The following is a 72089-nucleotide window of genomic DNA, read 5'->3' as shown; positions in this document are numbered from 1 at the left end:
TTTTTAATGTTTTTGTAGAGACAGGGTCTCACTGTGTTATCCAGGATAGTCTCAAACTCCTGACCTTAAGCAATCTCCCCACCTCAGCCTCCCAAAGTGCTGGGATTATAGGAGTGAGCCACAGCACCCAACTGGCTTGTTGAATTTGGGATATGAATATCATAGACTTATTAACACCATGTTTATAAGCCATAATTCTCTTTATGAATTTATTTATTTTGGAAAAGTAAGTACTAAGGATGTTCAGCTTTCTGTGCTATGGATTATTATGTGTGGAGAAACAAGAAAATGAGTCACAGTCCTCATTTAAATATTTTACCATCTAGTTAGAGATGAAAACAAGTATATTAAGAAGTTACTGGCCCATATGACTAATCTTTGGAAAAACAATCACATAAAGTCAAGGTTCAGCACAGGGACCCAGGGTCCAAAAGATTTGCATTTGACTCCCAGCTCTATAACTTAGCTGTGTGATCACCGTCAAATTGCTTAGCCTCTCCCTTTTCTCATCTGCAAAACAGGGAAATCATAGCACCCACCTCCATCATTTATTATGTACAAAGAGATAATATGCCTGAAATATATCTAGCTAAGTAAAGACCTAATCAAATGTAAGCTATGACTATTACTGTTTGTTGTTTCCTTCCTGCTTTTTACTATTGCAATTTTCAAGATCAGTCTTTTTCAAAAGATTTTTCTCTCATCTTAAGGCTACCTGGGAACTGACTACACCTGCTACATACACCATAACATGTATGTACTACATACAGCCATAATATGGGGCAAGGAAAGAAAATGGAATATGCAATATAAGAATAATGGCATATAGTGCTCAAAGACTGTATTTTATATTTGATCTCCATTAGATATTAACACAGTGCTATGTAATGGAGGAAACCCAACAAATATTTTTTGCCTTGAAGAAAAGAACACAAACTCAGAAGTCACATGGATCTAAGATAAGACCTGCAAAGATTTGAATTCAATTCTGCCATTTACTTCACATGAAGACCTTGAGAACCAGTTGATAACATATCAGAAAAGCTAATTAATTTGCCATGGTTACCAGGAAAACAGGACCTAGTCTCCAAAATGCAGCCAAAGAGAGGAGCCAAATAAAAAAGAGGGAAAATTTTTATCATGCATCTTGTTTTTCTGAAGTGTTAGATTTTAAAATATATCAATATTCAAAACACCATGTGCTTTATTGAGTTTTAACTCTTAACTGTGTCCTCTTTTTTCTGCTAGAGTGTTTTTGAGCAGACAAACAATTTCTTATTGCCAGGATACAGCCTGGAACTCTTAAGCACACTAGGCAAGCATATGTATGAAATAAAATTTCTACAAAGATTAGTCAAAAAGGTTCACTGGGACATCAACCAAGTGTAAGGCTCTGTGAGGAAAAGGGAATTTCAGAAAACTGTCACACCCAGCCACTGCTGGTGAGGATATGGTAATCTTCTTTGGGGACAGAGTGCACATTCCCTTGATAAGTCTAGAAAGCATAGGATTAGGGCCCAGTGTCAGGCAGACAATACATATTACAGGAATTTAGGAGAGAGGCAAGTCACAAAAGGCTGAAGAGTTCAGGGAAAACTTCACAGAGGTGAGCCAGGGATGATTTCTGATGGCTGGAGAAGAGGAAGAGAAGAAATGTCACAAAGTGAACCATTATGAGAAAAAAGACAGCGAGTCAAACACTTTAAGTGGAACAGAAAGCTCCAGTCAGGAAATAATGAGATCGAATTATAAAAAGAAACAAAATGTCAAGTTAAGAAATTTGGAACTGAGCCAGAGAGTAGCTGGAAAGCTGCTGAATATTTTAGAGGGAAAAAAATTACAAAGTGAAAGCATTTTTGGATTTAATTTTTTCAGTTTTCTTTATTTTGCTGAAAATGAAGTAAGTTCACATAGCCTAAATTGAAAAAGTACAATAAATAGTGAAAGGTCTCCTTCCCACTTCGGTCCCCTGCTGCCTATTTTTCTCCCTGGAGGCAAACCAGTGTTAACAGTTTCTTACATATCCTTCCAGAGATAACTATGCCTATGGAAATAAAGATGCACATAAATTCTTCCCTCCTCCTTTGTAAGTGAGATGAATAGACACTTATTTACCTTGCATTTTTCACTCAAAAATATAACTTACAGATTATTTTGCATGAATACGTGAAAAGTGTCCTCATTCACTTTTTTAAATTATGCTATGAAAATTCAACATTCACTTTTTTTTAAAATAGATGGATTGGTACAAAAGAATATACAGGCAAAATTCTCTCTACCTTTCTGCAACTTGCTGCACTGTTCTCCCTGGAGGCAAAGTGTCTAGTTTCTTATATATCCCTCCAGAGATATTCTAGGCATATGGAAATAAATACACACACATCCTTCCCCTCTCTTTTAAAATAAACAAATAGGATGCAAACTATACACTCAGTATAACACCTTTCCTTTTTATTTAAAAATAAATAATATTTTTAGAAACCCAAATAAAGTCTTTATTTGAATTAATAGTATTGCACCATGTTAATTTCCTGGCTTGGACAATGTATCATGGTTATGTATAATGTTTCATTTGGGGAAGCAGAGTGAAGGACACACAAGGACTCTCTGTACTATTTTTGAAATTTCCTGAGTCTTGAAGTATCAAAATAAAATGTATTATAAATATTTCTTGGTGATTATTCCATATCAACACATAGCTTCCTTTTTTTATAGACGCACAGTACTGTTGCACCTTTAATAAATAATTTTTTAAATTTATCCTCTAACAAGGCAAACTATTTCAGATTTTCTTAGCACTGAAAATTGATGACAATGTCCATCATTGTATGTCCCATCTTTGACTCCATAGTTAAGAGTTGTCTGTGGACCCAATTATGTAACCACAATAAAAATTCTAACAAGAGCAGTGGCCAGGGAATCAGGGGCACCCAGTTCTCCTCCTAGTCCAGCTGCTTGCTACTTGTTTGACATTGAGCATGTCACTTAGCCTCCTAGTCTTGGTTCCCTCACCTACGACACTGGGATTAACCACCTGGTTATTTCCCAATTAGGTTGAGTGTTCAATGAGATGATGCCTATAACAGTTGTTTATTTGAGTTGAATCCACTGTGCAAATAAAAAACTTGGCAAGTATGATTTTCACCTAGAGGTTGTATCATAATCCTGTGTGTAGCATCACAGAAGTCACAGGATTTATCTCATGACAGATTCTATTTCAGTTTAAGGAGCATCAAAAAGAGCTGCACGCTAGTCCATATTATTTTCGTTTTACAAATAATATGGCTTTCTGGGCCCTTCTGTTTTCTAATCCAGTCACTAATGACTATCAGAAGGTATGCCACACAGTAATAATGGTAAATAAAATACTTGCATGTGGTAGCCATTCTGCCTTAAAAGGATAATAACAATAGTGATAATAACGAACCCATCCAACAAGTTGACCCCTTTGTGGTAGTACATTTAGTAGGAAAATCATTCTGCCAGACACATCAAGAAGCAATTTTAGGCCTGTAATCCCAACACTTTGGGAGCCGAGGCAGGCGGATTACCTGAGGTCAGGAGTTTGAGACCAGGCTAACTAATATGATGAAAACCTGTCTCTACGAAAAATACGAAAATGACCCAGGCATGGTAATGCATGCCTGTAATCACAGCTACTCAGGAGGCTGGGGCAGGAGAATCACTTGAACCCAGGAGGCAGAGGTTGCAGTGAGCAGAGATCATGCCACTGCACTCCAGCCTGGGTGACAAACTGAGATTTCATCTCAAAAAAAAAACAAAAAAAAAAGTCTGGGCGCTGAGGGTAGGCAGATCACCTGAGGTCAGAAGTTCGAGACCAGCCTACCAACATGGAGAAACCCGTCTCTACTAAAAATACAAAATTAGCCAGGTGTGGTGGCACACGCCTGTAATCCCAGCTGCTCGAGAGGCTGAAGCAGGAGAATCACTTGAACCCAGGAGGCAGAGGTTGTGGTGAGCTGAGATTGTGCATTGTACTCCAGCCTGGGCAACAAGAGCGAAACTCCATCTCAAAAAAAAAAAAAAAAAAAAAAAAAAACAGATAAAGAAAAAGTAACTTCGTAATTTCACTTCAGCCTCTGATTGGTTGCTTTCCACAATCAGATGCTTGCATAGGGTGTAACCTTTGTAACTTCACTTCAGTCTCTGATTGGTTGCTCTGATTGCGAGCCATTACTTCATTTACATAGGGTGTACACCAAGTAAGCAATGGGAAACCTCTAGAGGGTATTTAAACCTAAGAAAATGCTGTAAAGGGGCTCTTGAGCCCCTGTGCTCAGTTCCACTCCCACCCTGTGGAGTGTACTTCAGTTTTTCAATAAGTCTCTGCTTTTGTTGCTTCATTTTTTCCTTCCTTTGTTTGTACATTTTGTCCAATTCTTTGTTAAAAACACCAAGAACCTGGGTACCCTCCACCGGTAACAGTAGTTAGTTCCTGGAAGCACTATGTGGCCACAGTGCCAGGTTCTGCAGATAAATTATTTAAGATGAGTACTGAGAACAAAACCACTGCTTTTGGAAATTAGGAAGTCACAAGTCACAATACTGGAAGACAATTTTGTGGGATTGAAAGTATATAAGCAGATCTCCAGGGACTAAGTGGGTGGAGGGTGAAAAACCAACGTAGTAAGTTCTTTTCTTTATTTCTTCCCCCACCCAGCTGTCTTGTATGTGACTACAGTCAGGTGGAGACATCTGCTTTGCTTCCAACAGAAGCAAAATTATTATCACTGAAATGAAAAGAAGTAGAAACAGTCCACTTAAGCTTTTTAAAAATTTTTCATAAGTGGTTTATGAATTAAAATATAAGGCCCAGGGAGGAAGTCGTGAGCAGGGCACAGAGCTAACACCAAAGGACTGGAGCCTGGGATAGGAAAGAAGAGAAAGAGTTGACCTCATCCCCTGCTCCTAGGAGACCTGGGGAAGGGACGAGGGAGGGGCAGGAGGAGGTCAGAGGTGGTGCCAGGAATGCAGGCCATGCACATCAAAGGGCCTGCTGAGAAGCATCAGCCTGTGGGGTTCATGCCAAGAGGTCATGTTCCCACCTTCCTGATGACCCCAAAACTCAGGCTCCCACCTCGGGTCTTTTGCATTTTCTTTCTTTTTTTTTCTCTTTTTTTTTTTTTTTTTTTTTTTTTTGAGATGGAGTCTCACTCTGTCGCCCAGGCTAGAGTGCAGTGGCGCAGTCTCGGCTCACTGCAACCTCTGCCTCCCGGGTTCAAGTGATTCTCCTGCCTCGGCCTCCTAAGTAGCTGGGACTATAGGCGCATGCCACCACACCCGGCTAATTTTTTATTTTTAGTAGAGACGCAGTTTCACCATGTTCGCCAGGCTGAGCTTGAACTCCTGACCTCAGGTGAGCCACCGGCCTCAGCCTCCCAAAGTGCTGGGATTTACAGGCATGAGCCACCACACCCGGCCCGGGCTTTTGCATTTTCATTCCCTGTCTGGAATGCTCTTCCCATGGCTCAGCCCCTCATCTCCTTCAGGTCTCTTCATAAATATCAGCATCTCAGAGGGGCCTCCCCAACCACCCTGTGTAAAATAAGACTTCTTTCCCCCATTGCTCTCAGTTTTATTTCCCTGGTTTTATTGACCTTTCCAACACTTACAATACACATCAAGGGGTACGTTGCCACCTGAGTTCCTATCTCTAACAAAACATAACAAAATATAAACACTAACAAAAATATAAAATGTTTTGCAATGTCACTTACACATTTCTCTCTGCTCTAAGGAATTTTGCATGCTTGCTGCAGGGTAACAGTTCTACTGGAAGGTAGAAGAAGTTCCCCTCTCAGGGCCTCAAATCAAGAAAGAAAAGTCAAAATTGGGTATTACCTCAGACAGGAACTTTCCTTTTAAAAGAGAAAGTTGAGTCACCTTGTCCTTTGGCACACAGTGGCCAGATCACATCCACAGAGCTTCCCCACAGAAGCCCCTGCTAAAACTAGGTCAGACTGGATCAGGGATTCTCCACCATTCAGACTTTTAAAACAAAAGCAACATCCCAAGGAGAGGGCTTAGAAGCCACTGTAGTTAACATCTTATTAAATAACCGCCATTCTATTTTTAATAGAAATATCACATAGTAGCAAGCATGCATAATTCCTCAGAAGATAAAAACATATTTTAAAAATTGTAGCCAGGCATCGTGGTGCCCACCTGTAGCCCCAGCTACTCAGGAGGCTGAGATGGGAGGATCACTTAAGCCTAGGACTTTGAAGCTGCAGTGAGCTGTCGATTGTACCATGACACTCCAGCCTGCATAACAGAGTGAGATCTCATTTCTTAAAAAATTAAAATTAAAAATTACAGGCCGGGCATGGTGACTCATGCCTGTAATCCCAGCACTTTGGGACACTGAGGCGGGCAGATCACGAGGTCAGGAGATCTAGACCATCCCGGCTAACATGGTGAAACCCCGTCTCTACTAAAAATACAAAAAAAAAAAAAAAAATTAGGCGGGCGTGGTGGCAGGCGCCTGTAGTCCCAGCTACTCGGGAGGCTGAGGCAGGAGAATGGCATGAACCCGGGAGGTGGAGATTGCAGTGAGCCGAGATCGTGCCACTGCACTCCAGCCTGGGCAACAGAGCGAGACTCCATCTCACAAAAAAAAAGAAAAAAAAAAATTGCAGACGTATTTATATATCTTTCTCCCAGAGAGGATTTCTCTCTCGCCACCCTATAAAAAGAAATAAGTATATTAGCCAGGCATAGTGGCAGGCACCTGTAATCCCAGCTACTCGGGAGGCTGAAGCAGGAGAATCACTTGAATCCGATAGGCAGAGGTTGCAGTGAGCCAAGATCGTGCCACTGCACTCCAGCCTGGAGGACAGGGTGAGACTCTGTCTCAAAAAACAAACAAACAAACAAACAAACAAACAAAAAAAAAAAAAACAAAAAAAAACTGAACCAAGTGATTAATAATAAAAGGTCTGGCAAGGAGAAGAGGGATTTTCCTCTCTGGCCAGATAGACCTAAACACAAAGTCAACATCTGCAGAGCAGTGTACACCACTGGGAGCACTTGGGTGGGCAATGGATTTAACCATTTCTTTGCTGTGGGGGAAGGGTTTCCTGTCAATAGGGTCTTGCATGGTGCCTGTGGTTTCTCCAGCAAAAGGAAACGCAGCCACACCCCAAGACTTTGCTGAGCCTTTTCAAATTGTCATATATGAACTCATCTTTGGGTACCCCAGCATCCCTGAACACTAAGGGCCTTAATGCCCAAAGGGATGGAGCCCTAACACTTTACTTGGGTGGGGTTAAACAATAGTCAGTCCCTCTCCTGCTACATGCCGGACTCACTTCTTTGCCCTGGGGGCTGATTATAACTCTCTATATTCAAACTAAGTAGCCAAATCTTGAATGCAAGTTTTTTTGTTTTGTTGTTTGTTTGTTTTTGTTTTTGTTTTGAGACAGAGTCTGGTTCTGTCGCCCAAACGGGAATACAGTGGCACAATCTCGGCTCACTGCAACTTCCACCTTCTGGGTTCAAGAGATTCTCCTGCCTCAGCCTCCCAAGTAACTGGGATTACAGGTGTGCACCACTACACCTGGCTAATTTTGTATTTTTAGTAGAGACAGGTTTTCACCATGTTGGCCAGGCTGGTCTGGAACTCCTGACCTCAAGTGATGCACCCGCCTCTGCCTTCCAAAGTGCGGGGATTACAGTCGTGAGCCACCGCACCTGGTCAGGTCTTGAATCTAATCCTGCAAGTGGGGTGCTGTGCTGAGGCAGAGAGAGGAAAGTCAGAAGAAGAAAGATGGAGGAAAGGCCATACTAGAATTCATCATGCTTCCAGTCTGATTCAAACTCAAAGCGATTGCTTTGAATTCAGAGCCTCTTATCAAAGGGGGAAGCTTATTTCCATGAGCAGTGACTCCTGCCACTAGTGGGGTGACCTGGGACATATTTGGGGAGATAAATTAGAATGAAAGCCTTCAGCTAGTAGCAGCCACTAGTGTGGCAGAAGAGGACAGTCATGAGCGCCACAGTGCGGTGGGGAGAGTTAGCACAGGACAGCTCTCTCTCAAGTCATACAGAATGTGGGAAACTGGCTGCTTTTAAACGGTGAGAGCTGCTCATTATCATCTGCCTTCCCTAACTACACACACACACACACATGCACGCACGCACGCACGCACGCGCGCGAAAGCAAGACTTCTTTAAGTCCTTCCCTCCGGCAATAGAAGATGTACCCCATGGGCCGGAAGCGGTGGCCCACGACTGTAATCCCAGCACTTTGGGAGGCCAAGGCAGGTGGATCACCTGAGGTCGGGAGTTCGAGACAAGCCTGACCAACATGGAGAAACCCCGTCTCTACTAAAAATACAAAATTAGCTGGGTATGGTGGTGCATGCCTGTAATCCTAGCTACTCGGGAGGCTGAGGCGGGAGAATCACTAGAAACCAGGAGGTGGAGGTTGCAGTGAGTCGAGATTGTGCCATTGCACTCCAGCCTGGGCAACAAGAGTGAAATTCCATCTTAAAAAAAAAAAAAAGATTTAACCCCTCTACCGTCCACATGCTGGGTTCTCAGAGCAGGAGAAGGAATTCTTGAGAGGTAACAGAAGGAAAAGGAAGGAACTTCTGAGAGTTAAGAGGTGAGGCTTTCCCCAGGACCAGGTCACCCAACGGGCTTGGTGGTCCTACAGTGGGGTGGTTTGAGGATAGAAAAAAATCCCTTAAAGCCTAAGACCTAGTTCTCACTAGTTTAGAGATAGGAGAGCCCTAAGCAGAAGTAAAGAACCTTGAGAGGAACATAAACTTTTACTAGAGGGAGTGTGAAAGGGCGGTCATCTTTTTAGAAACATACTGTGTTTTTCTTTTTGTTTGTTTCTCAATACACTCATTTATTTATTCACTCAACCAATACAGTAGTTATTAAGTGCCTGCTATGTGTTAGGCATGGCTTAAAGACTAGAAAATATAATAATAAAAAAAGATAAAGTTTCTGCTTCTGTGGACTTTGTATTCTAATCGCGGATAATAGTAACAGTAAGCAGTCAATCATAATACCAGCAGCAAATACTTACATGGTGCTTCCCATGAGCCAGCCCCTTTCCTAAACTCTTTCTACACAGTTACTCATTTTATCTTTATCACAACCTATACAACAGGTACTGCTATTATCCTTATTTTACAAATAAGGACATTAAGGCATAGGCAAACTAAGCACTTGTTCAAGTATACAGAGCTAAAAAGTAACATAATGGGGATTTGAATCCAGGCAGTTAAATTTTAGAGTTCATGTATTTTATTAATATAGATACATATAGACATAGATATAGATACATATAGGTGTAGATACGGGGTGGGGGGAGAAAGACAGGGAGAGAGAGAGAGATAAGTAAATAACTCCCCCACTGTTCTAGAGGATAGAAGACCTCTAAACAGAAATGATAATCTTCAAAGGCACTTAAGTTTTTAGCAGAAGTTAACCGAGAGACAAACAGATGGAGAGAGATAAGTGTAATAAAGAAAGCAGGGTAAGGAAATAGAAAGTAATGGAGGGGGCCGGGTGCGGTGGCTTATGCCTGTAATCCCAGCACTTTGGGAGGCCGAGGTGGGCAGATCACTTGAGGTCAGGAGTTCAAGACCAGCCTGGCCAACGTGGTGAAACCCCATCTCTACTAAAAATACAAAAGTTAGCAGGGCGTGGTAGTACGCACCTGTAGCCCCAGCTACTTGGGGAACTGAGTCAAAAGAATCACTTGAAGCCAGGAAGTGGAGGTTGTAGTGAGCCAAGATCACTCCACTGCACTCCAGCCTGGGTCACTCCATCTAAAAGAGAGAGAGAGAGAGAGAGAGAGAGAGAGAAGGAAGGGAGGGAGGGAGGAAAGAGGAGGGAAGGGAAGGGAAGGGAAGGGAAGGGAAGGGAAGAAGGAAGTAGAAGGAAGGAAGGAAAAAGAAAGAAGGAAAGAAAGAAGGAAGGAAGAAAGGAAAGAAAGAAAGAAAGAAAGAAAGAAAGAAAGAAAGAAAGAAAGAAAGAAAGAAAGAAAGAAAGAAAGAAAGAGAAAGAAAGAAAGAAAACAAACATGGAGGGAGCTTTTGTTTGTTTTTGAGGCAGAGTCTCGGCTCACTGCAACCTCCGCCTCTGGGGTTCAAGTGATTCTTGTGCCTTGCAAATATTACAGGTGCCTGCTACCAGGCCCAGCTAAATTTTGTATCTTTACTAGAGACTGGGTTTCACCACGTTGGCCAGGCTAGTTTCGAACTCCCGACCTCAAGTGATCTGCCGGCCTTGGCCTCCCAAAGTCCTAGGATCACAGGCCTGAGCCACTGCACCCGACCAGAGGGAGTATTTTTAAAGATAGAGTGGCCACAGCAGGCAACACTGGGGTTGTCCAGGGCAGATTCCCAAGGCCTGCCCAACCCAAGAGCCTGTGATCATTCATGTCTCAGGTTTCAGCAGTAACATTCGGAGAAGACTTAAGACTGGGAATAGTTGCTTCTCAGTGGTCACTGTCCCAAGGGCAGTTCAGACCCCAGCAGAGGCCAGTGAGGATGTGCATCAACCCTGTAACCGTTTCCCTTCCTCTGCCGTAAGCACTTCCCTCCCCCTCCCACACACATGAACCAGATGCCATCTGGAGAGGCGAAGGGAAGGGAAGCAGAAATCCGAAAGACTAAGCCTTTAACATTTACCTCAGACGCCTGTTTAAATGATTGAATCTGAATAAATTACTTGACTGGACTAAGGTGTGAGACCTGCAAGGCACCTCAAGCCCTATCCAGCAGAACAGGGGCTCAATAGGAAATGCAGACCAGCAACAGAAAAATACAGAGTAACTCTGCTCTCAAGCCAGTATTTGTGACGCTGTTGCCTCAACTTGAAGACTACATTTGGCAAGGAGAGGAGAAAGGACACAGGATGGAAGCAAAAGGAACCTAAACAGGCCCTGTTGCTTTTCCGGAAGGCAGGAAGTCATGCTCACACAGATGCTTAGGAATGTCACGGGTGAGGAACTAAATACACATTGTATACTTCTCTGGAGAGAACAAAAGGATTATTCACTTTTCATTATAATTTCTCTAAAGCAAAAAGCATAGTTTAGGAGACGCCATTTGTGGCACTTCTGCATTCAATTACCCAGCACAGATCTGGATGGGCCTGGCAGCTATTTCCAGTCTCCCACATGTGGGTCATAAATATGCGTTAATCAGAAAGGAAAAAGCAACCAAGCGGCTTCACGTCATTTATTACCATTTCTGTGAGGGGCAATTGTTAGTAACTGCCTGCATGTGGCTCAGGCAGCCTGGGCTTTCTATGCAGAAATTAAGCAGTCACAATTCCTACCCTCTTCAAATCTAAACTTGGCAATGTTGATGTGAACAATTATGTAAAAAAAAGGAACCAAACAAAGCTTCACCTGCAATTATTCTTCCACACACCCACTCTGTGATCCAGCCACAGGAAAGCTCTTTCTCATGTCCACTCAGAAATTCTGTACACACTGTTCTCACTACCTGCAATTCCATCCAGATTATAGTAGATATTTGGAACGTGGTGCTGGCTTATACTCTTCCAGGAACTGAAAAGTGGGGAAATTGCTTTTCTTGTAAAACAGGAAGAGGCCCACACTGTTGGACACCTAGCCAATTGTTCATACTCCACGGTGTCTTTTCTATAAAAGTACTCTGTTTTTATTTAGAGTGGTAACATGCCTAGTGTTTTGTTGTTGTTTTGAGACTGAGTTTTGCTCTTGTTGCCCAGGCTGGAATATACTTACTGCAACCTCCGTCTCCCGGGTTCAAGCAATTCTTCTGCTTCAGCCTCCCAAGTAGCAAGGATTACAGGTATGCACCACCACGCCCAGATAATATTTGTATTTTTAGTAGAGATGGGGTTTCATCATGTTGGCCAGGCTGGTCTTGAACTTCTGACCTCAGGTGATCCGCTCACCTCAAGCCTCCCAGAGTGCTGAAATTATAGTCGTGAGCCACCACACCGGGCACTGTTTTTTTGTTTTGTTTTTTTTTTAATGTGTTTCTCAGTATCACTTTCAGCTAGAGGAGAACATGTAACACAGTTCTGACCAATGAGATGTGAAGGGAATCACCAAATAGGGCTTCTAGGAAAATAGTTTTTAAAAGGGCTACCTCAGTTGACATTCACCTTTGCCCTTTGCCCTTCGCCCTTCTTGGTCTTCTTGAGAATACAGATGAGAATGCAGGATGTGTGACCACGAGGAGTTAATTAGAAGGGCTAAAGCTATATCTTAAGGGTGGCTGAACAGAAGGAAAGATTCTGGGTCCCTTTGCACCAATTCTGAACTGTTGTGTGAGAAAAATGAGATCTCTATTTGGTTAAGCCCTTGTAGTCAGATTTTTATTATGTGTAGCCAAATGCAATCCTGAATTGGTTCTAGGAATGATAAAAGTGAGACTATATCAATTAGGTGGCCACTGTGGCTGGTGCTCACTTTTGGACAGTGCTTTCTTCCTCTTGGGCACCTATAGTTGTCTGCAGAATTTGGAGCAATGGTAGCACAGTGGAGTTTTCCCCAGTTCAATCATGGGCACTTAACCATTTAAGTGGGGGCATAAGCTGCACCAGACGCAGTGCTAGGTGCTGTGAGTACAAGCCTCTGCCCTCATGGCACTGATGTTCTACTCAGGGAAGAGGAACAAAAACAGACATACAAACAAGAAAAGGAAGTTAGGGCACTGTGAAGAGAAAAGCAGATTAAGGAGGACAGGCATGTTGGGTGAGATGAGGGGAGTTGGCACTTTATACGAGGCAGTTCTAACATGATGTCTTGGTCGACTTGGGCTGTCATAACAAAGGACCACAGAAGGGGGGCTTACATAACAGAAACTCTCTCACAGTTGTGAAAGCTCAAAGTCCAAGATCAAGGTACCAGCAGGGATGGTTGCTGGTGAGGCCTCTCTTCCTGGAGTACAGGCAGCTGCCTCCTCTCAGTGCCTCACATGGTCTTTCCTCTGTTCATGTGTGCACGGGGAGAGAGAAAGACCTCTGGTATCTCTTCCTCTTCTTATAAGGACACCAGTCCTGTTGGATTAGGGCCCCACTCTCAAAACCTCATCTAACCTCCCTAAAGGCCGAATCTCCAAATACTGTCTAGTCAGTCACATGGAGGGTTAGGGTTTCAACCTATGCATTTTAGGGGAACACAATTCAGCCATAATAGGTGGCTTATGACTGGAGACCTCAAGGAAGAGACAGTGCAGGCCAAAATGAAACCTGGGGGAAGAGCATTCTGGGCAGAGGTACAAAAAGTGCTAAGACCCAGAGGCAGGCATGTTTGCTACATTCAAAATATAAGAAGGAGGCCAGTGTAGAGGGAGCACATGTGAAAAGGACAGAGTGTCAGGAGGTAAGACAGACAGCAGATGGAGTCCACATCATGTGCAGCCATGTAAGCCGCTGAAAGGGCTTTGACTTTACACTGAAAGAAATGAGAGGCCACTCAAGAATTCTAGGCAGAGAAATAACATGATCACACTTATGTTTTAAGAGTTCACTCTGTCTGTTGTGTGGAGAATAACCTGCAGGTGCAAAGATGGAAGCAAAGCACCAGCTAGAGAGCTGTTAAAATCATCAGGAAGGGAGACCATGGAAAGTTGGACTAGGGTGGTTGAGAAGAGGTCAGATTTGGGGTTTAGAGGTAGAACTAGGACTGCTGCAATGGACAGATATAAGGTGTAAGAGCAGGAGGGGAGTCTGGGATGCTGCCCAGGTTTCTGCCACAGGCATCTAAAGAATGAAATAGCTATTTAATTCAGTGGGGTTACTGGTGGCAAGATCAGTTTTTGAGGGTGAAAAATCAAAAATTCAGTTTTGGATAAGTTAATTCTGAGATGCCTTTTAGAAACCCAAGTGCAAATGTTGAGTGGGCAGTTGGAGAGATGAGTCGGCAAGTCAGGAAATAGTCTAGGCCTGTGACAGAAATGGAAGATTCATCAAATAAAAATGTCATTTCACACCGTATGACTAAACGAAGTCATCACCTAGACAGGAGTAGATCAAGGAGAGCAGAGATCTGAGGACTGAGCCCTGGAGAGCTCTGCAGTAAAAGGTGGGCAAAATGAAAAGGATCCAGTCATAGAAGCAGAAAAGAGGCAGGCAGGAGGTTGGATAAAGACAGAGAAGATGTGGAGACCAGGAAGCCAAATGAAGAGTGTTTCAAGGAGAGGGTGATCACACAACTGAGATGAAGGTTCACTAAGGCAAAGACCAAAATCACTGCTGCCCTCAAAAAGAGCTGTTCTTATGGAGTAGTGGACTGGTGTATTACTTAGCTACTGCTGTGTAACAAGTTACCCCAAACTAACAGCTGAAAGCAATAAACTTTCATTATCTTCCAGCTTCTATTGGTCAGGAATCTGGGTGTGGCTTGGCTCATGGTCTTCCACAAGGATAGGATCCTCACGTTGGCTGGGGTGAGAGTGGTCTCAAGCTCGACAGGAAGGATCTGCTTCCAAGTTGCTCATGTGGCTTTTGGCAGGGCTCAGATCCCTGTTGGCTGCTGGCCTGAGATACCTATTCCATGTCAAGTGGGTCTCCCCATAAGGCAGCTCACAACAGGGCAGCTTGCTTCCCCTAGAGCAGTGGTACCCAAACTTTTTTGCACCAGGGACCAGTTTCTTGGAAGACAATTTTTCCACAGACCTGTGGGGGTTCGGCGTGGGGTGGGGTGGGGAGGTAGTGATGAAACTGTCCCACTTCAGATTATTAGGCATTAGATTATCATAAGGAGTGTGCAACCTAGATCCCTCACATGTGCAGTTCATCATAGGGTTAGCACTCCTATGAAAATCGAATGCCACGGCTGATCTGACAGGAGGCAGAGCTCAGGTGGTAATGCTCACTCACCCACCGTTCGCCTCCTGCCGTGCTGCCCGGTTCCTAACAGGCCTTGGACTGACATCAGTCCGCAGCCTGGGCGTTGGGGACCCCTGCCCTAGAGCAAGGAATCTACAAGAGAAAGAGAGGCAGCTCACAGTGGAAGCTATAGTCTTTTTCAACCTAATCTTGGAAGTGACATCACATCACCATTTTTTTTTTTTTGAGACAGGGTCTTGCTCTATTGTCCAGACTGGAGTGCGGTGCTACAATCACAGCTCACTGCAACCTCCAGCTTCTGGCTCAAGTGATCCTCCTGCTTCAGCCTCCTGAGTAGCTAAGACTACAGGTTTGTACCACCACACCTGACTAATTTTCTAATTTTTTGTAGAGTTCTCACTATGTTGCCCAGGCTGGTCTTGAACTCCTGGCCTCAAGCAATCCTACTGCCTCAGCCTCTCAGGGATTACAGGTATGAGACATCACACCCAGCCCACATCATTTTTATTTTTTTTTAAAGACTTCATTTTTTAGAGCAGTTTTAGGCTCACAGCAAAATTGAGCAGAAAATGGGGAATTCCCACATGCCCTCATCCCTCCTCCACACAACCTCCCCTACCATGATATCCCACACCAGCATGGTGCATTTGTTACAGTTGGTGAAACACTGACACATCACTGATAACCCAAATCCATAGTTTACATCAGGGTTCACTCTGTGTTACACATTCTACAGGTTTTGACAACTATATAATGACATGTATCTACCCTTATAGTGTCATACGGAATAGTTTTACTGCTCTAAAAATTCTCTCTTCAGCTGGGTGTGGTGGCTTGCACCTGTAATCTCAGCTACTTGAGAGGTTGAGGTAGGAGGATCCTTGAGCCCAGGAGTCTGAGGCTGTGTGAGCTATGATCTCATCACTGCACTACAGCCTAGGTGACAGGACAAGACCTCATCTCTAAAAATAAAAAAAAAAATAAAAATCCCCCTTTCCACTTATTCATCCCTCCCTATCCCCAGCCCCTGGCAACTACTGATCTTTTCACCATCTCCATAGCTTTGCCTTTTCCAAAATGTTAGTTGGAATTACATAATATGTAGCCTTTCCAGATTGGCTTGTTTCACTTAGTAGTAGGCTTTTTTTTTTTTTTCTTTTTCCCCTTTGGAGACACAGTTTCACTCTGTCACCCAGGTTGGAGTACAGTGGTGTAGTCTCAGCTCACTGCAACCTCTGCCTCCCTGGTTCAAGTTATTCTCGTGCCTCAGCCTCCCTAATTAGCTGGGATTACAGACATGCAGCACCACACCCAGCTAATTTTTGTATTATTAGTAGAGGCAGGGTTTCATCATGTTGGCCAGGCTGGTCTCGAACTCCTGACCTCAAGTGATCCACCTACCTCGGCCATCCAAAGTGCTGGGATTACAGGTGTGAGCCACCGCACCAGACCTTTTTGGGGTTTTTTTGTTTTTGTTTTTGGAGACAGGATCTCACTCTGTTGCCCAGGCTGGAATGCAGTGGTGCAATTTTGGTTCACTGCAGCCTCAACCTCCTGGGCTCAAGTGATCCTCCTGTCTCAGTCTCCTAAGTAGCTGGGACCACAGGCACCCACCACTATGCTGGGCTAATTTTTAAATTTTTTATAGAAATGGAGTCTTGCCATGCTGCCTAGGCTGGTCTTGGACTCCTGGGCTTGAGTGATCCTCCTGCCTCAGCCTCCCAAAGTGCTGATATTACAGGTGTGAGCCACGATATCTGGCAAGTAACAGGGCTTTAAGGCTCCTGCATGTCTTTTTGTGATTTGATAGAGCATTTGTTTTTAGCACTCAATAATATTCCATTTTCTGGATGTACCAGAGTTTATCCATTCATCTACTTAAGGACATTTTGGTTGCTTCCAAGTTTTGGCAATCATGAATAAAGCTAATACAAACATTCACATGCAAGACTTTGTGTCAACATAAGTTTTCAACTCCTTTGAGTAAATACCAAGGACCACAATTGCTGGATCTTATGGTAAGAGTTTGTTTAGTTTTCTAAGAAACCACCATACTGTCTTCCAAAGTGCCTGTACCATTTTGCATTCCCAGCAATGAATGAGGGTTCCTGTTGCTCCACATCCTCGCTTACATTGGAACAGTTGGTGTTTTGAATTTCAGCCATTCTAGAAGGTATGTAGTGGTATCTGAGTGTTGTTTCAGTTTGCAATTCCCTAATGACTTACAATGCTTAGCATCTTTTCTAAGATGCCACCCCATCACTTCTGCTGTGCAGCCTGGACTCAAGGAGAAGGGATTCTACAAGAGCCTGAATAGCAGGAGATGGGGATTTTTAGGAACCATCTCAGAGGCTGCCCACCACAACTGGATTCAGATGAGAATGGAAGAGAGGCATTAGAGACAAATATAGACAACTCTTTTGAGGAGTTTTGCTGTAAGGAAAAACAAAGAAATAAGTGGTTCATTGCAGAAGGATATGGAGTTAAAAAATGTTTGTATTTTATTTGTTTTATAGCAAATCTGATCATTCTTATCAATTAAGGTGATATATTTGATATATTTAAACATCTAACTTATTCTGTTTTATACTCTATTCATGTATTTTCTAGAAGTATTGTGAACAACAATGCTCAGGTTTGGAAATAACGAATATGTTGGGATTTTGTTAAACAGGCTATTTTGTACTCACATGAGGATCAGAAACAAAAGGCTATTTTGTACCCATGTGGGGATCAGAGCACTCATATCCCAAGGCTTCCAGGATACTCACATGTGTACCTTCTAATTGCTGAAATCAGCCACATGGGTTTATTGAAGCAGATGAAACCAATATGCTTCGGCAAGGGCAGACATTCTCTCTTGGCTTGAAAACAAGCCTACAGCTGCTTGGAAAAGGCAAGCTGTTGGGCAGAGACCTGCTCATGGCAAACAGCCCAATGACCCCAGTTAAAATGTTACCCAACTGGAGTGATCATTTAAATCATAAATAATGTCTGTAGTTGCTTCATATTCTGACTCTACACTGCAACAACACACTAAAATCTGCACTACACACAGACACAAGAGTAAATGAATAGGCCAATTCGTTCATGAAAGCAAATGTCTGAAGTTAAGTCTATCGATAATATGTGAGTCTTAGATCTTCCTGGGGATGAGGATCAGGCAACTGTAGGATATGGGGAGGGTGAAAAATAATGTACTTTCCCTTCCTTTCACATTCAGAACCAACCCAGACATAAGACATGGAATGGAAATTAAGGTGCTAGCTTTATTACTGTTCAGATTGTGTCTTCAGAGCTGAGACACGCTACTCCCCATCCCAGTCTAGACCTTGGGCCATCATTGCCTTATGCTGGTTTTGGGCAGTGAGGGAAGAAAAGGGGAGTGAATCATCATAGCTGCAGCCTTCAAATAGATGTGTTTCTTTTTTAAGAAAGATGAGCCAGTGGATGTCACCTGCCAACAAAAGTGACGACCAAAAATTTAAACTGGGTAAAATGCAGGATTATGTTATTGCAGGGTTAATGAGAGACTTTTTTTTTTTTTTTCTTTTCTTGAGACAGAGTCTCACTCTGTCACCCAGGCTGTGCAGTGGCACGATCTTGGTTCACTGCACCATCCACCTCCTGGGTTCAAGTGATTCTCCTGCCTCAGCCTCTCAAGTAGCTGGAATTACAGGCACCCGCCACCATGCCTGGCTAATTTTTTTGTACTTATAGTAGAGATGAGGTTTCACTATGTTGGCCAGCCTGGTTTTGAACTCTTCCCCTCATGTGATCCACCTACCTCGATCTCCCAAAGTGCTAAGATTACAGACGTAAGCCACTGTGCCTAACCGAGAGACACTATTTTTAATACTGTTTTGACCATCAAAAAGCACAAAAGTGGAAGGCCATGTTGGCTCACACATGTAATCTCAGTGTTTTGGGGTACCAAGGCAGGAAGATTGCTTGAACCCAGGAGTCAAGACTAGCTTGGGCAACATAGTGAGACCCCGTCTCTACAAAAAACAAAAAATAAACAAAATCAGCCAGGCATGGTGTCACGCCACCTGTAGTCCCAGCTACTTAGAAGGCTTAGGCAGGAGGATTGCTTGAGCCCAGGAGGTCAAGGCTGCAGTGAGTTATGATTGTGCCATTGCACTCCAGCCTGGGCAACAGAGCAAGACCCTATCTCAAGAAAAAAAGAACAGCACAAAAGTTAAGTCAGTGACACTTATAATGTCCCCAATTGACTGACTGTACACTGAGCTGAGAAAACCCTCAGTGGCTTCCAGGATTATGTTATTGCAGGGTTAATGAGAGAGACTTTTTTTTTTTTTTTTGAGACGGAGTTTCACTTTTGTAGCCCAGGCTGGAGTGCAATGGCGCGATCTCAGCTCACCACAACCTCCGCTTCCCGGGTTCAAGTGATTATCCTGCCTCAGCCTCCCGAGTAGCTGGGATTACAGGCATAGGTCACCACACCCAGCTAATTTTGTATTTTTAGTAGAGATGGGGTTTCTCCATGTTGGTCAGGCTGATCTCAAACTCCCAACCTCAGGTGATCCACCCGCCTCGCCCTCCCAAAGTGCTGGGAGAGACACAATTTTTAATTCCACTTTGACCATCGAAAAAGCACAAAAATGGCAGGTCACAGTTCACCCCACCCATTTCCCCTAGTCCCATCAGAGAAAATAATAGTCTGCACCTGTTCACACTGAAAACAGGGGACAGGCAGAGGATGGAAGCCAACAGGACAGTTTGCATGATTTCAGCATTCACATTAGCACAGAATTGTACTGAAATTCCTTCCTTCTCTGGAAAGGAATGAGGAAAGAATAAGTAAAAGGCCCAGGCCATTGGGAGAAGCTCCTCTACAGAAAAGCATGGGACTGGGGGAAAAGGCTCCCCACCAACAGCAGCAAAACAAGCCAGGGAAGTGCACAACGCCTCCCAATGCCCTGGGATTCCTACTCTCCAAGCACAGATGCTCCTCAGCTTATAATGGACTTACATTCTGATAACCCCACTGTGAGTTTAAAATACGGTAAGTTCAAAGTGCATTTAATACACCTACCTACCGAACATCTCAGTCTACTATTATCCCATTAGCCTAGTCTACTTCACAAGTGCTCAGGACACCTACATTACACTGCTGTTAGACAAAACAATTGAACACAAATCCTATTTTAGCATAAAGTTTTGAATATCTCATGTAATTTATTGAACACTGTACTGAAAGTGAAAAACAGAATGGTTGTATGGATACTTGAAGCACACTTTCTACTGAGCTACATATTGCTTTTGCACCATCACAAAGTAAAAAAAAACCAAAAAACCATAAATCAAACCACTGTAAGTCAGGGATGTCTGTAGTTCACCACATATGTGAAAGACAAGTCAAATGGACAGCAAAAAAAAGGAAATTCAGTAGGTTTTATCAAGCATTTAAAATGTGCAAAGCCCTAGGCCAGCTACTGGGAATACAGGAATAAATCCACGAACTCAAGGTGACCCAAGGAAGCTACAGCTTGGGATAAAACCCCACTACTGTCCCATTATCAGCCTTGAAGAGTTTTATGGTATGAATATTGAACTACTTTGGGAGAATAATCTCTTTCTCTGATAAAGATATTTAGATAAGGAGTTTTTTCCCCCTTATCTAAATATATTCTAAGCATTTACACTGAATTCGGGGGATTCAGTAGAGAAGGAAACAGAGTTGTCATGGAGCCTACATTGCATCATCATGACAACTCTGCATGACAACACCCTAAGACCAGCTCCACCCACCAGAGAAAAGTCCTAGATGATCTATTAAAGTCCCCTGCACTCTATTATCCTGTGATTTTTCTGCAACTTTCTTGGCCTCTTGGCTTCTTTGCTCTCCTAAATTTCATGCAGTATATGAGTTTCCTGCTGGTCATGCTACACTCATTGTTCTATTAGGTACCTCTTCCTTCTGGAAGCCTTTCCTGTGGCCTTAGCAGGCTGGGCTTTGTGGCTTTATGCTGTGCCCTTGGCACTCTTCATGGGCTTCTATCGGTGGGTGAATCTCGTTTTATATTCCTTGATCTAGGGCAGGGGAAATTTCTCATTGAACTTCACACCTTCCAACACCAATCACAGTACCTGGCATAGAATAGGCACTCAACAAGTATTTGCTGCACTGAGCAATCTGTAGGAGCCAACATGGAAAGTTTTCCCTTTGCCCTCTTAAGGTTCACTTAAAAATCAACTTGCAAAAGGCAGATTAATTGGAGAAAAAGCATATAAATGTATTTAATGTGCATACCCGGGAGCCTTCAAATGAAGACCCAAAGACACAGGGGAAATTGTCCATTTTTATGCCTAGGTTCAACAAAGTATGGGCAGTGACGTAGAAATGTGATTGAACAAAAAGGGTATGATCTAAGACTAATAGAGGGAGAAAACCCAGCAAGGCCTGTCTGTCTAGATTCTTCTTGGCCTCTCTGAGCATGCACTCTTTCCTTCTGGGTATGGGACAGGACTCCCTCTGGAATGGGGGTCTTATGACCTATAGTCAAACAAGGAAGTCAAATAATGTCTTTATGGCCAGATTTTACACAGAACGGCAGAGGGAAAGTCCCCACAGTCATTGTATTAATTCCCTAGGGATGCCTTAACAAAGCACTCGGTGACTTGAAACAACAGAAACGTTTTGTCTCACATTTCTGGTAGCTGGAAGTCCAAAATCAAAGTGTCAGCAGAAGCAAACACCAAGCTCCCTCTGAAATCTGCAGGGGAGGGTTCTTCCTCGTCTCTTCCTAGCCTCTCTCTGGTGGTGGCTGGCAATCCACTGCATTCCCGGGCTTACAGCTGCATCACTCTGATCTGCCCCTGTCTCACCACATATTCGTGTGCTTCTGTCTGTGCGATAAGGATATCACTCATGTTGAATTAGGAGGGTCTACCCCAGTGACCTCGTCTTGACTACATCTCTAAAGACGCAGTTCCCACGTTAGGTCGCATTCACAGGTGCTGGAGGTTAGGTCTTCAATATGTCTTTGGGAGTGGGGACACAATTCAGTCCACAACACTCATGTTCTGTATGGAGTGTGGCTTAGGCAGCCAGCCAATAGACTGTTTATTTTACTGCAGTCAAAATACCTTCTTTCCTTTCTCCTCACAGTCCAGTGACATAGACGAGCTTCGGGGGCAAGACATTTGCAGGCCGTGGCCATCATTCTAAGCATGCAGCACTCCAGGTATCAGGAGTCCTCCCCGTGCTTCAACCCCTCTTCAATGAGTTTGCACCCCCGACCTCCGCTAATGTCCAGATCTTTTAACGGGAGCCAGTCTTCTGCTACGTAATTAGACGAGTCTTGAAATAAGCACTCAGGAGCGTGGCTGAAGACTTTAAGAAACACCAGGCAAGGGAGGTGAGGGGGTACCAGAGACACCGAACATTATTTGAGTGGCAGGAGCTTCCTCTGACCTTCAACGAGGTAAAGAGACATCACAGCCAGCGACAGTTTGGGGCAGATTCCTCAGACTCGGAGGCCGGGGCAAAGTGGGAGCCGGGACTGTGTAGGGTGGGGGACCCAAGGCGGGGAAGCCCCGGGCCGCCGGCAGGGGGCGCGCGAGGGCCTCCGGGCGACCCGGGCGGGGCGGGTGCTAGGCCGGGAGGGACCTTCCGGCAACTTTTTGGTTGGTGCCGCCCCGCCCAGGCCCCTTTTAAACTTGATCTCCGCAGTCCTCTCCCCTTTCGGCCGCGACGCGCGACTGGGTAAGTGGGCTCCGACCTTCTGGACGCGGGAGCCGGCCACGTGGCTCCGGGGCTACACCGTGCCCTCCCTAGGTGCGCCCCCGCCCCTCGCTGCCCGCCTCGGCCTCGGCTCGGCGCCGCGGGGAAGCCTCCGTTAGGGCCCCTCGGGGTGGGGGCGTCCTCATGGCGCCTGGGCCCTGCGTCCCGGGTTAGGACGGCCCGTGTCCTTATGCGCTTGAAAGGGCCACTCCCTTTCCTCGAGGATCCCACCCCCACTCAGCAGAAGCTGCCAGGCGCCGGTCACCTCGCGTGCCTGAGTCCCTGCAGTCCACGGATCCGGCCTACAGGCAGCTTTTAGTCCTTTTTCAATTAAATGATTGCATTTTGAGGATCAAATTACGACCGCAGGCGGAGGCGCCGAGCCCCGGATGGTCTCTGGGTTCTTGGCGCACTCTGGGCTCCCGCCTGCCCAGTGGCTGTGGCCGCTCGGACGTAAGCCTATTTAGGAAGTGAGTGACATCTGATGTCTGAAGCGCTTTAAGTTTCCAAGCGGGGCAGTGTAATAGCGGGGTTAGCAAACACACGGAGGTCACTTCACTCGCGCAGCCACCCCCCTCCGCCACCAGTGCCGTTCAGTTGCCACTGGCCCGCAGTCGGGTAATTTAAAGGCTTTGACGGACGAGTCTTGCTGGAGCCGACGCCTGCAGTGAGTTTACAGTAGAATGCTGTGAGCCCTAAGAGGGCCTGCGGTTTCCTCCCCAAGATCCGCTTTTTCAGGAATGGCCAGAGCGTTGTTACAGCACAGGATCCGCTTCCAGCGTTTAATCAGGGTGTGAGGAGGCCCTTCTTGGTTTTCTGTCCTGGGAAAAGTCTGAACTACTGGGCTCTGACTCGGACCAGGACAAGGTGTTGAATGCCTAACTTGTCTACTAAGGTGTTGAAATACGCAAGGCTGCCCCTACAGAACGTTTGTCTGGGGGACAATGTAAGTTTTTGGAGCGGCTCTCTTGAGCATCGGTGAGCATACTAATTGTTCATTACTGATACAAATTGCCATATAAAAGGACACTTTGCGAATTTAGTAAAATTGATAAAGATCTAAATTTACATTTGAGTCAACATATGAGTATTTGTGGCTATCATAGGTACCACAGTTCTGCTGAAATGTGAAGCTCGTGGTTCACGCGTTTTCCTCAGTTGTGAAAGATTTGTTGCCTTTTTGATGAAACCAAATGGGACCCATTTTACCATGCTGTAATGAGGAAAGCTTGTGCATTTGCAGCCTAGGTTCTAGGCACCTTTTTTCCAGATAGGCCCAGAGCATGGACAATTTTCCCTCCCTGGAATACCTCCAGCTGTAGCCAAGAGCCCTACAGGCAGCACAGGAAGATAGCAGTGGTAAGGCTTTGTTTTACAATTGCTTTAGGTGTTGAGATTCCTACTGAGCCCATTTTATTTTTATTTTTTTGAGTCAGAGTCTCGCTCTGTCACCCAGGCTGGTGTGCAATGGTGCAATCTCGGCTCACTGCAACCTTGGCCTCCTCGGTGGCTGGGGTTACAGGCGTCCACTACAACACCCAACTTTTTTTTTTTTAAGTAGAGACCGGGTTTCACCATGTTGGCCAGGCTGGTCTCGAACTCCTAAACTGGTGATCCGCCCGTCTCGGCCTCTCACAGTCCTGGGATTACAGGCATGAGCCAGCGCACCCGGCCCACCAATTTTTTACCTATTCAGTTAAAACTGTGAGAGACACCATGTCAAGGAAGCAGTGTGAGCTAGCATCTAAAGATTGTGAAAACTGAGCGAGTGCCCAGGACTAGAAACTTCTCAGCCCCCTGAAGTCAGCCTCAGGGTAAGCAAGTTTAGTAGTGCTTCCTTTGATTTTTAAATCTGGAAGGTTTCAGTTTTTCCTAGACAAATATTGTTGGGATAGTGTTTCTTTTCAAAAATGGATAGCATTCAATGCTCATCAATGGGAAGATAGTGACTCCTGACCATTTTCCTCCTAGCTGGAAACTACAGAAGACTCCCAAGTATCAGGAAATTTGGAGGTTGTAGCTTTGTACAGGAATTATATACAGAGATAGCAATTTATTTACTCATTAAAGGTAGCTAGTGGATAGCCACGATAAAGACCACTCCTTAAAAAACAAAATTGCATGATATTCTTAACATTGTCTTTCACTTTTTTTAACCAGGCTTGGTGGAGTTTCAAGATGCTAATGAACTTAAGGTATGGGCCAAGTGGAAAGAATTTGGTTTAAGTTATTAATAGTTGAATTGAAATCCTGGCCAAGGATGAGAACTCTAATCTGATTTCATATGCTTCTGCTGTGATGGATTAAAGGATTTACCTGAGGCCAACTTGGTATGCAGGAATGTATTAAATGGAATCATACCACCCCCCCTTTTAAAATCATACTTTTGGTAAAAAGGGGAAAAAGCTCTTGGTAAATGGATACTACTACTAAGCCAAGAGAAAAACAGGAGTTTGAGTAAAAACATAAATTTAGATGTCACAACATTACTAAAGCAACAATGTGTAAGATATTGGGGGATTTTATTTATTTACCTGTAGTTTTTGTAAACATAGTCTAGACAGTACTGTATTTTGCTATTTAGTAATACCTACTGTGATACTTCTTTTACAGGTCTGGCGCTTGAAAGAATCAGTGAAGCTTTTCAAGTAGAGGAGATATATTTGAATATGTAACCTTTAGTATCTACAGAACACAGGTTGCTTTTTTTTTTTTTTGGTCCCTTTCATAGTGGTAGCAAGGGTGAATTTTGAGATGGCCCCAATCTATAGGAGTATTATCTGACAGTTTGCAGGCACAAAACTGCCTTATCGCTGAGTGGATCCTGTAGAAAACTTCTATGCAATTCAATTCTTTTTTTTTTTTTTGCAAGCTCCACCTCCCGGGTTCACACCATTCTCCTGCCTCAGCCTCCCGAGTAGCTGGGACTACAGGTGCCCGCAACCATGCCCGGCTACTTTTTTGGTATTTTTAGTAGAGACTGGGTTTCACCATGTTAGCCAGGATGGTCTCAGTCTCCTGACCTTGTGATCCGCCCACCTCGGCCCCTGCAAAGACAATTCTATTATTTAAAGTAGTTTTTCTATGAAACAGCTGTGGTCTGTAATTTGACAGTGTTAATAAAACATAGCAATACCTTCATCATGCTTAATCATGGTTCACATGCTCTACAATGATATGACTTAACTCTAAAGATTGTAAACACAATTTCACTCTTGTTGCCCAGGCTGGAGTGCAATGGTGCAATCTTGGCTTACTGCACCCCCCACTTCCCAGATTCAAGCAATTCTCCTGCCTCAGCCACCGGAGTAGCTGGGATTACAGGCGCGTGTCACCACACCCAGCTAATTTTGTATTTTTACACATTTTTGTTTGAGGTGGAGTCTCGCTGTTGCCCAGTCTGGAGTGCAGTGGCGCAGTCTCAGCTCACCACAACCTCTGCCTCCTCGGTTCAGGCAATTCTTCCACCTCAGCCTCCCAAGTAGCTGGGATTACAGGCTAATTTTTGTAGAGATGGCCATGTTGGCCAAGCTGGTCTCGAACTCCTGACCTCAGGCAATCTGCCTGCCTCAGCCTCCCAAAGTGCTGGAATTACGGGGGTGGGCCACCATGCCCACCCAGTATATTCTTAAATATTACTGTTGAGCCATATATATGACAGTGGTGGACTTTGAATGTCTGCACATCTGTAGTAAAATGCAATGCTACCTTCATTTTTTGTTGGTATGCTAAAGAAATTTTAAAGTATCTCACTTTTTTAAAAATTGGTTTGTGTATTTTATGTGTTTACACATTTTTCTATAGTACTGTAGATCATTTTAGTGATGAAATGTGATACTTTCGACAGAAAAACAGGTCAATGAGTTTTGGGATCAAAAAGGGGTTGATTACAAAAGGGCAGGAGGGAATTGTTAGTGATTCTGCAGTTCTGCATCTTGATAATGGTGTGACTACGCATTTGTTGACCTTAACAGGATGAATTTTACTGAATGTAAAATCATACTTCAATAAACATGACTTTAGCCCTCCTTGGCATTTCAATGGTGCTTCCAGTGAAATCTATGGCAAGATGGTTTGGGGTCACTATTTACATGAACTGCCAAGTTGGAAGAGCAAAAATACATCAAAATCACTCTTGGGACATAAGTCACAGAAGTGACTCATCCACACAATACCTGAGGAGCAGGACCAGACGGCAGTTGTGTATTGGCACGCTCATCAGTGCTGCAAGTTTCCCTTCTGGATAGCAACAACTGATATAACCACTTCACAGCAGCATTTTAAATCTCACCTGTGATGTGTCCATTGTAGTGGGCATGAGATAGCAGAAAGTGGGATATGGAAAATCTGTTGCCATGTGCCACTCCAAATACTACTGTGGCTTCCCTGCAGCATTGCTTTCCATATTGACTTTTCCATTTCAAGAAAGCTTAAGATGTCCTTAGCAAATACTGGCTAACCAAGAAATTTGAGAAATGAAAGGAGGCTGAGTATTGGTCTTGGGTTGAAACGGGTTGATGCAGCATAAGCCACATGGTTGACTGAAAAGCTGGCTAAAAAGAGCCAGTCTGCATTCCTTGTCCTCATTCCCTTGGAGTAATCAAGGGTGCTTCTTAAAAGGGATAGATTCAAGTATAGCTTGTGAGACATTGTTCTTTTCTCTATTTGGTAGGTCTAACCACAGGGCCTGTTGAGCCCTGCCCTGGTGACCAAGAGCATTTTCTGACATGAACAGAGTTGTGCCATCTTGCCCATATGAGCAAAGTTCTTCAGACGTCCCTTATGATTCTAGGTTTGATACCTTCCCTGCCACTCCCCCACTACCAAATCCCCTTACCCTATACCCTAGCAGTGTAGAGTTGTCCAATATAGAACCTCGGTTAAACATAGCATCACCCAGGAAAATGGGATGAGTGGTTGCAGTCGTACCACAGTTCTGTAGTGCCTGCCTTAGTACATTGCGTGTCTACGTGTTTAGCAGAGCTAAAAGCAGGAATGGACTATTAAACTACCATTCTTTTGTGCTCAAGTGCCATGAAGAGAAGCAAACCTGGAGTTGAATGAAATGTTTTCAAAGAGGGCTTCCAAGTGAGGAACTTGGACATGTGAATCTTTAATTATGACTATAAAAGAAATTGTGATTGGAAACAGAATTTTTATGCTAATGGTTATTTCACTGAAAATAGAAAGTCTTATTTAAGAACTGGTCACCAAACCTCCCCGGATAGTGACGTAAAACCCAGTGTAACAATTGTGGCATTGACATGTCAGTTCATGTAGATTGAGTCACAATTTGATTTCGAAAATGGCCATATCCCATTTTGTCTTACTCTGTGGTGTTCCTAAGCACTTGAATACAAATAGATTGTTTCCTAAAAGTAACCAAATCTTTGTAGTTCAAGTGAATATTCCAGACTAAAGTATGTGTCTTTTTGAAGGTCCTTAAGCCTTAGATGTTTAATTGTAATTTGGCAAATATTTGCTGTTTTGTTGTGTCAAGTCCCATGATACAGACAGTTCTTACCTTTCTGGAGCTTTCACACTGTGACTCATTTCAGTATGTAAGTCAGAGCCAGTTTTAATAGAATGTTCCTTGGTTGACTTCTGCTGTTGTAAGGAATCATTTCATTTTGTGTCTGGGTCAATATCTGAAAGATTAAATTATTAGGGCAAGCTGAAAAATCTAGCGCCCCCCCCCCAACATTCCCAAAATAATTTAGGGTGGTTTATAACAAATATCAGCAACAATAATTAGAAGCAGATAAAAGCTCAGCAAGTAGAGGGCAAGAATAAAAAACTAAGCCGTTAGATCTCATGCTGTAGTCTGCAGCCAAGTTGACTGAGCTTCCTAAGAGCAAAGAGCCAGAACTGGCAAGTTAGTAATCAGGCAATTGTCATTATTTTCTAATGGAGGAGGGGAGGGGTCATGTGCATTCCAAGCTCCTTAAAGCCGAGGAGGCAGCTTTCTTTCCTTCATGATCTCAAATACTCCACTCTGAAGGAAGGAATGGAACACAGAACATGTCTGCATAACTAAATGGGGATCTAGCGAAAGTGGAGACTGCCTCTGGAGCAGGGAGGTGAGTTCACAGATCAGATTCTGTGAACAGATAGCCAGAGATGTGTTTGAAAGGCTTACTTTTATTTTGTAGTAGAAAAGATTGTCTTTCCATCCCAGCACTTTGGGAGGCCGAGACGGGCGGATCACGAGGTCAGGAGATCGAGACCATCCTGGTTAACATGGTGAAACCCCGTCTCTACTAAAAAATACAAAAAACTAGCCGGGCGAGGTGGCGGGCGCCTGTAGTCCCAGTTACTCGGGAGGCGGAGGCAGGAGAATGGCGTGAACCCGGGAGGCGGAGCTTGCAGTGAGCTGAGATCCGGCCACTGCACTCCAGCCTGGGCGGCAGAGCGAGACTCCGTCTCAAAAAAAAAAAAAAAAAGAAAAGATTGTCTTTCCAAAATTTACCTTGTATTCATAAACTGGAAAGTTCTGATGGCAATATTTTGTTATAAAATTGTCATTAATCACAATCCAGGATTATGCCACCATGACTAGAAGACCCCCTAATGGAGTTTATCTGCACTGCAAGGAGCCACTTGTCTCGGAATCATCCTCTGTTGATATCTGCATCTCCAGGACAGCTCCACACCAATCTGTTTCAAAGACAAAGACAAAATCCGGTCAAATCAGTTTGATGTATGTTTCCGGGAACAGAGTCGAATGTTGTAGCTGATGGAATGGAGTCTCATACCATTGATTTTTGCAGCTGGACAAGTGCCCTGCCCTGTTACTGCCACTCTTTAAGGCAGAATAGAGCACACTGTATAATTTATAGGCCTCTCAGTGAGAAATACGTGGAACTATGGGAATCAGAATCTAAAACTGCAGTCCAATGGGGTAGCCACTATTCACATGTGCTACTGAGCACCCAAAATGTGGCTAGACCAAGTTGACATGTGCTGAAGGGTGAAAAACATTAGGAGTGTAAACTATCTCAATTTTATATTAATTACAAATTAAATGTTTTGAATATATTGAGTTAAATGAAATACATTTTTAAATGATACCTGATGTGTATTATATTTCTGTTGGACAGTACTGATCTAAAACAGTTGATTCACCATCCAGTAGATAGAAAGGTATTGCTGTTTTACTATATATGACCTTCAGGGAAAAGAATAAAATTAGCACTTGAAAATGCAAAAGTTACAGGTAAGCAGCTATTTTTTGAAGGGCAGAAAGTGCAGGGGTAGTCAGCACTACTTAGATTTGACATAAATGCTACACTCAAGCTGCTAGAACTTCTGGAGATTTTAAATGAAAGACTTCAGAGTGTATTTAGTAAACACTCTGCTATGCCCACTCTGCAAGCATCTGTGTGTTCATTAAAATAATCCAGAGCAGGCCAGGTGCAGTGGTTCACACAGTGGCTCCCACCCAGCACTTTGGGAGGCCAAAGCAGGCAGATTGCTTGAACTCAGGAGTTTCAGACCAACCTGGGCAACATGGCAAGACCCCATCTCTAAATAAATGTAAAAATTTTTTTTTTTTTTTTTTTTTTTTTTTTGAGGTAGAGTCTTGCTCTGTCACCCAGGCTGGAGTATAGTGTTGGTCTCAGCTCACTCCAACCTCCACCTCCTGGGTCCAAGCAATTTTTCTGGCTTCCGATAGCTGGGATTACAGATGTGCACCACCATGTCTGGCTAATTTTTGTACTTTTAGTAGAGACGGGGTTTCACCATGTTGGTCAGGCTGGTCTCAAACTCCTGACCTCAAGTGATCCACCCACCTCGGCCTCCCGAACTGCTGGGATTCCAGGTATGAACCACCATGCCTGACCCTAAATTTTTTTAGGTAAGAAAAAAATGAAGAGCAAAAGGATTCGGTATGCTACATTTTGTCAAAATGCAACTTCCTTAATGAAAAACTATATGAAGGATAGTTCTAGTTTCTTGATCCCTGATCTAGTTGTGTGTGTACTAAAGTGTCTTTCAGGGTTTTGGTTTATTTTTATTTTTTCTTAATGGAAGGGGAGAGACTGTGGGAAGTGGCACCATAAATATTACCTTATATAAAGCACTCTTTTTAAAGATTACCTTATGTTAAGCAAAATGTTCCATAAAATTCTCCTTTTCCTGTCTTCACTTTGTGATCTAAAAAACAGGTCTGTGTAAATTCTCCTTTTGTAGTTTCCTTGCTACTAACAATGACATTTTGTCTTTTTCTGTTTAACAGTAATTGAATTATTCCCTTAGTTTTCACATTTCTCTTAAGTAGTTGTTCTTCAATGAGATTACTTGGACTCTGGAAGGGGAACATCATACACCAGGGCCTATTATGGGGAGTGGGGAGGGGGAGGGATGGCATTGGGAGTTATACCTGATGTAAATGATGAGTTGATGGGTGCTGACGAGTTGATGGGTGCAGCACATCAACATGGCACAAGTATACATATGTAAAAAACTTGCACGTTGTGTGCATGTACCCTAGAACTTAAAGTATAATTTTAAAAAAAAAGAGAAAGAAAAAGAAATGAAATAAACAGTGGTAAGGCAATAGGTTCAAAAGAGCATACTATGTTATAATCAGTCACAAAACATATTTTAAAAATCAGTATGATCTGTGGTGACTCAGCTAAAATTCACTGAAAGCAACTGAAAAGGAAAAAAAATAGTTAAAACTGAAGAAATAAAGAGAAAAGAGACTGCATTTTAGGAAAGACAAAAAAAAAAGCAGTTGTTCTTAATAGTGACTGGGGCCGGGGGAAAAATATGTCCCCCTCAGGGTGGACAAACTGGGAAAAGAACCAAAATCCCACACCCAATGAATTGAGACCAGACATCATTGACCACACTCCACCTCTCTAATTTTAACATTGAGCAGAATATTCTGACTAATTTTATTTATTTATTTATATAATTTTTTCAGAGATAAGATCTCACTCTGTTCCCCAGGCTGGAGTGCAGTGGCACCATCGTAGCTCACTGCAGCCTTAAACTTCTGAGCACAGGCAATCCTCTTGCTTCAGCCTCCTGAGTAGCTCAGACTACAGGCACGTGCCAACATGCCCAACTGATTTTTTAAAAATTTGTAGAGATGGGTTCTTGCTATGTTGTTCAGGCTTGTCTCAAACTCCTGGCCTAAAGTGAATTTCCCACCTGGGTCTACCAAAGTGTTAGGATTACAGGCGTGAGCATAGCACCCAGCCAATACCGACTAATTTTAAAACCTGAAGAACAATAAGAATCTGAAAACATTGAGTTATTATATTGGCAAAAGCAAAACAAGCCCCTTCAAGATGTCTGGGGTGGAATCTCTGACTTTGGCTAATGAGTATGCCAGGAGTCAGACCCCTTTCAAACTCTGGCTAGCACCACCACTCCCAAGATACATTTAATGCAGTTGATGCTTTTGGCAAAAGGCAATGACACAATTGCTCTCAAATGTAGCAAAGCACCAGGTAGACACACAGCAGCAACACAGGAAAATCACTGAAAACAGTATGAGATGGTGCCAGTGTTCCCTGAGCTCTGAGAAGCCAGAGGTGCTGCCTACCTCTTAGGTTAAAGGCATCCAAATGCCTTTCATTGTCTTATTTGCATGGACATTTTTAATCTTATACTTTCTTGCATAAAAATAAAAAAAGTACATTTTATGCCCTATGGTTACAAACAGTTTGGAGATGAGACCAGCATGCCAAACTGCTGGGGCTGTGGGGCCAGCATGATGAGGATGAAGTGGATGTGGTCTGATATGGTCTGGTTCTGTGTCCCCACCTGAATCTCATCTTGAATTACAATCCGAATTGTAATCCCCATGTGTTGGAGGGGGGACCTCGTGGGAGGTGATTAGATCATGGGGGCAGTTTCCCCCATGCTGTTCTCATGATAGTGAGTTCTCACGAGATCTGATGGTTTTATAAGTGTCTGGCATTTCCCCTGCTGGCACTTATTCTCTCTTCTGCAGCCCTGTGAAGAGGTGCCTGCCACCATGATTGTAAGTTTCCTGAGGCTTCCCCAGCCATACAGAACTGGGAGTCTACTAAACCTCTTTTCTTTATAAATTACAGGTGTGGCTTTCTTAGCGTGAGAATAGACTAATACAAGGTCCATAGATTGTTCAGGGAGCACTGCACACCGTCCACAGCCCCTCACTCCACTTCTGAAACACTGTCCCAAAGAAGCTGAGTCACAGTGAGGGTAAAGGCCCAGAGGCCAGCAGGGCAGCAGTGTAGGCTACGAATGAATCTGAATAGAAATCAGAAGACCTTAGTGACAATTCTGGCTCTGGCATTGACTAGCCCTGTTGCCTTGGGTGCCTTTTTGTTGCTGTTTCCTCATCTGTGAAATACGAATATTTCAGGTGCGATCTCATTGGAAGATTCTATGACAGTATTATTAAAATGTGTAGCCCTGTACCTGGACATCTGTACATGGTAGTAACTGTCATAATTTGTGACATTATATTTATCTTTTATGAATCACCATCACCATTATCTCAGATGCACTCTAACTTCATTTAGAGGTATTTATTTATGCCCCCACTTCATTACAAAAATGTTTAAGACACGTTTAAGACAAAGAGAAAAGATTGAGCTTCCAATCTGGTTCTAATTCTAGATGTTTCCTCTTCCTTTCCTGGTTTAGCAGAGAAAAAACTGGCCTCCTTTTTTCCCCATGCCCCCAACCCCCTTCAACCACATGAAGAGGTGCTATTTGATTACACTTCAGAAGCAGGCTCCAAACCTACTGTGCAGGCATCAAATAGGACAGAAGTGAGCTGTGGCAATGACCAAGTCCTCGCATGACAACATCTCCCCTGGGGCTCTCGTGCCTGCTCCCAAGGGACCCACTCCCAGCTTCTGCCTGCCTGATTGGTTTCTCAGCCAGCTGAGCTTCTAGATTCTCCCTGAGATCCACCTCCGGCCCTGCCAAGGCCTCCTGGTTGCCTCTGTCCTGATCCCTGCACTTAGCTCTGAAGAATAATTTGGAGATAATGTGCTGTGTCCTCCAGTGTCTGCCTTTGCAGAGTACCAGACAGTCCCTTTGTCCTCCCGGGCTGCTCCAGCCACCCTGCTGGGGCTACCACATGGAGGTCTAGATCAGGTCCCCCATCCTTCATCCTCCTCGGCTGTCCTGACCACTCTGGCTGGCCTCCATGTCTCTCGGGGCTTGGCCTGCGAAGGACCTCGATTCACTCTGGACTCTGACCCAGAGTTTGCCTGTAAAATTCCCACTTGATCTTAGCAAGCAGTGCTTACAAAGTTAGGAAGTATTTGTAAAATGCCGCCATGGTATAATGTGAAGCGCTCAAAGAAGTCAGGGTTAATGATGCACTGAGAATTATTTCTAAACTGAGGGCATAAAGAGTTACAGTTCAATTTTAAAATGCAAAGTGACTCAATGCATCAAATCTTACTGTAGCCAAAGTACTGTAACTTAGTTTCCATCAGAATGGAAATAAGTAGTTACTGAGCAAACAGCTGGATGAGCCCCCTGCTTGGTGATACACACTGAATACCAAGGTAGGCCTCAGGTCACCTCTCCCAGGGAGAGGCTCCATCATCACAGCCACCAGGCCCAATAGTGCTAGCCATGCTAACAAATGAAATGATTCATGATTTACAGCACTGGTGCCTTTTTTTTTTTTTTTTTTTTGAGAAGGAGTTTTGCTCTTGTCGCCCAGACTGGAGTGCAATGGCGTGATCTTGGCTCACTGCAACCTCCACCTCCCAGGTTCAAACCATTCTCCTGCCTCAGCCTCCCGAGTAGCTACACTTACAGGTGCCACCATTATGCCTGGCTTTTTTTATTGTGGGGGGGGGGAGGACAAAGTCTCGCTCTGTCAGGGTGCAGTGGCATTATCCTGGTGTATTTACAAACCTTGAGCTAGACACAGGGTGCTGATTGGTGTCGGTCCCTTAGCTAGACATAAAGGTTCTCCAAGTCCCAATAGACTCAGGAGCCCAGCTGCCTTCACCTAGTGGATCCGACACCGGGGCTGCAGGCAGAGCTGCCCTCCAGTCCCATGCTGTGCGCCCGCACTCCTCAGCCCTTGAGCAGTCGATGGCTGGGGCGCCACGGAGCAGGGAGCGGCGTCCCCATCCGGCGGCGGGGGAGCCCACGGCGGAGAGGAGGGCTGGGACATGGCGGGCTGCAGGTCCCGAACCCTGCCCCGCGGGGAGGCGGCTGAGGCCCGGCGAGAGAGCGGTGCATGGGGGCCAGCAGTGCTGGGAGACCCGGCGCAACCTCCGCAGCTGCTGGCCCGGGTGCTAAGCCCCTCACTGCCTTGGGTCGGCGGCGCCGGCTGGCTGCTCCGAGTGCTGGGCCCGCTGAGCCCGCGCCCGCCAGAACTGGCGCTAGTCTGTGAGCGCTGCTCACGCCTCTTCTTCCACACCTCCCGGCAAGCAGAGGGAGCCCGCTCCGGCCTAGGCCAGCCCAGAGAGGTGCTCCCACAGTGCAGTGGCGGGTTGAAGGGCTCCTCAAGCGCTGCCACAGTGGATGTCGAGGCTGAGGAGGCAGCGAGAGTGAGGGATGTTAGCACATTACCACCTCTCATCACTACCCACCCTGCACCCCAGACCTCACACAGCAACACTTGTGAAAGCCACCAAAATTGTAACAAAAATATGATGACAATGAGGACAAGTCTTTCCTCTGAGAAAGTTCTGTGCTAAACATGTTACCTATGGAAATTGTTTCAGTGTATCCTCTGATTTCCCTGATAAACTACCGTTATTCTTATCCCCATCTTATGGAAAAGGAAATGGTGACATGGAGTTTCGGTAACTTGCCAACATCATCAGACAGTATGGCCCTGGGGCCTGAGCTTTATCCCTCATGAGTGTTGAGAGTGTACTGTGTTTCTGCTGGGCACTGTGCACATGCCTGTAGTCTCAGCCACCAGGGAGGCTGAGGTGGGAGGATTGCTTGAGCCCAGGAGTTTGAGAAGAGTCTGAGCAACACAGCAAGAAGCCATCTCAAAAAAAATAATAATAGGCCGGGCGCGGTGGCTCACGCCTGTAATCCCAGCACTTTGGGAGGCCGAGGTGGGCGGATCACGAGGTCAGGAGATCGAGACCATCCTGGCTAACACGGTGAAACCCCGTCTCTACTAAAAATGCAAAAAATTAGCCGGGCGAGGTGGCGGGCGCCTGTAGTCCCGGCTACCCGGGAGGCTGAGGCAGGAGAATGGCGTGAACCCGGGAGGCGGAGCTTGCAGTGAGCCGAGATCGCGCCACTGCACTCCAGCCTGGGCGACTGAGCCAGACTCCGTCTCAAAAAAAAAAAAAAAAAATAATAATAATAATAATAATAATCCAAATATCTTGCAGAGTAAAACCATAAAACAAAAAATTAAAAGATTTCTATGACTCTGGAATCCTCATTCTGGATACAAAAAGAAAGCTTACTTACTGCAATAGAGAAAACGCCAAGTGTCTCTTATACTGAATGTTTTTCCGGATCGCAGGCACTGCAGTGAGCTTTGGTGTTTTCCAAATGTGATCATTTCCTTTGTGTCAGTAAGAGCCAAATTATCCTAGTAAACGGGAGTTGCTAGTGGACTTTTATTTTTTCGTTTTGAGCTAAATACTTTAATGTAATATAATGTGAATTGCACAAATTTTAAATGGCTAATCTGTTCTTCAGTTTTGTGCAATTAAAGACTAGAAGTGCAAGTCAAATACCCCAATAAAGGATAATCTACCCATCAGGTACCCAACTTAAAGTATTTTAGAGGCTAGATAATCTCTAGATGAAAGAATAGGTTTTTAAATCATTTGGAATTAGGAGCACAGTTTTTTTCTCATATATGCATATTCCATCAAAGGAAGGAGACTCCCAGGCTAGCTCATGGTTTTCTAACCTCATTAATTGAGGCTACAACATTCTTATTTCCTCTCTCCCAGTATTTCAAAGCTTCTGTAGACCAAGGGGTTTTGGGTCACCACAGCAGAAGTCAGGAACACCTTCCCCAACCCCATGGTCCCACCCCACTGTGGCCTCAGAGATTAGAAGGTGAAGCTCTGAGTCCTAGGAGGGCAGGGACCTTGCTTCAACTCAGTGCCTGGGGTAGAGAATGTGGTGCATGGAAGAGGTGTGGGAAGGGCTGGTGAATGAGGGGGGGTTTTGATCTACAACTTCCACCACTCACTGCCACAGTTTCCGCTCTCCCCACCCTGTTTCTAGCCTGGGGGTGAGGAATCCCTGGCTCTGAGCTGTGGCCTCAGAAAGGGGCTTTGCAGGTGGTGACTTTGAATTGAGGAGGAAGGAAAAGGCTCAAAGAAATGATGTTTTCTTGGCAGAAACCTGATTGTGGGGATTCCATGTCAAACAGCATGGCCCAGTCTCTTCACAGGTTGGGAATCTGCAGGTCTAATCACTAGGGCCAGTGTGCTATTAAGTGGTTTCTATCACCATCACCATTGATCCCAAACATGTCACTTTTGGAGTTGGCAGGCATCAAATGACCAACATTTTTAAAATATTTGTTTTTAATATACGCACTTGCAAAACCAGATATATCCTTGCTGCCAAGTATGAACGACACATGCTTGATGGCAGAGTTCAGACAACAAGTATTTGGAGCAGACTGGGAGCAAAGACAGGTACTTGGGGTAGGCGGTACAAGCTTTAATGCAAGGTAGGGTTAGGAGGTACAAGGTTTAAAATCCAGATAAGCTTTAAGTCAGTGCCTGTCCATCTCCCCTCAACCCATCCCCAGTCTCATCTGCTTTGTTGGACAATTCCTGTGTACACTGACGGCCTCCTAACCCAAGTACCTTGTAGACTCTCAAGGCTAGACACACTGTTCTTGGGGAAGAATTGCGCTACCCTCCCCCAGGCAGCTAAGGAAAGACTTGCCATTCACCCCGCAAGCTGCTCTCTTTCCTCTCTCCTTATCCCAGTTCTGCAGAAAAAGGACTCAGGTCAATATAGTTCTTTAATGTAGACATCATCTGTAGCATTTACATGCTTGACACCCAGGAAATAACTATTTTCACTTCCCCGCATCTCCCAGTGTTCACCTTTGCACCACTGCCTCTGGCTTGCCTGGGACAGTCTGCCCTGTCACCTGCCTAGCTTGCTCTTTAGGGATTTCTTAATTGTGCCTCTTTCTAGGAAGGCTTCCCTAACCCACAAGGCCACATTTGGTATCCCTCCCATGTGTCCCCAATGCTTTGCTCTTCCCTATCAAAGCTCCTGTCACTCTGTGTTGTTGACTATTGTTAACTACTTACTTATTGGTCAGACTGTAAGCTCCATAGAGCTAACACTCTGTGTGATCAAATAACTCTTGTATCCCCACTGTCTAACACAGTTCCGGTCACATAATAGGCTCTACATGAATGAATGATGAAGACACAATAGTACAGTGGTAAGGCCATCAAATGCTTCTAAGATTGCACTTAGCAACATCGCAAGCTGCAGAATCCCTTGCCACATATGATCTGCTGTTCACCGATTCTTGCCAGGATCACACCTGAGAAGAGGAAGATAATGGAGACGGAAGACTCAGAATGCTCAGGGTCCTGCTGGCCTTCAAACAGCAGGACTCTGAGTGTCCCAAGTCTTACCATGAGTTGCTAAAAGAGAACCAGACACATGTTTATCCCTTTGAAAGAAACGTGAACCAAGCCACTCCTCTGGACCGTTCTTCCATCCACTGGACCAACAACTCATGGTTTGAAGGATTTTTGCTTAATGGAAGTGACAAAGCAGCCAGATCAAAAGGATTTCCAGGAGCAAAGACAGAAAACATGCACAGCGTTAGACAACCTAAATGGAACTGGCTAGATATGACTCCGGTTGTGACTAAGCCATAGTGCCCCCTAAGTTGGGTGAAGAGAATGGTGCCCATCAGGCCAGAGAAAGTTGAAAGGGCCATGAGGATGCTAAGCAGGTAGTCTCCAACCTCTTGGGTGTAGGCATAGCCAATGATGATACAGCCAGACCCCAGAACTGTCATGTAGAGGAAGACTAAGCCCAAGCCAGCTAAGAAGACCGTCTGCCTGCAGTAGGCTTCCCATCCCTCATGGCACATGCAGAGAAAGTGAAAAGGAAAACCTGAGGTTGTGGTCTGTTCTTCAAGGTTAAACTTGTGGTCCTTTGGCTTTTCCAAAGTCCTAGGCTTGTAGATGAATCCATCATTGATTACCCAACAGTCCATTTCACCCAAAATAAAATCCAAACAAGCTTTAAGTCAGTGTCTGTTCATCTCCCCTCAACCCATCCCCAGTGTAATCTGCTTCTTTGTTGGACAATTCCTGTGTACACTGATGGCCTCCTACCCTAAGCACCTGTGTCTCTTTGCCTGAAGATCCCTCTCCAGCCACAGGAACATGAGGGGTGAGCTGTAATTTGCCCTGAGAACAACTCTCAACCAAAAACAGACAAGAGCTGGTCGATAAACATCCTAGTTTCTTGGGCCTTGGTGGGACAGTTCTGAGGTGTATCCTACACGGTTTCTCAAAAGGTCACCAAAAGGATTGAGCCCAGTGGCCATCAGCAGTAACCTATATATTAACACACCTTTTATTGGCTTTTCTCCCTTCTCTGTCTCACTTCCCATTCCCTCACCATGCTTCCTGGAATCACCTTCCAAATATTAATAGATTAATTTTCACCCCAAATCTTTGTCTCTGGGATTACTCTTGAGAGAACCCAAACTAAAACACAGTCAAGCCAGGAAGATGGCACTGAAAGAAGGAGGAAGAGGAGGACACATTTTGTAGAAGACAAAATGCTACATGCTTGGAACTCAGTCATGAGCTCCAGGAAATAGTGATAGATATTTCCTTTAGTTATTTTTCTGAAGAAACAGATACTTACGTGAAAAAAGCTAAATACCTTTCAGTCTTCCAGGATAGAATAAACAACGATTATAAGCAGATTAAAAATATATAACCGCCTAGTGTGGTGACTCATGCCTGTAATCCCAGCACTTTGGGAGGCTGAGGCGGGTGGATCACAAGGTCAGGAGTTCGAGATCAGCCTGACCAACATGGTGAAACCGCGTCTCTACTAAAAATACAAAAGTTACCGGGCATGGTGGCACATGCCTTTAATCCCAGCTACTCGGGAGGCTGAGGCAGGAGAATCACTTGAACCCAGGACGCAGAGGTTGCAGTGAGCCGAGATCACGCCACTGCACTGCAGCCTGGGCGACAGAGCGAGACTCCGTCTCAAAAAAAAAAATATATATATATATGTATATATGTATATTATATATATATGTATAATATATATATACACACACATACACACACACCATTGTGAGGGGTATTTAGTGCAAGTTAAGACAAATCCTGCAAAGGACTAGAGGAACCAAATAGAACTGTGGAGGAAGGAGAAAGGGGCAGGTGGGCCAGATCCATTCTAGACCAAGAAGTGTGGGAAGGATTAAGCTCTTAATTGCAGAAATGAATGTATTGCCAGAACAATTTTTAAAAAGATCACAATGACAACAATGAAAAAAAATAGCTAACATTGACTTAAGTTTTACTATATGCCAGGGAGTAAAATTGGGCTTTACATAAACTATCTTATTTAATTGTCATAACATCCATATGATATCACTTCCTTTGTGGTCCCTAATTTACAGATAGTGAGACAGAATGTGAATAAACTAACTTTGCATGGTCACACAGGTAATAGCCGCAGAGGGGAAGGATACAGCTTACTCTATCTATTCATCTATCTGCTTACATATCTATCTATTCATCCCTCATCTAAATATGTATCCCTATCTGTCTCTGCAAATACATATATTTTATTTGTGTAATGAGATCTGGTGGACTTTAACCACAAAATAACTTGAGAGAAAAGAGAATTAATTATAAGAAGTACAGAAAAAGAAACTGAGAGCAGAAGCAATTCCTGGACTGTGCTGTACCAGGCAGATGGGCAACACAGCCAGTATGCAGTGCTGGTTCTTTCTTTGGGAGATTGAGGTCATATCTACTGGCAAAGCCCCCTTCCTTTTATTCCCACTATACTGTTTGGGAATTTCTGATTTTAAAAAAAATACTGTTGATAACAGGAATGACCAATTCATCATATTGTCTTGACCAAAGAGCAGCGCATACTCTGACACAGTTGCCTCTCTAGTATCTTTGGGGAGGATGTTCGTAAGTGAGATTGGAGGAGTAATTGCCCCCAGGACTGTGGGATAGGTTGTGCACGTTGTATACTGCACAGTCCCATGGGGGTGTCAGTCTCTCTGAATGGAGTCCCCAGACAGGGCACAACCTGTGTATAAGGCAGCCCTGCCTGCCCCACCAATAAGATCAGCCCTATGAACTGCATGACCAATGGCACAGCTGGAGCCCTCTCATTTGTCACTGTTTCTAGGCACATTTGCAGATAAAATGTTGAGATTATGATCAGATTATGATCAGAACTTTCAAGAGTTCTGGAAAGAAGAGTTCTGGAAAAAAAACACTGACATAAAGGAGAGGAAAAGAACAGGAACTCCCTCTGAGTTAGCATTACCTTGAATGTTCACAGCCTCCTGTTGCCTTTCTAGGAAGTGCCCCTCTGTGTGTTGCGGGGTTTTATAGCCAATTGGTGAACTAGCTGGTAAACCCTGGACAGAAATAGAAACTACAAGAAGTGAAACAAAGTTCCATCCAAGAATGAAACAACAACTGATCACATGAGATGTACATGTCATCACTTGACCCACAGACAGGGGAGCAAATATATTGATGATCTGGTCCTTCTGCCGGACTGTTGCATTCATCCCTGTAAGTGAGAGGAAGGAAACATTGCAACTTAGTGGGTGAGTCCTTCCTTCTGGTGAATTTAACATCATGCATTTGCTAGATTTGCTAGCCATGTAATTATGGTGAAAACAAGAAAGATCCCTTTGGGTTTAACTATAGATTAGCCATAGGATTTGCAACCAGGAAAAGACCTTCAAGATCAATTCTATTGAAACTTGGACAATTAACAGATAAATAAACGGAGAAACAGAGATACTGTGTTACTTGTAGCTAATTATTTTAACTCCCATCTCAGCACTCTTTCGCAACACAACCCATTATCTTAACAACTATAGTGGTATTAACGCCATTATTATAACCAACATGTTTGTCAGGGGAGCAAGGTGACAAGAGGAGGGTAGAGGACAGAATTAGTTGAACACTTACTCTGTGCCAGGCAATAGTTCTAAGCTTTCTACATCTATTCATCTCAATCCTCGCAACAACTCTTACAGATCAATAGTGTTTCCCTTTTACAAGTTAGGAAACTGGGGCACAGAGAGGTGATTTTATTTGTTCAAAGTCACAGAGAGGGCACATGGCTGAGCTGAGATTCCAACCCAAGCAGTGTGACTATGAAGCTTATTATCTTAACTATTCCATCATCATCAAAGGATATATTTACAATATTATTTTTTTAATTGTAATAAATTCTGTGCTTTATCTTTTTTTAAAAATTTAATTAACAAAGAATAGGAAGACTTTCTTCACCCAGAGACAGAGGACACCATGTTACTTGGCTTTTATCCACATAGCTGTTTTATTTTAGGTGCTGTTATTTAAGCCAAAGTACATCCAAATAAGTGTAGTTTAAAAGAAAACATGATTATAAAGGGTTCCTAGTCTTTGCAAGACATGATTTCTATAGACTCCTCTTTAATAGCTTCCTTTATCTTGGCCATCCATGATCACAAACCTTTTCTAGCAGAGTACCACCCACACAAATAGAGAGTAGGATGAGATCTTCAGCTTTAAGTTGGCAATGTGTATATATCTCAATGTGAATGATCCAAGTTTTGCAAATGGGAGAAAAAGCAAAAATGCCAGATTCTTTCGTTTAGTTCCATTATTAAAAAAATATATTTTTTTACCTTTATTATCAATGACAATTCACAGTTACACTTGAAGATTATTATTATTATTTTTTTTTAAAGTGGAAGCTTATCACTGGCCTGAATTAAGAAATATAATTTTTTTTTTTTTTTTAGATAGAGTTTTGCTCTCGTTGCCTAGGCTGGAGTGCAATGGTGCGATCTTGGCTCACCACAACCTCTACCTCCCAGGTTCAAGCAATTCTCCTACCTCAGCCTCCCGAGTAGCTGGGATAACAGGCATGTGCCACCACACCTGGCTAATTTTGTATTCTTAGTAGAAATGGGGTTTCTGCATGTGGTCAGGCTATTCTCAAACTCCTGACCTCAGATGATCCGCCTGCCTCAGCCTCCCAAAGTGCTCGGATTACAGATGTGAGCCACCACACACGGCCTTCTTTTTTCTTTTGTAGAGACAGTGTATCCCTATGTTGCCCAGGCTGGCCTTGAACTCCTGGCCTCAAGCCATCCTCCCACCTTGGCCTCCCAAAATTCCAGGATTACAGCCATGAGCCACCAGGCCTGGCCAATAAATCTTTTAATTTACTTATTTTCTAGGCCTAAAATTGCCAAGGTACCTCTGTGATACACTTTGAGAGCCTTCTCTCCTAAAAATACAGTCTATATATTCTTTTTCTTTTTCTTTTTTTTTTTTTTTTTGAGACAGAGTCTTGCTCTGTTGGCTGTGCAACAGAGCAAAGGCTGGAGTGCAGTGGCGCGATCTCGGCTCACTGCAACCTCCACCTCCTGAGTTCAAGCAATTCTCTTGCCTCAGCCTCGCGCGTGGCTGGGACTACAGGTGCGTGCCCACGCCTCATTAATTTTTGTATTTTTAGTAGAGACAGGGTTTCACCATGTTGGCCAGGATGGTCTTGATCTCCTGATCTCATGGTCTGCCCGTCTTGGCCTCCCAAAGCGTTGGGATTACAGGCATGAGCCACCACGCCTAGCCTATATATTCTTTAGATAATACAGTACCAATCATTTTTTAGGTGCTTCCTACATGCAGATACAGTGTTAAGTGCTTTCCAAATCCTGTATCTCATAGAATCCTTCCCACAGCTGAGCTCTGTGTGTGTGTGTGTGTGTGTGTGTGTGTGTGACTTTATTTCCCTCATTCTACAGTTGAGGAAAGTCACGTAACTTGCCCTGGAGTATGCATCTAGTAAGAGGCACAGCTGGTTTTAGCTGAATTCAAACTCAAACCCAGGTCTCGTTGACTCCAAAAAACATGTTCTTAAAGCCTGTTGTCAGCCTCTCTCAGAGCCCTGATTGCATTGTCAGCTCTCTACTTCTCAGCTGATCAGAGGATCAGTACCCAGGGCGGTACCACTCACCAACCAGCTAGCCTCTGTTGTCACCCGTCAGCTCACGATCCAGTCCCTCTGAATGGTGATGGTCAGTACCATGCCAGCCAGGTTCGCCAAGGCCACTAGGGTGGTCACCAGTGCACAGCAGGCCACCTACTGAAGGAGGGGAAAGGAAGTTTGGAACCCGAGAATAGATTTTCCCGCCCCACTGCAGTGCATACAGTTATTTATCTGACAGCTCAAGGAACATCTAAATGAACATGAAGACCTTAGAGAGAAAAAGATTCAATGTAGGTTTGGAGACCAGTGCTATTGTGTTAATACTAAGCATTTTCTTCCTCCCACCCCATCAGAGCCAGAGCCAACGCTAATTTGTACCTTGCAGACACAGATTCTGCTATTCTATTGCCTTCATGTCAGTGGGATTTCAGCTCAGACTCACAAATTAGGGGAGAGGAGGACACTGAGGAAAGATTAGCCTTATCCAAAATCAGTGAGCAGGGCCACAAAGAAAACATTAACTGGTGGACATTCAGGGTGACTGTGACACCCTGTGTCTGTGACACAGGGACACGGGAGACACTCACAGTGAGCCAGCCGTTCCAGATTTGTTCCATCTGCCTCTTGAAGGGGAGCACAAGCATCAGGACAGTGCAACAGGTGGTGACGGAGGCGTTCTGCGTGAAGAGCAAGGCATAAGCAACTGTGAATGGAAACACCCAGCCCAATCTTTACTCTCGGTTTTAACAGGCAGCTCACAGCTATATCATCATTTAATGCAGAGCAGGCTGGGTGCGGTGGCTCACAACTGTAATCCCAGCACTTTGGGAGGCCAAGGCGGGCAGATCACTTGAGGTCAGTAGTTCCAGACAAGCCTGGCCAACACGGCGAAACCCTGTCTCTCCTAAAAATACAAAAATTAGCCAGGCGCGGTGGCACACACCTGTAATTCCAGCTACTCGTGAGGCTGAAGCACAAGAATCACTCGAACCTGGAAAGTAGAGGTTGCAGTGAGCCAAGATCGTGCCACTGCACTCCAGCCTGGGCGACAGATCGAGACCCTGTCTCAAAAAAATAAAATAGAATTAAAAAAAATGCAGAGTAGTTGCATTTGACCAAATCCCTGCGCAACCAGGGTTAGCATTTCCATCGGTGATCACGGGCTTAAGAGGCAAAGAGCAGACTCTTGAACTCACTAAAGACAAAGCCTTTGCAACCAAAAGAGAAAAAAGCTGGACTTCACAAGTGAATGAAAACATATTTGAGAGATGGATTCTCAAATATATGAAAAGCTGGATTCTAGGTAAGTCAAGAAACTTAAAATGTTCTAGTGCTACATTACATTCTTCTGGATTTAATTTGTAACTGAAGTTACCAATTTAGCCTAAAGACCAGCATACCAGATTTTCAATCAGCTAGTCTTTTCAATGGTGTGGCTTCAGAGAAGCCTACATTTATATAGCCTACATTCTTATTGGACAAAGAAGCTTAAAGAGATAGTATGGACAAAAGCTAAAAGTAGATCTACATTTGAACAAATAAGTCTCCAGATATTAATGAATAGTTAGACAGATCACCCAGTACCAAAAAAAAAATCATTTACACAAATAAATTGCCTCTAATAAAAACAACACAAGCATATTATGCATAAGTAATGCCAAAATATTAAAAAGAAAGCATTTTTCAGGAATTTGATATTAAAAACCTATACTTAGCAAAAATCTAAAACATCTTACATGTAGAATCAGAGAATGATGACACAAAGCTGTATAACTTTGTCTAGAGTTTTTAACTTATGCTCTTTTGCTATTCAGTTCATTGCAATTTATGAATTTTATTTCACTAAACCAAAAAAGCCAGTGAAGTCATATGTACCACATAATTATGTATGTCACAGGTAAGAGTATTACCTTTATTTCTTGGTTTCTTTTCAATCCAATCACCAATTAAGACCCCAAATATTAATACATATCCAGCCACCACTAAGCCAAACACTGCTGATAAAAGCAGATTATGTCCATATAATTCTATCAGGAAGATAGACATGGCAAAGTGCCACATTTGGTCTCCCTGCAAAGTAGTAGTGCAGGCAAAGCATGTTTTCATCATTGACCTAAAAGATGGATCAAAGTTAAAATCCAGAAAGATGCATTTATCCCCAGGGACATGTAATATGCAGAATTACAAGACAGAATGTCAAATTATACTTTTATGCAGTACATCTATAACTTTATTTTTATGCAATATAGTTATAAATTTTAAAAGCTGGAGAGAATATATTTTAAAATCTTAAAAGCTCCAAAGAGCTAACAAGCTAATGAAAAAATATCAGACAAACACTTGGAAGAACATGAGACCTCCAAGAACAAAGCCCACAGTGCCCTGAGGACATCTGCTGATTCTGAAGCAACAGCTGTGAAATACAACAGCAGGTTCATTGTCCTCAGAAAGACAGACTATGGAAGTCCATGCTACCAAAGATGGGGACTAAGATAAACCAGTTCCCATTTTAAGCTGAGATCCCATGTAATTACATCCTAAATGTAAGCAAGGGTACACCTGAAGTAAACTGATGCTCATGTGGACTTGTAGTCCAGTTCTACCTCATCCGAATGGGCAGGGAATCTCAAACCTTGAACATGGATTAAAGTGTTACAAAATGACTACTGTCCACTATGCATCTGGTGGGAGCTAGTTAAAATTATCTCTAAAGGAAGATGCCACCATCTTAGGCTTCAAAGTATTCCTACAATAATAATAATAAAATAAAAATTTTATAAAATAATATACAAATTATTATCATTATTATGTTGAGACTGGATCTCACTCTGTCTCCCAGGCTGAGTGCAATGGTGCAATCATAGCTCACTGCAGCCTCAACTTCCCAGGCTCAAGACATCCTCCCACCTCAGCCTCCCAAGTAGCCGGGACTACAGGCATGCACCATGATGCCCAGCTAGTTTTTTTTTTTTTTAATTTGTAAAGATGGGGTCTCACTATGTTGCCCAGGGTGGTCTCCTGGGCTCAAGCAATACTCCCACCTCAGCCTCCCAAAGTGCTGGGATTACAGGTGTGAGCAACCACACCCAGCCTTTATAATTATTTATTATATTTATTCTAACACATATGTTTTTATGCGCCAGCCTTTTTTTTTTTTTTTTTTTTTTTTTTTTTTAGATGGAGTACTCTGTTGCCCAGGCTGGAGGGCAATGGCACGATCTCAGCTTGCTGCAACCTCCACCTCCTGGGTTCAAATGATTCTCCTGCCTCAGATTCCTAAATAACTGGGATTACAGGCATGTGCCACCATGCCCAGCTAATTTTTGTATTTTTAATAGAGATGGGGTTGGCCGGGTGTGCTGGCTCACGCCTGTAGTCCCAGCTCTTTGAGAGGCTAAGGCAGGCAGATCATGAGGTCCGGACACTGAGGCCATCCTGGCTAATACGGTGAAACCCGTCTCTACTAAAAATGTAAAATATTGGCCAGGTTTGTTGGCATGCACCTGTAGTCCCAGCTACTCCGGAGGCTGAGGCAGGAAAATTGCTTGAGGCAGAGGTTGCAGTGAGCTGAGATAGTGCCACTGCACTCTAACCTGGGTAACAGAGCAAGACTCCATCTCAAACAAAAAAAAAGAAAAAATAGAGACGGGGTTTCACCATGTTGGCCAGGCTGGTCTTGAACTCCTGACCTCAAGTGATCCACCCACCTTGGCCTCCCAAAGTTCTGGGATTACAGGAATGAGCCACCAGACCCAGTCATCTTCCTCTATTTGTTCTATATTTGATAATTCACACATATTTTTTAAAAATACATTTTTGCATCTAATACTTTGAGACATCCTAATGTCCTTAATATTGCAGTTCTCTTAACCATCCAAAGACAAAACATTAATTTCATTTTGATTCCTCTCTTACCCATATTCATAAGGCACAACTTACAAAATTAAAAAACTTGGACTCACGAGGTAGATCAAAGTTGCTCCTAAAACACATGTATTTAAACCACAAGCATTATTAAATAATAAATATATATACATATTTATTTGGAGCAAATTTTGCCAGCTAACCAGAAAGACTAAAATGCTGTTTAGCATGAATTTGCTTTTAGAGAGTACACCAGTGCTAGATAAAAATACAAGCACCAAGTTAGGGGATACTCAGGGATTTTGTTTTCTTTCGACAAAGTTGTCTTCATTCATTTGTCACTGAGGGACTGCTGGGAAATATCCATCTCTTTCCCTTTTCTTAAGTCTAGAAATAGAGAAATAAGCAAGGCATTTCTGTTGACATATGTGCCATAAAGGAAGTAGCCCAGAATGCAATGGAAGAATATAGAAATAGCAGGAAGTCGCCCCAGGGCAAAATCTGAGGACCAAGAAGGAACTGAACTAGCAAGTGAGGATCAGGGGTGGAAACAGCTCTCCAAGTTGGGAGAACAGTGGGTACAGAGGCCTGTTGAAAAAAGAAAGGATAACTGCAGACAAAATCCAGAGGTTGGGGTATAAGGTGCAAAAGTTGGAGAGGGATAAGAAAGGGAAGGGATGAAGCAAGTCTGAAGAGTGACTCCCCTTTACCTGGGAGGAGCAGGAAGGAGCGGTGGATCACCAAAGCTGCTGTGCCCTGATATGATTTGGCTGTATCCCCATCCGAATCTCAAATTGTATCTCCCAGAATTTCCACATGTTGTGGTAGGGACCCAGGGGGAGGTAATTGAATCATGGAGGGGGGGCAGTCTTTCCCATGCTATTCTCATGGTAGTGAATAAGTCTCACAAGATCTCATGGGTTTATTAGGGGTTTCTGCTTTTGCTTCTTCCTCATTTTTCTCTTGCTGCCACCATGTAAGACGTGTCTTTCACCTCCCACCATGATTTTGAGGCCTCCCCAGTCATGTGGAACTGTAAGTCCAATTAAACCTCTTTTTCTTCCCAGTCTCAGGTATGTCTTTATTAGCAGTGTGAAAATGGACTAATACAGCCTTGTGTGGATTCCCAGCTGCAGGTGGCCTCCTCTCCAACCTGTCAACACACCCACCCCGCACCTTCCCCACAGAACTGGGGGCCAGGGCCTGTCTCAGCTACTCACCAGGACTCCTTTCCTGCTTCCTCTTGCCCACCCGGACCATCACTCCTTATTTTCACCTTTCTGATGCCCATCAGAATGGGGGTCAGAAATGGGGTTCTGATTTAGATCTTTAGTGCCACAGGAAACACAGTCATCAGTGCAGAGTGAGTGTGGGAAAGTTTTCAGGAGAGAAGAGAGGTCATTTAGGAGAGCAGATCAGCCCCCCATCTGGCCAGGCACTAGCATCCCAGTCTTCCTGGTTATGCCCTACAATCTCACATGTGTCTTCCTGGTTTTAGAGAGCCCTGTTGAAAGCCCTCTTTATGGCACTCACTACCTTCTACCCTACCTCATCGCTACATCCTCTATGGAGGCTACCACTGATTCAGATCCATGATTGCAATCCTCATTGGAATAGCCCTACTATAGTGGCAGGGATTCCATGTCTGCTCCTTCCTTCCTTCCTCCCCTTGTCTCTTCCTTCCTCCCCTCCTCCCTCCCTTTTTTTCTTTCATTTCCCTTCTTTTTTCCTTCCTTCCCTCTTCCTTCCTCCCATCCTTCCTTCCTACCTGCCCTCTTGTGTGTATTAATGTATTCAGGTATTTTGCCAGGCATTGGGGATTAAGTGGTAAGAAAGTTGGAGAGGGTTCTTACACTTACAGCCCAGGGATAACAGACAACAAACCATGAAATACAACCCAGTGTGATGAGTTTCAACTTAGACAGGGTGAGGTGCCACCCCATCACCCCAGAAGCTAGTCATGGAGAAACCATGGCAGGTCATTCAAAAGGCCCTCTGGAACCTGAAGGTTGGCATATGGCACTGAGGAAGGACATCAACGCTGGACATGTCAACCCCTGACACAGGAGCAGTACCCAGCCACCCACCCCAACACTGAAACAAGTGCCTGGGGTCATTCACACCCGCAGAGGTCACCAACCTTGTGGCCTCTCCCCAGGTACACCCTGTGTGCTTCAGCACTTCAGCCATGCCTGAGGCATCAGGGTTTTACTGTCACTCCACATCCCAGCACTGGACAAATCCTCCAGTGACAGAAACTGCATTAAAGTGCTGGAATCACAGTCTGCTCAAGCCAACCCCACTGGCCCATCGCTGGTGGAAAGACCTTCTTGGGAGCTAGCCTGCCACATCAGGAATTCTCTGGAATGTGTCAGGATCTTCCATCTCGCCCAGCCTTGGGAGAGGGTCTGGCCAGGAGAAGATCACCCCTCACTGACTAGTCTCCCTTCAAAGTCTCAGCACCAAGTTGGTCTTTGGGCTGGGCTGCCATTGGACTGCATTTCTCTTGCCCATTGACATTTCCACTTCCCTAAAAGACCTCTCTTCTCTCCTAAAAACTTTCCCACACTCACTCTGCACTGATGACTGTGTTTCCTGTATCACTAACGATCTAAAAACCATGGGAGAGGACTTCCTTGAGTTCTCATCCCCACACCTGCTCCTTTGCCTGCACCCAGGACCTGGGCTCTGCCTCCCCTCCTGTCTCCAGGCTCCTGGCACATGCCAGTTCCTCCCCACATCTCTCTTCCCTCCAGTCTTTCTTCCCCATCTGCTCGTGTGTCCTCAAACTTTCTCTTTACTAGGTCTTACAAACAAGTTGTTAATCCAAGCATCTCTTCAAAAAACAGCAACAAGGCTTTTGGCTTTCAGCTGGGAGGAGGCCAAGGTGCAACTTTCTTCGGTCATCCTGAATCTAGCCGCCTCTGCCATGCTGCCAAATTTTTTCCCCAACGAGATCAAAATCATATACCTGAGGTGCACTGGGGGTGAAGTGGGCGCCACGTCTGTGTTGGCCCCCAAGATCAGCCCCCTGGGTCTGTTTCCAAAAAAGGTTGGTGATGACATTGCTAAAGCAACCAGTGACTGAAAGGATCTGAGGATTACCGTGAAACTGACCATTCAGAACAGACAGGCCCAGATTGAGGTGGTGCCTTCTGCCTCTGCCCTGATCATCAAAGCCCTCAAGGAACCACCAAGAGACAGAAAGAAACAGAAAAACATTAAACACAGTGGAAATATCACTTTTGATGAGATCGTCAACATTGCTCGACACATGTGGCACTGATCTTTAGCCAGAGAACTCTCTGGAATCATTAAAGAGATACTGGGGACTCCCCAGTCTATGGGCTGCAATGTTGATGGCCGCCACCCTCATGACATCATAGGTGACATCAACGGTGGTGCTGTGGAATGCCCAGCTAGTTAAGACGCACAATGGAAAATATTTCAATAAGGATCATTTGAAAAACAAAAAAACAAAAACAGCAACAACAACTTTCTCTTGGTCTTCCTGTTCTTCTCTTGGCTACTACACCAGCTCTCTACTCACCTTTATATCTTGAAAGGATCATTTATTCTTGCTTCAATTCTCCCTTGAACCCACTGTGAACAACTTTCACCCCCATCTCTCAACATATCTACTCCTCACAAGGTCATCAATTACCCACCACGGGGTTCAATCCAGGTGTCAGTTCTGAGTGCTCATGTCTGCATGGGACACCTTGCTCCCTTCCTCCTTTGTGAACCCTGCCTCACTAGGCTTCATGCACCCCCTTCTCCTGGCTTTTCCAACACTGGCTGCTCCTTCTACTGCCTCCTTTACCAACCTCCTGTCTTTAGTGTCCTCAGGCATCTGGTCTTGGACCCCCTCCTCTCCCCTCTCCTTTCCTTCCCTTTCGGGACAGGGTCTCACTCTGGTTGCTGAGGCTGAGGTACAGTGGTGCAATCTCAGCTCACTGCAGCCTTGAGCTCCCAGGCTCAGGTGATTCTCCCACCTCAACCTCCTGAGTAGCTGGGATTACAGGCACGCACTACCATGTCTGGCTATTTTTTTATTTTTATTTTTATTTTTAGTAGAGACAGGGTTTTACAATATTGCCCAGGTTGGTCTCAAGCTCCTGGACTCAAGAAATCCACCTGCCTCGGCCTCCCGGAGTGCTGGGATTACAGGCGTGAGCCCAACCACGTCTTCTATTTTCTATTTAAACGCACTCCTTTAAGGATATCACAAGCCTCATAATTTAAAATACCGCAAGGCCGACAAGTCCCAAATTTCTAAGTCCAGCAACCACTACTTGCTGAATATCCATGGGATGCTGAGCAGGCATATCACATTTAACATGTTCAAAAAGGAACTCCTGATCTTATTCTATTCAAACTGGTTCCACCCCCAGTCTTCCCCATCTTAGTGAGTGAAAACTCCATCCTTCCTATTGCTCAGACCAGAAAACCTTCGTCTGTTCTCTCTTTTAAACCCTACACCCCAGTCAGGCATCATGTTGCCTGAGCCTTCAAAAGAATAACCTGAATCTGATTACTTTTCACCACCACCACCACTGCTACCAGCCTAGACACCGTCACCTCTTTCCAGGGTTATTGCAATATCCCCTCACTTATCCCCTACCTCTGCCTTGGCCCACTTTCAATCTATCCTCATCATAGCAGCCAGAGGGGTTCTATTAAAATCTAAGTCAGATCATGAAACTCCTCTGCACAAAACTTCTAATGGTTCCCATCTCAATTAGGGTAAAATACAAAGTCCTTACAAAGGCCCACAAGGGCCTCAGGATCTGTTCCCTCCATTCACTTCTCTGACCTCCTCTTTTACTACTCTACCCCATCCACTATGCTCCAGCCATATGGACTTCACTCCCATCTCCTGAACCTCTGCATTTGCCATTCCCTCTGTCTGGAATACTCTTCCTCTAGACAGGCTCATGAGTCAGCCCATCAGCCCATCAACCCCATCAACTCCATTGGGTCTTTATTTAAAAGTTATCTTTGCAGTAGGACCTTCACTACCCACCCCACCTAAATATTGCACCTTTTATAAAAGCACTGACCAACAGAACTTTCTGCTCAATGAAACTTTATCTTCACTGTCCAATAGGATGGCCACTATGAGGCTTTTGAGCACTGGAAATGTGGCTTGTATCACATGGAAACAGAATTTTTAACTTTAATTTAAATATCATCAGCCACACAAGGCTAATGGCTACTGTGTTGTAAGCACAGCATCTTTACACTCCTTTATCTCCTTTTGCTGCTTTCTGTTTTTGCTTACTATTTACCACTAACATACTACATTATTTATTTATAATTTATGTGTAGATCTTATTTATAATTTGTTTTCCTCATTAGAATGTAAGTGGAAAAAACAAGTTATAACTACAAGGAGAATGAGAGGCAGGGATCTTTGTTTTGTTCACTACTCTATTCCTGGTACCTAGAACAGTTTCTGGCACATAGTACATACTAAACAAAATCTTTGTTAAGTGAAGGAACATACAGTAGGAGACTACAAATTCCACCCAGGCATTGCTCTGCTCTCTATGTCTACTCTCTGCTAATTTGCCAGACGTTGATCTAACTTTCATCTCCTGACCTGGATGTTCACATGTTCCTCTGGCTCTTCTCCTTCTGAATGGTTTCTTCCTTCCGAAACCAGTATCTAGTTTCCCAGTGGTGTACCCACTACCTTCACCTCAACCCACCAGTCTATAGCCTCTTGGTCCTCTCTGCCAGCCTTGGCTCTGTTGAGCTTCTCTTCAACTAGGCTTACCTGAGACAACAAATGGCCAAGAGCCATGGGGTAGCCCAAGAGTGCTGTCAGCCTATACTTCTCTTTGCTAAGACTCCAGAAAACAACACAGCACTTCACAGCATCTGTCGGCAGTCAACCAGAGTTCTAGAAGGTGGACCTCAGTCATCCACACCACATGCTAAATCATCACCAAATGGCCTGAAAGTGAGGGATGTCTGCACACTCAGAGACCTTCTGGGCATAGGTCATGCCTTCTATGCCTTTCCAGGACACACGACTGTGGCCCCCAGTGATGGGTAGGTGGCTACTACTGAGCTAAGACTCTATAATGAGTGTCTTGCTTCCTTTCTAAAAGAAACCCTACCCTTGGGCCAAGGGATAGGGAAGGGAACAGAAGGGAATTCTAGTTATGACTGTTCTTTGTTTTAACCAATAAATGGGTTTCCATTTTAAGAGCCCAGATGTCAAGAGTATCTTATTATAGTGGCCTCACACAGGCTGGGAATGAAGTAGAAATTAGAATGGTTGTTGAAAACTTTCCGTTTTCTTCTTCTTTATTAAGTCTGATGACTCAGACTTGATCTAGGACTTTTTGTAACAGCCGGGCATATCCTCTTACATAAATGAGAGACGATGTAACCACCTATTATAATGCCTTGCATATAAGGGACACTCAACAAATGGTAGCTAATAATATGATGAGTAGAAATATATATTCTGTTCTGCCTCACAATGTCTATCACAATGAAAACAATTGTTGGAAGCAAACTGTATATTGAAATGTATTACCAAAATCAAAAGTTAAGCAAAAAATAGCTTCCACGGATGGCTAAAAACTTTCTATTTTTACTGAGCTAAAGAAAAACAAGAAACCTAAAAGCTCCTTTCGGGCACCATTTATCTTTCTGTTAAACATCAATCTGATGTCATGTGGAAGGAGTTTTAGTTTCATTTAAAAATCATTTCTGTTATCTAGTGAAACAGAACAATTTCCCTTCCAGAGAAAAAGGGTATTTATTTAGCCAATGACAAACAGCTGCCATTTTCTCCTTTTTTTTTTTGGTTAACAGAACACCACTTTTGTTCAGGGTGACAGTGCACCTGTAACCCAAGGGGATGAATCACAGTAGATATAAATTCCATGTGGTGATTTCCTTCCCTAGACTCCCCTGTAGCTAGGATTGGCATAGGACCATTCTGGCCACTGAGGTATAAGTAGAAGTCTCCTGGGGCCTTCAGGGAAAGACTCTGCTTTCTGATAAATGGTGCAAGTGCAAGAGGAGAGTTTGCTTTTGCTCTTCCCCACCCACATCCTGTCTGTGAGTGTGACAGTGCCTACAGCTGCGGCAGCTGTCTTGCAATCATGAATTGGCAGTGTCAGAAGCCAATCTGCTGAAAATGACAAGACAGATGGATAGATCAATATGGGGTCTTAATGGCATCACTGAGTGGCTGCACCAACACTAAATGGACAACTGATGCAATTCTTGTTTAGCCAAGGTTGAAGGTTCTTAAAATTGAAACCTTTGTCAGTTGAGTTTTATTTGCAGCCAGAAGCAATTCCAACTGATTGACAGACCTTTAATTACTAGCTCAATGACTGCCCATACACCCAGTATCTAAATTCAACAACTTCTAATATTTACCACATTTGCTTTTTTCTCTGGGTGTGTAAGTTTTCAATATATGTGGAAGATAAACTGTAGACATAACACTTTAGCCCTTCAGCACGTATCTCCTAAAAAGAAGAACATTTTCCTTCATAACCACAATTCTATTATCCCTCCTAAGAATATTAATGATTCTCTGATATCATCTGAGCACTAGTCCATATTCAGTTTCCTTTATCACAAAATGTATTTAACACAAAAATGTGTTTTTGTGGTTGGATAAAATTTTCATATAAATGTTCATACAAATGGGACTTGGGATTTTGTTTTACTTTTTCTTTTCATTTTTTAAAAAAAATTTCATTAAATAATTTTTATTTTATTTTATTTTTTGAGATGGAGTCTCGCTCTGTCGCCAGGCTGGAATGCAGTGGTGCCATTTTGGCTCACTACAACCTCTGCCTCCCGGGTTCAAGCGATTCTCCTGCCTTAGCCTCCCAAGTAGCTGGAGCTACAGGCATGCATCACCACACCCAGCTAATTTTTGTATTTTTAGTGAAGATGGGGTTTCACCATATTGGCCAGGATGGTCTCGATATCTTGTTGTTGTGATCCGCCCACCTCGGCCTCCCAAAGTGCTGGGATTACAGACAAGAACCTTAATTTAGCTTAATTTATTTTTGTTTATTTATTTTTTGAGACGGAGTCTTGCTGTGTCATCCAAACTGGAGTGCAATGGCACGATCTCAGCTCACTGCAACCTCTGCCTCCCGAGTTCAAGCGATTCTCCTGCCTCAGCTTCCTGAGTAGCTGGGATTACAGGTACCCGCCACCATGCCCAGCTAATTTTGTATTTTTAGTAGAGACAGGCTTTCACCATGTTGACCAGTCTAGTCTTGAACTCCTGACCTCAAGTGATCCACCTGCCTTGGCCTCCCAAAGTGCTAGGATTACAGGGGTGAGCCACCACTACTGGCCTTCTTCTCCTTTTAATAAAAAAGAAACATTCTCCACTCTCTCTGCCTGTGGCTACGAAGTTTCACTTTCTAGCCCATGCTGGCTCTGGGCCCATAGTGCCTCTGGGAAAATTGGAATAAAGTTTTGGAGTTAAGACTAACAAATCCAGCCAGGCACAATTTAAAGTTAATCGCTGATTAAATTTAAATGCATAAAGCTGATTTACTTTGGAAGGCCCAGCAGGTGGATCACTTGAGGTCAGGAGTTTGAGGCCAGCCTGATCAACATAGTGAAACCCCATCTCTACTGAAAATACAAATTAGCCGGGCATGGTGGCGTGCACCTGTAGTCCCATATTCAGGAGGCTGGGGCAGGAGAATCACTTGAACCCGGGAGGTGGAGGTTGCAGTGAGCCGAGAACACATCACTGCACTCCAGCCTGAGTGACAGAGACTCTGTCTCAAGGAAAAAAAAAAAAAAAAGACTAACAAGTCACCTAAAAGCCTCATCCACGTATCTTCCAAAAGTGTTGTAAGACTTCCCATTTTTAAATTTACTTGGGATTGAGCGCCTGATGTACTAATATTCTTCTCAATTAGACAGTGAGCAAAGGACTGTGAACATTTAATGTGGAGTAAGGCGCCCTCTCTGTGAGGCAGGCTTCTTGACTAGGGGTCCTACCTGTATTCCACCTCCCAGAACAGCTCTACACATCACACTCCACAATTCACAAGTAACCGTGGGAGAAGATAAACAAGAGATGACATTTTTATCCACAGTTCTGGTAATTTCAATACTAATTGTGTATATGAAATAGTCAACACTTTTTATAACTATAAGAAAAATTAGGATGCGCCCACACTCAGCAGAGATGGAAAAACAAAGTTAATTGTGTTGTGACATTTAAATTAATGAAATCCATTAAGATTTTTCTAGAACATTGCTACATAAAAGGACAAAAGCTTTGTTAATTTTGCTTATTTTGTTTAACCTCCCATCCTAATTAAGACCACTATGCTCAGAGGAAGCATGCAATTTCAGGGTGACATGAATGAAGCCATAGTACCCCAGGAGAGGCCATGTGCCCCCTTTCTCAAGTAGAGCTTATTAAAGTTAGGTCTAATCAGAGGCTTACCTAAAGCACTCTTCTCTCTCTTCATTCATCTGCTGCCTGTGGCTTTAGTCTGTTTCTCCTCATTTCCAGAATTTTCAGGGTCATTTAGTTCTCCCACCATTACTACATGCTAGAAGAAAAAGGTTTCAAATAATGAAAAATGCATTCAAAACTATTACGTGGTCCTAAACTGGAAGAAGTCAATGTGCTTTAACTTAATTCCAACTGGATCCCTCTAAAACCATTTATATTTCACTTATTTCAACTGTAGAAAGTTAATTGTATAATCTATTATAAGGGCTTTATTGCACACGAATAAAGTCATAACAATTGTCATCGACATAGAGGCCTATTATTAATGCTCAAAACCAATTATTTTGGGGGAAATATTCAACCAGCTATAATCAGAGACTCACAGATTAATCACACACACAAAAAGGTTAAAGATAGGTTTTAACTAAATTATCTGTGTTGTCATTCTGCCAGGAACAATGATGTAAGTAACTTGTCCTTTATTTTCTTTTTTACTTTTTTTTCTTTTTTATGGAGACAGGGTCTCGCTATGTTTCCCGGGCCAGGGAGGATCGAACTCCTGGCCTCAAGCAATCCTCCCTCCTCCGTTTCCCAAAGTGCTGGGATTATAGGTGTAAGCCATATCACCCGCCCCAGTTTGTCCTTCTTTAACATGTTAGTCTCTCAACTCTAATTTCTCAACAGGGTAAATTGGTTATGTTTGGCAACTTATAACTAATGCAAGTTATAAATAAAAGCTTCATTACATTTTCACTAACATATATCCCTAAGAAGCAAATGCCTCCTCCTGCTAATGACTATTTGAATTCTAAATGTAGTTCAAATATGGAATTCTAAAGGTTTAAGTTTGCTTACCGAACATAAACAGCAGTAGAGTTTTGGTCTTTCACTGGACTCCCAGAGGTCAGAGAGAAAGATGAGTTATAAAGCAGTGTAGCCACAGCTCTGCGCCACATGCAGGTGTTGCTACCATGGAGCACTTTGAGCGGAACGTGCTGGAGGTGCAAACGTTTCCTGTGGGTTGTCAAAAGAGAGGCCAGCGGTTTCTGCCACCCGTGACTGCCCAGCACAGTATGCTCTGGCAGGGGCCATTCTTAGCCCAGAAGTCGCTGCACTGAGAGAAGGGCACACAGGGTACAGCCAGGTCTGGGGGCTTGGACGTGTCCAAAATATCCTTGTCTTATAAAAACCTAGGACACATACAGGAACATTCATTAATATTCTCAAAGAAGAATGTTTTATTTTGCACTTGGAAATATGTCAGAAATCACTTGGAGGCAAATAAGAGCTGGCCCTCTGCAGAGGTGAGTGGCTAACATGCGCTAGATCTCCATGCTTAGAGGCTGCCCCTTTGGTACCCATAGTTCTCCCGGCCTTCCCAGGGCAACACTGTCCAGCATCTCTCTCTCTTTTCCTCCTGTCTTCCTTCGAAAGTTTAACTCTCATGTGTGGTGCCCCGATCCCTAGGCCACCGGTGCCAGCCAGTCCCTAAACAGATAAATCCTACTAAAGGTTAATCCCAAGCACAAGCTTTGGGCTGGTCCTCCTGGGTTGATTGGCTTATTTTCTTCTCTCTCTCTTTCTTTCTTCTCTTCTTTCTTTCTGCTTTCTTTCTTTCTTTTCTTTCTTTCTTTCTTTCTCTTTTTCTTTTTCTTCTTTCTTTCTCTCTTTCTCTCTTTCTCTCTCTCTTTCTTTTTTTGAAATGGAATATCCTTCTGTCGCCCAGGCTGGAGTGCAGCGGCACAATCTTGACTCACTGCAACTTCTGCCTCCCGGGTTCAAGCAATTCTCCTGCCTCAGTCTCCCAAGTAGCTGGGATTACAGGTGCCCGCCACTGCTTCTGGCTAATTTTTGTATTTTTAGTAGAGATGGGGTTTCACCATGTTGGCCATGGTTGGCCAGGCTGGTCTCAAACTTCTGACCTCAGGTGATCCGCATGCCTCGGCCTCCCAAAGTGCTGAGATTACAGGTGTGAGCCACCGCTCCTGGCCTGATTGGCCTTTCCTCCAAGAGCCATGCCAACCCAACCAAAAAGATTCCATTTTTAATGAGAATTTCAGGAACCAGTATTTTCTTCTGGGTGAAGGGGAGAGGAATTGGGGATAGTTTTCCAGGTCTCTGGCTCATCACATAATAGATACCACTTAGTGGCAATTGTGGCCCAACAAAAACATTTTTTCTGTCCCAAGAACTTAGAGCATTGAGAAAGGACCCTCAGGGCACTGACTCCCTTCAGTGATGACCTAAAATATTTCTCCCAGATGGGCTCAGGTTGCTGAGACAGCCTCCACACTTAGTCCATACATCTTGTTTGCAGTTGATGGCAAAGCTAAGAAATCTAACATTACAAGGCTTTTACTTTATAAATGTGCAGCCTAAGAAATCAATCCGAAAATATGTAATGAAAGCATTCCATTTGACACATTCTAGATATATTATCTACATTTTGCTACAAATGCTTTGGCCTAAAATAAATGGCTTTGTTTGCAGAAATGCGTACCAGACATTTATCAAAACTCCTCATCCATTGGAAAGTGCTGTAGTCGTGGTAACTGGAGGGCTTAGCAGCACCCGAGTCCTGCGGGCTGGCAAGGCTCCTCTTGCTGTTCCACCACCGCATCTCAGGGCAGGCACGGGGCGGACACAGCCAGGCACTTGAGAAACTCACTCCCCATTTGCTGTATTTACCAGGTCCTGAGCTAGGGGGTTAAGAGGAAAGAAGACATGTCCCAGCTTCACCTTTGATGTACACATGTGGAAAAAAGAGCAGGTGGAGTTACTCTTTCCAAAAGGAAATATTCAAAAAATGTATGGAAATATTAATGCAACTTTGAAATGACAAGTGGTTTCTCTAGGCAGGATTCAGCAGAACTCGAGTCAGTACATTGCTCTAGGCAAAAACTTGACAGTACTGGGGCATGAGAGAAGAATTTTAAAGTGCTTCATCCAATGCAAATTTTCCCAATTAAAGCTATATTTTTTACATATCTGTACATAATAGATATAGAATAGATATGTTATAGATATATATACACACACATAGGCATACATATATAATGTATACATAAGTATGTACATACATATATAATGTCTATATAAGTATGTACATACATATTTAAACAAAGATTTCTATGATATAATTCAAACTTTCAGTGTTGAATCAGAGAGGCCTCGGTCATTACTGAAGAAATAATGAGGCCAGGTGTGGCGGCTCACGCCTGTAATTTCAGCACTTTGGGAGGCTGAGGCGGGCAGATTGCTTGAGGTCAGGAGTTCAAAACCAGCCTGGCCAACATGATGAAACCCTGTCTCTACTAAAAACACAAAAAAAGTAGCCAAGCATGGCAGCATGTGCCTGTAATCCCAGCTACTCAGGAGGTTGAGACAGGAGAATTGCTTGAACCTGGGAGGTGGAGGTTGCAGTGAGCTGAGATTGCCCCACTTCACTCCAACCTGGGTGACAGAGCGAGACTCCATCTCAAAAAAGTAAAAAGAAGACAGAGAGAGAGAGAGAGAGAGAGAGAAAGAAAGAAAATAACAGCTTCCTGAAAAGTACCTTTCTCTAACATAAAATGCAAAAATCATTTCAAAACTTACCACTTTATGCTGTCCACACCTTTAAGGGCCCAAACTGACATATCCAAAGTAAATAGTAACCCAAGAAAAAAGGGATTATTCCCTGGCTCCAGGCAGATCAGCCCTTATCTCCTTCAAAGAAAGTTTCTTGCTGTTTTTATTGACTGTTGTTTTAAATAAAATGAACAGGTAATTGAGAAATTGTTGCTGAGCTTGTACATAATAGTAGATGGGTTTTTACTCTCCAAATAAGAATATTTTCCCCTCACTGCACACTGCGTGATAGAATTATGCACTTGACTTAGTGACCCAGGGGCATTTGAATCCATAGGTAAAAAGACTCAAAGGAACTCAAAGAGAAAACAATGGGGAAGCAGATTAGACAGAAGGTCTCTCTGGAGGCAGCATTTTCTGCTATGGATGAAATCATGTTTTCTAGCATGATACACTCCTCCTACAGACACTGGTCAGCATTTCTCCAGGCTCAAGAAGTGCCAATGCCTGTGTCCCACCACAGACTCTGGAGTGAAACTGCCTGGTTCAGATCCCAGCAGCCCTGTGGCCAAGGTCAGGTTCATTGATATATTTAAGCCTCAGATTTTCATCTCTAAAATGGGAATAATAACAGTACTTACCTCTCAGAGTGGTTATGAAGACTAAAAGAGAATGCATGAAGGTGCTTAGGAGAGTGCCTGGGGTAGAGTTAGAGCTCAAAAGAGCATAGCTATTGTCATTTATTATTAGTAGCATTTACATATTCAATTATTATTATTGTCATTATTATTATATTCAAGGTGTGAAATGGAAATCAGTGTGAAGAAGTGGGCAATAAACACTTTTTGGGAAGATAACCTCACAAACATACTCTCTCCTCTCCCTGTGGTAGACCATGAACCCTAAAGTTTTGGGATGAATCTAGACTTTCCATTGGGATTAAGGTAAAAGGCTGAGTCCCCCAGAGCATGATCCATAGTGTTAGGAACAAAGCCATCAGAGTGACATAGAACACAATGATAAATACAGTTTTACTCTTTTATTTTTGTTTAATTTTATTTTAGAGGCAAGACCTGGCTCTGTCATCCAGGCTGGAGTGTAGTGGCATGATCATAGCCAGTGAGCAGTACAACAGTACAACCTCGAATTCCTGGACCCAAGCAATCCTCCTGCCTCTCAGCCTCCTTACTAGCTGGGACTACAGGCATGTGCCAACACACTCAATTAAACTTTTTTTTTTTTTTAAAACAGATGGGATCCCACTATGTGGACCAAACTGGTCTCAAACTCCTGGCCTCAAGTGATCCTTCTACCTCAGCCTCCGAAAGTGCGGAGATTATAGGCATGACCCACCATGCCCGGCCAGTTTTACCCTTTTAAATTAGTTCTTAAACAATTCATGCATAGATAGATCCTCCTTATAAAAATCCAGACAATTGCAGGTAAGGACAAATTGACCTTTGACCACCATCCTTGATCCTAGAGTCCTCTTCAGAGGGAAGCACTGTTGTCAGAGTGGAATCCATCCTTCCACACCTTGTCCATGGAAAAATTTACACTGTTCATTTTGGTTCACATAAATGGACTCATACCCTATGCATTATTTTGCAACTGCTTTTTTCATTCAATAATGTCTGGAGCTATTTCCATGTTAGTATTCATTTTTTTAAAAATGGTGCCTGTTCCCAATAACCACAATGGATTGCTTCAATAGGCCTGATGAATGTCTCTCCCTTGCCTGCTTCTGTCTGTTGCAGAAGTTATTGCTTTGTGGGGGAAATGGCTTACTCGCCTGAGACTCTGGACATTTGTTCTTTCGCTCTAGCAATTCTAACTAGAAGTGAGATCTTGCGTTAATCATTAGACCACTCTGAAATTCGGTTCCCTTATCTATTAAGTGAGAGTTTTGGACTATATGGTTTCTAAGTTTCCAAACAGCAATGATAATCAGTGTTTTGGGTATTGAGACAGAGAAAAATGATCTCTTTCAAATGTCAGAGTGAAAAGTCACGTGAATGGGAAAAGCTGATGATCTCTGAGGAGGTTATTCCTACCAATGCTTCCCAGAAAGTCAGGTCTGTTCCTCACCTATACTCTGGCTTACCTTGTTCTTTTCATGCATGCCTAGTATTTAATAGTATATGAGCTTTATTTGACATCACCAGAGTCAAGATATTTTTGCATAGTCAGAGATACACAAATTCCTCTGAAGGAACTTGGTTGAAAATAATTACAGCTGGACCATTTATTGGGGATAAAATTAGGATGTCAGAAGACAGGTTTGGGGAAGTCAGTGCTAAAAGGGAGGGATTTGAGTATCCTAAAAAGTTGTGTTCAATCATTTATTTCTTCAACACTTATTGAGTCCCTACTATGTCCTGTGGCCAGGATATTAAAATGAAGAATGAAGACCATTAGCCTTGGTGCTTCCAAAATCTCAGCCATTGCTTGTTTTCTACCCACAGGGTGTTTGTGTTATGGGGCAGTTCTTTCGTTCCCCTGTGTATCACCAATGTACTTTGCTGTAAGAGAGATCAGATGAAGCCTTGGAGAACTGCTTGTTAGCGTAGATTTGTTTTTAATGAGAGTTTCCTTTAACCCCACTATTAATGTTTAATCAGTGCAGAAGGAGGATGGTTGGCAAAGATCATTTTATCACTCTTATTGTTGCTGGAACATAAAAAAATTATCATTACTGATATCAAAAAGGAAATGTTGCTTCACCAGGAGATGGCAAACTGGGACCTACTGTGGTGTGGATGAGCAGCGATGTCATCGAGGGTGGAGAGTGTGGAGGTGGAATGTGAGGGCTGCAGTGTTGAATGAGGGTGAGAGGGGACCTGGCAAACGTTCTCCTACCTTCTTCCCTTTTCCTCTGAATGGCACTAGGTTGTAAAGACCTAGAGAGTTCGTAGCGTAATCTGCCAGTATGTACCCTGGGGTTGAGCCCTTGGGGAAGCTAAGTTCCAGTCTTTTGCCCCACATCCCACATTCTACTGGACTTGTTCACAACCCCAACCACATTCCCACTCACTTAGATGTGGTCTTAGAGCTCCAAGATTGAAGGGCGCCCACACTTCTATTTTTTTTAATTAAAACATTTTTTTGTAGAGACGGAATCTCCCAGGTTGCCTAGGTTGGTCTTGAACTCTTGGCCTCAAGTAATCCTCCTGCCTCAGCCTCCTGAAGCACTGGGATTATAGGTGTAAGCAACCATGCCCAACCCCAACTCGTTATTTTGCTCCCAGGTTCAGCCTTGTCTGTGGAGGGAGAGACACAGCACAAAACCTCCCAACCCCATCTGTTTCTCTAGTTAACTAAGCAAGTCAATCCTTAGCCTCCAGCCCTTTGGCTCCCTGCCTGCATACATCAGACAGATTTAGAGTAAAGCCAGCATTGGATTAAATCCTAGTGTTCTTTAATAGAATGCTAAACATAAATCCATGGAGGGCTAAGCGATTCTTCCCCTCCCCTTGTCTCCCACCATCACCCCCTCCCTCCCCACATAAATTGCACCAGTTTAGACCCTGCCTTCCTTACACCTTTATCCCTGCCTATGAACTGCTTTGAATTTTTGTCATAATTGCTATGTGACTTTCAGGCATTCTTGAATTTTTTTCTCCACATAAACCTTATTTTTCCCCCAACAGTGATGTAAACAACCTTGGAAAGTTTTGGAAGCATCATTTCTATATTTTAAGTCATCACACTTCCTCTGCTGACATTCATTCATTGGTTCATAGCTAGTGGCCATAATTTAATGATTTGCCCTTTAGATCTCCTACATACGCTGCTATTTTTCTAACCAACAACATGCAAAAAATGGTGTAAGGGCAAAGACAGCACCAAACACCAGCAAGGCCGTGAAGCTGTTTTTATTATGATGATTTCCTTATGTTGTACAGACTGTGGCATCCAGCTAGACAAGCTCCGTGGTTAATATTATATTTGAAATGGAAAAGATTCCAAATTCTTCAAATTTGCATTCTCAAAGTCTGTCTTCTTGAATTCCTATATTTTAAAAACAATCTTCTGACACTTAAGATCGTATTTAAACCGGCTTTGCAAATTCCAGCAAGAAACTGAGTCCACATCATTTGAAGTGGTATTCTGTCGATTTCCCTTGCTTCCCCCTAGCCAAAAAGATAAGTCATTTTTAAAATTGCATAATTACTTAAAAAAATGTTTAAAGTATTCAACACACAGCGAGCTAGGCTCCCTGAGAGTTATGATACAGAAGGAGAAAGGGACAAAAGGATACCATGCTAAGAACTGGAAGAGGGGAAATGATAAATTGAATATGACTCTAAAGCAATGGAACAAAGCAAATGTTAATAGGCAGACTGCAATTTTGGCTGCCCTGGAGGCATTAGTTATTTCTGAGCTAATCCTAAATTAATTTGCTCAGAATGACCACTACGGAGCTGCTTTAACAGACACCGTTCTGCAGTTGCGTGATTCCTACATATGACAATTAGACAGCAAGGCTAAAGCAGAGAGCTGTCTAGCAACTGCATAGCCCAGAAAGAAACAACTCTGGTTCCAATTTACTGACAAACTCCTGACTTGCTGAAGTCTCAGTGTCTGCACATTAGTTTTTACCTTTTATACAATTGTCCTTTGGTTACTGCCTGCATTAAAAAAAAAAAAAAAAAAATGTGCCATCGAGCATTCCCCGGCAGAGAAGGCCTTTCTCCCATTCCCATCTTCCACACTAAACTTCTCTTCCATTTTTACTTTTTTCCCCTCTTCCCAAAGGAGGGCCTTCTCTGACAGTCTGGGAGTTCAGAGTGTAAATCACTTCTTATTAGCTCTGAACATTGGACAAGTCACTTTACTTCAGGCAGCCACAGATACTCAAGAAATATTTACTGAGTTACTATGTTTTCTAAGAGATGGGGATTCAGGGGAGAACAAGACAAAGCCCCCACTTTATAAGCTCACATACTTATGATTGGAGAAACAATGAATGGGAGGACAAAGAGGCACTTAATAGAGTGTCAGAGGGAGGCAAAGGTCAGCAGTTGGAGTGGGGGAAGCGTAGAGAATGAAGGAGGAAGGTTACTTTGGATGGAGCCACCAGGAAAGGCTCTTCAGGTCATGAGGTCTGAGCAGAGACCAAATAAGGTAAGAGAGTGAGTCACATCTTGGGAAGAGACAGCCATTGCAGACACCAAGGTGAGACTAAGGTTGGCCTGTTCCAAGAATGATAAGAAGCTTGTGTGGCTGGAGTGAGGTCTGTGTGGGACAGAGTAGAAGGAGATGAGGGAGGTATGTGGAACCAGGACATATGCACCCTGTGGACCACTGTGGGACTTCTGATTTTATTCAGTGACAGGAAGCAACTGGAGAGTTTTAGCAGAGGAGTTACGTGATCTGATTTTGTTTTATAAAATTGGCTCTGGTTGATTTTGTCAAGAGTGGACTCCAGAAGGGTAAAAGTACTGCTTACTCCATGGAAGCAGTAAGACCAGAAAGGACTTTATAAAAATGACTGTGGCAAGGGATGATGGTAGTTCACTAATCTATGAGGGTAATGGTAGCAACAATTGCATGGCACTGTTGTGAGAATTAAATAAGATAGTACATGCAGGTAGCTTGACATTGTGCCTAGCACATAGTAGTAACTGTGTTAGCATTGTTTGTTTGTTTGTTTGTTTGTTTTGAGGCAGGGTCTCACTCTGTTGCCCAGGCTGGAGTGCAGTGGGGTGAGCTCCTCCTGGGCTCAAGTGATCCTCACACCTCAGCCTCCCAAGTAGCTGAGACTACAGGTGCACGCTACCACACTAGCTAATTTTTGTGTGTTTTATTTATTTATTTATTTATTTATTTTTGTAGAGATGGGGTTTTGTCATATTGCCAGGCTGGTCTCAAACTCCTGGGCTCAAGTGATTCACCCACCTTGGCCTCCCAAAGTGCTGGGATTACAAGTCTGAGCCACCACACCTGGCTTGAGCGTTCTTATTGCTATCACCATGATTATTATTTTGAGGTGATTCTTCTATGCCAACTCCTTTTCTAAGCTTTGACACTCATATTGCTTGAGGGATTCCAAATGTTTCTTTCTTTCTTTCTCGTTTTTAAAGATAGGGTCTTGCTTTGTTGCCCAGGCTGGAGTGCAGTGCACAATCATGGCTCACTGCAACCTCTGCCTCCTTGGCTCAAGACATCCTCCTACCTCAGCCTCCCAAGTAACTGGCACACACCACCATGCCCAGCTAATTTTTGCTTTTTTCTTTTTTTTTTCACTCTGTCACCCAGACTGGAGTGCAGTGGTATGATCTTGGCTCACTGGAACCTCCACCTCCTGGGTTCAAGCAATTCTACTCCCTCAGCCTCCTGAGCAGCTAGGATTACAGGTGCACACCAACATGCCAGGCTAATTTTTGTATTTTTAGTAGAGATGGGGTTTCACCATGTTAGTCAGGCTAGTCTCAAACTCCTGACCTTGTGATCTGCCAGCCTCGGCCTGCCAAAGTGCTGGGATTACAGGCGTGAGCCACTGTGCCTGGCCAATTTTTGTATTTTTTGTAGAGACAGGGTTTCCTCCTGTTGCCCCGGCTGGTCCAAATACTTCTTAATCTCCTCCAAGCACTCCCTTGTGTGTCCAAGAAAGCTTGCATACAGGAAGGTTTATGTATTTGGTCCAAAATGTTCACAATTCTCTGTCAAGGCCATTTTTATTCACTGTGGTTATAAATCCTGCCACTTATGACCTTAGAGAGGCAGCGTGGTAGCAAGTCCTGACATGGCACTGCTTCCCAGGAGCATCTGGTGGTTGGTGGGGAGGGGCATTTCTGAATGTCACGATGGCAGGTCTGCAGTGTTGGTACTTTGAATGAGGTCTGGGGATGTTAAATGAAACAGTCCTGCACAATCAATGATTTTCCGCCCAGACTCCCCATGCTGTCCCTCTGGAGAACACTTAGGAGGCAGGAAAGTCTCCCTGCAGGTTGTACGTGGCCCAACGCCAAAGAATTTGTACAGCATGGGGGGGCCTAGGGATGCTGGCATAGAGGAAATATCCAAAAAATGGGAGAAATTTCCTCCACTACCTTCTTGGGAGGTTAAGGATCTCCAATAAGATAATGTACATATATACTTATTAAGTTGTAAATCATCATAAGGCTGACCAACCTGTCCCTCTGCACACACAAGTTGCTAATGAGACAGAAAATAGTCTCTGCCCTAGAGAATTTATAATTCTATCATCAGTAATAAGTAGCTGTACCTTCCTATTAGAGAAGAAAGTGGGCAATGTGCTTTCAAAATTATGGGCAAACCAAATGTTTGGTTTTCGCAAACCAAACATCTTATATGTAATTAAACTTTGCAAATGCCAATTCTTTTTTCCTCTAGTTACGAATATTTCCACAAGTATATCCATATTGTACCAAAATGTATTAAGTCAAAGATACTTAAAATACTACTTAAGCTTTTAAAAACAAAATGACATGTAACATGGTTTATGACACCTACCTTCTTTTAAAAATGGGAAAGGAAATAGCCAATGGCCCAAATTAATCTTTTTGTTTCTCTTTTGCTTTTTTGTCTAAAGAAAAGTTACGGTTGTCTCCTTTATGGCAAAATAATCTCAAGAGAAATTCTGATCTGCTAGAATAAAATTAAACCGATTCTTTATGAAATTTCATTTTTGTAGTCAGAAAATAGCCACTTTTAGGCATTCATTATTTAATCACTAATTTGTAGATAATAAGCATTATCTACCATAGGCCACTTTTGCACAGACTTTCAAAATTTATTCCAAGGGGCATTCCTAGCCTAAATAAACAACAAAATGGGAATAGGAGGCATGGGCAACAAATACTAGAAGCTACATTTAACGTAATTTTTTGAAGGGGACAGTTTTCCTTTATTGATAAGATAATTAAAGGGAAATAACAACAAAAAAATAAAAGAACTGTGTTAAAAATGTACTGAGGTTAAAATGTTGGCACACTAAGTACATTCAACAAGCTTAATGACCATGACAGGCACTGACCACTGTTTACTTTGTATTCACCCTCCTTCTTTCCTACTAACAAATACCAAACAAAGAGAATCTCCTGTTTCAGTGTAGATGGATTCATCCTCCAATTCTGGAATGTGAATCAAATTTGTCTAACCTAGTCACTATCCATGGACAATGGTTGGTCTAAAGGTAGTGATTAAACCCAATTTTAGCCAATGAGATGTAAACAGACATCTGCTAGGTAAGCTTCCAGGAAAACCTTTGAAGCGCTGTATTAAAAAGGCAAGTTCTGCTTAGAGATGTATATTATAATTCTTAGAGCAATCATTAAAATAGCAATACAAAGAAATATAGCTAAAAATCAAATAGATAAATTAAAATGGAATACTAAGAAAATTGTTTAAAAAACAATAAGATACGAACAGAAAAACAAAAAATGAAGGGTACAGATGATGAGATGATGAAATGGTAAACCTAGATTCAGCCTTATCAATAATTATATTAAATGTTAATGATCTAAACACGTTAAAAAGCAAAAATGATCAGAGTGGGTAACAAAAGCAAGACTCAACCATATGCTCTGTACATAATGCCATCTTTATTTGTGTCTTCTCTAAGTAAGATATTTTACTATAGTTTAATTTCAATTTTAATTAAATATTTTTAGTTTAATTTTAAAAAATTTAATTAAAATATTTTAATATACTTCTTTTATCAATTTCTCTAAGTAAGAAGACACAAATAGGTTTGAAAGTACATGCAATAAAAAATATATACTGGCCTGGCATGGTGGTTCATGCCTGTAAGCAACTTGGGAGGCTGAGGCAGGTAGTTTGAGACTACTCTGGGCAACATGCCAAAACCTCATCTCTACTAAAAATACAAAAAAGTACCCAGGTGTGGTGGTTTGTGCCTGCAGTCCCAGCTACTTGGAAGGCTGGGGTGGGAGGATTGCTTGAGCCCAGGAAGTTGAGGCTGCAGTAAGTCATGATTGCGCCACTGCACTACAGCCTGGACAATGGGAGTGAGACCCTATCTCAAAGTTAAAAAAAAAAAAAAAAAAAAAAAAAAAAAAAAAGATACACCAATAATTCTCAATAATTCTTTAAAAAAAATGTTAAGCAACTCAGAGGAAGTCAGAAAAAATAAATAAAAAAGAAACTAACAGAAAACTAAAAATAGAAAAAAATAGAATGAAAGATTTAAGCCCTGACATATCAATAATTACATTAAATGTAACTGGCATAAACACACCAATTAGAAGACAAAGATTGGCAGAGTGGATAAAGAACACAGCCTAACTATATGCTGTCTACAAGAAACTCATTTCAAATACGAATCATAAGAAGATTTTTAGGGACTAAATGTTTGTGTTTCCACAAAATTCACTTGTCGAAACTCTAGCCCCAACTAAGATGGTATTTGGAGTTATAAGTAAGCCTAAGAAGGCTGAAGAGGATATATTGATATCAGATTAAATAAACAATAAGACAAAGAATATTACCAGAGATGAAGGAGAATATATCAGAAATATAAAAGGAGCAACCCATCAGAAAGACATATAAATTATAAATATGTGCCTAATAACAGAACCTCAAAATACGTGAAGAAAAAAAATTAACCAAAATAAAAGTAGAAAGAGATAATTCTGCAATCATAGTAATATATTTTAATATACTTCTTTTATCAATTGATAGAACAACTAGACAAAGTTCAGGACATAGTAGATTTGAATAATACTATAAAATATCTTGATATAATCAGCATTTGTATAATATTACATCCAACAACTGCAGAATACATATCCTCTTCAAGTATACATGGGACATTCACCAAGACAGACTATATGCTGAGCCATAAAACAAATCTCAGTAACTTCTAAGGAATTGATAGCATGTAGAGCATATTCTCCAACCACAATAGAATCAAATTACAAATCGTGTCAATAAAAGTAACATATCTAGGAAACCTCAAATATTTGGAAATTAAATGCAAGCTTTCAAATGTTATGAGTCAAAGGAGAAATCAGAAGGGAATTTAGAAATTATTTTAAACACAATGATAAAAACAGAACACATAAAAATATATGGGATGTGGGTAAAGCAGTGCTCAGGGGGAAATGTATAGTTTTAAATGCTTGTATTAGAAAACAATTTGATAGTCTTAAATTAATGATCTATTATTTTAAGAAGCTAAAAAAAAATAAAGTAAACCCAAAGTATCAGAAAGTAAATAAAATTAATTACAACAAAAGTCAGAAAAATAGAAAACACACAATAGAGAAAATTAACAAAGCCAAAAGCTTGTTCTTTGAAAATATTACCAACAAAGAAATATTGGAACCAAAATTTAAATAATCTGAAATTGAGAAGCCCTGAGCTACAGTAACAAAACAGTTTGGCCTTAGCAAAAGGTACCAGGAGAACTTGATAGAGAGTCCAGAAATATGCCACATATATGGTTATTTTTTTAAAGTGTCAAGGAAATTCAATGGGAAAAAAAAATCTTTTCAATAAATGGTGCTGGAACTACTGCATATCTGTATGGGGAAAAAAGGAGCACTGACCCTTTCTTCAAATCATATACAAAAATTAAGACAAACTGCATAATAGACTAATATAAAACCTAAAACTATAAAACTTCCAGAAAAAAACTAGGATAAAAATCTTAGTGACCTTGAGATAAACATAGTTTCTTAGATAGAAACGCTAAAGCATAGACCATAAATGGAAGAAACAATAAATTAAACTGCAGCAGACAAGGAAGATACACAAATGCCAGTAAGCACATAAAAAGATATTCAATATCATTAGTCATTAGGAAAATGCAAATCAAAATCACAATAAGATACCACCTCATACACACTAGAATAACTAGAATAAAAAAGACAGTGTTGATAAATTTTGGAAAGAGGTTGAAGGAATTACAACACTCATACACTTCTGGAGTTGGGGAATATAAAATAATGCAGCCACAGTGGGAAATAGTTTAGTGGTTTCTCAAAAGATTGAACATAGTTACCATATAACCCATTAATTTCACTCATAGGCATATATCCAAGCAAAAGGAAAACATGCAAACATACAAACTTGTACACAAATGTTCATAACAGCTTTATTTGTAACAGCCCTAAACTGGAAACAATCTAAAATTGACAAACTCCTTGTAATGAAGAAAAAAAGAGAATCCAAATAACCAAGAATTTAAAAACAATTATAACTATAGATTCAACTAATATTAAAAGGATTGTAAGAGAATATTATGAAAAACCTTATGCCAACAAATTTGATAATTTACATAAATGAACAAACTCCTAGAAAAATACAACTTACCAAATTGACACAAGAAGAAACAGAAAATCTGAATAGCTCTATCTCTGTTCAAAGAATTTAATTTGTTACCGGAAACCTACCCACAAAGTAAATTCTAGGACACTTAGTTTCATTGGT

General features: G+C 42.9%; 3 long non-coding RNA genes, 1 other non-coding gene and 1 pseudogene across 7 annotated transcripts; 3 read left to right on the top strand and 2 right to left on the bottom strand.

The window, feature by feature from the left end:
* Nucleotides 1–22436: 22436 nt before the first annotated feature.
* LOC103226388 (uncharacterized) lies at nucleotides 22437–29791 on the top strand. 4 transcript variants are annotated; one of them, XR_012090343.1, is made up of 3 exons: nucleotides 22437–22567; nucleotides 23692–24780; nucleotides 25199–26626. It is a non-coding gene; the product is annotated as an uncharacterized lncRNA (long non-coding RNA). The 4 variants fall into 4 exon arrangements; XR_012090342.1 differs by lacking the exon at nucleotides 22437–22567 and adding an exon at nucleotides 29125–29791 and having other exon boundaries at nucleotides 22646–24780; nucleotides 25199–25283; XR_005242452.2 differs by lacking the exon at nucleotides 22437–22567 and having other exon boundaries at nucleotides 22646–23944; nucleotides 24746–24780.
* On the top strand, nucleotides 24837–24910 carry LOC119626342 (small nucleolar RNA SNORD93). The gene has a single exon (XR_005242519.1). It is a non-coding gene; the product is annotated as a small nucleolar RNA SNORD93 (small nucleolar RNA).
* On the bottom strand, nucleotides 28109–29159 carry LOC140709660 (uncharacterized). Its single transcript, XR_012090344.1, has 2 exons — nucleotides 29055–29159; nucleotides 28109–28233 (listed from the first exon to the last, which is right to left on the bottom strand). It is a non-coding gene; the product is annotated as an uncharacterized lncRNA (long non-coding RNA).
* A 13796-nt stretch (nucleotides 29792–43587) lies between the features above and the next one.
* On the bottom strand, nucleotides 43588–44861 carry LOC140709564 (uncharacterized). The gene is made up of 3 exons (XR_012090062.1): nucleotides 44700–44861; nucleotides 44344–44433; nucleotides 43588–43912 (listed from the first exon to the last, which is right to left on the bottom strand). It is a non-coding gene; the product is annotated as an uncharacterized lncRNA (long non-coding RNA).
* A 5688-nt stretch (nucleotides 44862–50549) lies between these two features.
* LOC103226387 (large ribosomal subunit protein uL11-like) lies at nucleotides 50550–51047 on the top strand (annotated as a pseudogene).
* Nucleotides 51048–72089: the final 21042 nt, after the last annotated feature.

This window comes from Chlorocebus sabaeus, chromosome 21 (genome assembly GCF_047675955.1).
Source record: "Chlorocebus sabaeus isolate Y175 chromosome 21, mChlSab1.0.hap1, whole genome shotgun sequence".
Classification (NCBI taxonomy): domain Eukaryota; kingdom Metazoa; phylum Chordata; class Mammalia; order Primates; family Cercopithecidae; genus Chlorocebus; species Chlorocebus sabaeus.
Note: the sequence above shows the minus strand (reverse complement) of the source record. Positions and strands in the feature narration are given on the sequence as shown.